The sequence below is a fragment of the Benincasa hispida genome, chromosome 5 (genome assembly GCF_027475165.1).
Source record: "Benincasa hispida cultivar pf3 chromosome 5, pf3_genome.v1.1, whole genome shotgun sequence".
In the NCBI taxonomy this organism is placed as follows: Eukaryota; Viridiplantae; Streptophyta; class Magnoliopsida; order Cucurbitales; family Cucurbitaceae; genus Benincasa; species Benincasa hispida.
Window position 1 is genome coordinate 25,805,183 of NC_143482.1, and position 72,089 is coordinate 25,877,271.

Consider the following 72,089-nt stretch of genomic DNA (forward strand, 5'->3'; position numbering starts at 1 on the left):
CTTGATAGTATTTACTCGATGGAAAATAGAATAAGAAGAAACTCGATGGTACTTGATTATTCGATGATCGATTATACTCGATTACTTGACAGCCTTACTCGATGGAATTCTAGGTATTTACTCGATTATACTCAATGGTCAATAGCATTACTTGATGGTACTCGATGATACTCGCTGGCAATTTGGTAATTTTCTGATTCTCCTCAATTTAGTTGATTTTCTTGGCCATTTTTTTTATCCTTTTGACATAATTTTTTTGTAATGACTCATAAACGTCTCTAGGACCGTTTTACTTACAAAATTAGCAATTAAAACAAATAATCAACACTATTTTGGGAAAATTAACATAGAAAATATACATCCTTTAAAGACTTAAAAAAACACCCCCAACTTAACTCTTGGTTGTCTTGAGCAAGTCTAAACTAGAAATATGCATACATTCAAGCAAAAACATGGATACCAAATGTGCATTCATTTAGAGAAGTCATTAAAAAATGTTATTTTGTTCATGTGGTTTACTAAAAAATTTGATTCATATCTCTCTTTTCAACAATCAAGTAAAGGAATGATACAAATGGGCATTTAAACCCTTAAAATTTTTCTAACCAAGAGTTCAAGCCTATTTTTGAAAAATGTTATTTTTCTTGTAAAGCCATAAAAGAAAAGACTACTTAGTTTTAGTTTATTTAAAGGCTAAAACTAATAGAAAGGCAATATCCAACTCTCAATTCCTCTTTGCCCTACACTGGCTCGGTTATCGGTCTAAAGAATACCTATCTTACAGAAAAGAGATACATTTCTAGGACATGAGTGCCTTTTTTTTTTTTAAACTCACACACACTAAACGTAAATTACATTTTTCTTACCTAGAGGATAGCTTTCACACTCACTCTACAGGGAACCTATCGCTCTTTTCTCACGGGCCCTAACTAACACGATGGAGGTAGCTCTTTTCACCTCTATCCATGCACACATACACACATCAGTGAAGTTTATGATAAATAAGCAAAAGCAAGCTTGCTCTTTTTTTTTTTTTTTTTGTGTGTGCTAGCAATTTTCTTTTATTTTCTTTTATTACTTAAAACACTAAGCCCTTTTTTTATCCTCTTTGTCTAGACTTATCTCTAAAACAAGATGGTTGTTCTTAGACCAAAATTTGTTATATTGGGGTAACAAAGAAAATTAAGTGGGTTTGACATTTCTAAGAGTTCTGAGATTCTAAAAAAATCTAAAGTCTAGGTATTAAATTTTTTATGAAGTTAAAAGGAAAAGAAAGATTCTTTTGAAAAATGAATTTCAAATTTTTTGTAAGAAAAGAATTTAAGAAGTTTAAAATTGATTTGTATCATTGCTTAAGAGAATGCGTCATCAAAGATCATCGATAAGATTCATATTATTGAGAAAAACAAATGATCATGACTAATAAAGTGAATGTTATTCTTGAATGAATGAACATACTTTGTAATGAATCATGCATTGAAAGCAAAAAATGAGTCATATAAAAAGGAAAAATGCCAAGATAATGATATTGTGTTTCTTGAGAGAATAAAAAAGAATGCCATAGAAATGTAATACAATCTAATCAAGATATATTTCATCAATATCATAAAATCCACATAACCCGAGCTCAGGTGCTCAAGGGTTCAAGACATGCAAAGATAATAGAGATAATAGAGCAAAAATTTTTGTAAGGCTCATTTTTAACAACCCTAAAAAAAATGTTAAGAACATGTAATGTACTCCCACCCTCAACTTGAAAGCTAAACATTGTCCTCAATGTTTATAAAACTAAGATAAGAGCTAGAAGATAAGAAGTAAAGGGAATAGAAAACTCCCCTAATTTTATATAATGGGTGGTGGTAGAAATTTTCTCGTTTGTTCTTTCGTTCTTTTCCTACATCAAATTTTTGCTTTTTCTTTTCCTTTTGTTGTTTTTACAAAAAAAGAGAAAATAAAATAAAATAAAATAAAGAAAGGAAAAGAAAAACTACAAGAAAAAGAAGAGAGTTAGTCTGAAATTTTCTAAACGTAGAAAGCTAATAAAGAAATCAAATAAATGTTGTTTTATCTTTTACTCTTGGCTACCTCCAGGAAGGAAAAATTTTTAATGTCGATTGCTCGACGCGACCCGACCCATCTTTTATGCTTTTCAAGGTACATAAAAATTCTCATATTTCTTCGATCGTCTCTTGGATGAATCTATATAGCCTGGAAGGGCTATAAAAGAACTCATCCTCTTACGAGACAAGACTGATCGAATTTGGGTTTTCTTATATTTGGCAAAAAAGAGAAAAAGAAAGAATCAAGACTCAAATGACCCAAAAGAGTCGAAAGAAAGAAAAGACTCAACAACAGACTCTAACTCAAAAGGAAAATACGAGCAAAAATCAAAGATGCAAGAACTTTCATGTGAAACCTGGATTTCTATTTTCCCTACTTAAGCAGGAAATAAAAGGGATTAACTAAATATAAGTTAAATCCTATGTTAAAGAGTAGGAAAATTCTAAGTATTTAAATAGATTGTTTAGTAGCTTTGAAATAAGTCATTACTAGTGAAAATTTGGTTAAGTATGAATCCAAAAAGAACTATGCGTTGGAGGCTAGAAAAAAATAGCTAAATATTAGACAATGCGTTGGCATTGTGTTAAGCGTTGGTGTTGTGCCATGCGTTGGCCATTAGAATTTAAGAGGTTATTTGGGTATTGAAAGAGGCTAAAGTGTGGTCGAGAGGAAAGGCTATGCGGGGACAAGCAAGCTGTAGCCAATGTCTTGAGAGGTTAGCAAAGCATGCGGCAACCTCAAGTTACGTGGACATGGGCGCTGAGCGTTGGAGTTGAGCGCGCTTGTTGATCATGGAGTAAATAAGCAGTGCTACACGATGAGATAGACAATCGTGTAGCAAATGAGCAGCGCTACATGATGGGGTATGCGATCGTATAGTAAGTGAGCGACGTTACACGATGAGGTAGGCGATCGTGTAGGTAGGTACTGGACGATCGTATAACAAATGCGTGGAGCTAAGCGATGCGGTAGGCGATCGTGCGGAATGGTGCGGTGCTAGACGATGCGGGGAGTCGTGCTAAATGATAGTGCTATGCGATGATGCGCTAGACGATAGCGATTATGCGCTAGACGATAGCCATGATGCGCTACACGATGGGCATCAGCGTTACACGATGAGCAAGAGCTGTGCAGTAGGCTGTGTGCTATGCGGTAGGCGTAGGCGCTATGCGGTGGTGCTATGCGGTGGCCTTGCTAAACGATGAGCTAGGCGATGAGACAAGCCATGGTGAACACATGGTGAAATGTCTTTGCATTGCTAAGGCTGGCGGGACATAAGGCTTGTGAGGTTAATTGCGTTGGTCTTGAGCAAAAGACTAAGGACGTTGACAAGTAACAAAGACATACATGCGTTGGTCATAGGGGGTGCATTAGCAAGAGCCTAGGAAATGGTAAGCTGTACCATGAGGCGTTGAGTTGAGACCTAGCTTGACTCAAAGGTTGTTATACGTTGGTGATGTGCTATGTGCCAAGGGCATCCGAGGTATGTGGGCGCATAGGACAAGGCTAATAGTATGCGTGGGAAGAGTGTTGGTCATAATCCTAGTTGAGCGCATAGGGCAAAGGTAAGCCATGCGAAAGAGAAGGATATGCGGTCAAGGATGAGCCTTGCGAGCATCTAGCATATGTGACCAAGTTGCGTGAATTGGATGCACAAGATAAGGTTATGTTAATTAGACAAGGCGCAATCGAGGTTAGTAGGTCGCATATGGGGAAAGGTGTTAGGCGATAATGGCTTGAAGGCAATGTTGGGGTTAAAAAGACACCTCAAGAGCGCAAAGATGGGATAGACGCATATGAAGTTGGATGGACGCATACGAAGTTGGATGGACGTATATGAAGTTGGATCGATGCATTTGAGGATATTTTGACATTAAGGCCATACGAGGGAGCGATCGGCCAATATGGCTTGCGACCATAAGGAGGTGGAATGTGCCCATGATGATGCAAAATCATCCGGACATGTGGCTTGTTGGGGAGAAATCTTGGGCTCTAAGCAAGTGAGGTGGATGCACAAGAAGACATGTAAATTTGAGCGCTATGTGTTGGCTAAAGAAGAGGAAGACATCTTGGATTGCGATGGTGTAAAGTTTGCATTAATAGTGTAGGAAAAGGACACCTGGACATGCGGCCAAGCAGGAAGGTGTCGCGCTGGGGGAGATTTTGGATGCCTATAAATAGGGCCAAGGACTTCAGATGATAACTCTATTTCTCTTCAAAGGACATTAAAAAGTGTATGAGGGCCAACTGTGAGGAATCTATGCATTGATGAAGGAACGCATGCGTTGGTAGCAAGACCATGTGTTGGTCAAGAGGTTCCAAGAGGGGAAGATGCTGTCGGATAGGAAGGTCTGGAAGTAGCATCAATTTAGGACAAGAATATCTCCCAAAATACTCGTGTGTTTGGGTGATTTCAAAGCCATCTAAAAGCTCTGAGAGTCTAGTTTTCAAAGTATGGCTGCTGAGGAAGAAACTCCAAGGAATCGGACTAGAGAATGAGGAAAAGATAGAAGGGTCAAGCTGTCGGGTAAGCTTGGGCCAGCCTTAATGTTTTGATCATACCAGCCAAACCATGAAGAGTTCTGAGCTACGATTTTAGGGTAAGCTTTTTGAGACATTTTGAAACATGTTTTCAGAAGAAAGTATCTTAAAATAAGTTATGGAACTATGAGTAATTTAAGCTGATATTTGAATTTGAAATTTAGGGTTTAAAAGGGAAACCAAGGAAACCTAAGAAACTCCGGAAAGGAAAGTTCCTAACCAACCAAGGTGAGTAGTTATTCCATTTTTTGAATGGCATCAATGAAAATAGAGTTCGATCATGCTCGTCCTAAATTGGGTAGTATTCGCGTTCAGGACCACACAAAACTTGTATCTGTTCAGTAAGCACAACTCAAAAAAGAGAGGTTAGTTCATTTATTTCACTCGAAAAAGAGTATTTGCGTTCAAGACCACGCATACATCGCTTGAAGCGTATAGTAGATGTTCATATCTGCCATAAAGATAAGTAGACACAAAAAGAAGAAAATATTTTTGGTGTTTTAAAGTTTACTAGTTAAGTTTAGCTAAGAAAAAGATTAAATGGTTAGTCATTTCCCCGACAGCAACGCCATTTTGTGCAGAAGCTAAATAGGTGTCATTAGTTCTACCTAACCCAAAACAAACAATATTTATAAAGCTCGAACAACAATCTAACTAACTCATAGTTAAAGTGGAAGTAAGAGGTCAATCCATAGGGAAAAGTTATTTAATCTTTCTTTTTTTATCCAAGCTTAACTATGAAAGCTATAAAATGAGGTTTTTTTTTTTTTTTTTATTAAGACAAGAAACATGCTAAAAATCAAAAGATAAAGGATAGTTGTTACCAAGTTTAGAACAATCTTCCTTCTAATCCAAGTTAGACGTTCGTTGCAATTCTTATTATTGAATTCTACAAATTTAATTCATAATCTGATTAAGCATGCAACTACTTAATCTAGATTAAACTAGTCTTTACAAAGGCAGACAGCTAGCATAACCTAGTCAAGAAAGCATCCTAATCAACGATTAAGGTAAGATAGCCCTAACCCTAATCTATCTACATGTTTCTATCTCTATTGGGTTCTTTAGCGGCCATATAGAAGAGAAAACAGTGCATTAAGTTCTAGGATTCAATTACGTTGGTTAATTGTTAAGATAACTTACTCAATAAATCAATTTTTCCCCAAATCTAGTAATTAGTGCATCTTAAGATAGTCAGCCATTCAACACACAATTACTATTGCCTCTCGGAGATCTTGGCTAGACATTCTATCGAATATATTAAAAACAACATTCAATCATGAGTGTATGTGACAAAACCAAACATCTAGGCTAAACATGCTCAAGATATAGAACATCCAACATGCTTCGAGAATTAAAATCGGATTCAAGAATGCTCAAATTTAGATTGCTAATAATAAAGAAAAGTAGAAAACTCAAAAGAATTTGCAAGAACTCTTGAAACAGAAACAAGATTGAATTACTTCACAAATCCATAAATAAATTCATGAAGAACTATAAGTTATTGATTACAATTAAAAAAGAAATCAAAATCTAACCTAGGTAAGAAACAAAATTACGATTGAGACTAATTGATATAGAGAGAAATTCTAGCCTCCATTGAAATCATGCTTCCTCCCTTCAGTAAAAATGAAAGAAAACTATTTCATAGTTGTAGGGATAGTGTCGCGACGCCAAGGCCAGCGTTGCAACGGTAAATCATAGAAAAGCCAAGAAGCGTTGGGCTAACGTTGCAATGCTGCGCTGAGGCTTGGTTATGCAAGGTATGCGGGATGAATCGTGTCAAAATCTGGAGTGTTGCAACACTGTGGGGAGCATTACAACACATTAAGTTTTTGCAGCAAAAAGTGAGCATTCTGTCTACAACTCGATACTCGATGCACGATGACCCTTACTCGTTACTCGATGCATGATGGAATTTGCTCGATAGAATTTACTCGATGGAAAAAAGAATAAGAAGAAAGTTGATGGTACTTGATTACTCGATGATCGATTATACTCGATTACTCGACAACCTTATTCAATGGCATTCTGGGTATTTACTCGTGGTATTTACTTGATTATACTTGATGGCTGATAACATTACTTGATGGATTCAATGATATGTGATGGAAATTAGGTAGTTTCCTAATTCTCCTCAATTTAGTTGATTTCCTAGGTCATGTTTTTATCCTTTTGGCAGAATATTCTTATAATGACTCGTAAACGCCTCGGGACTGTTTTACCTACAAAATTAACAATTAAAGCAAATAATCAACACTATTTTGGGGAAATTAACATAGAAAATATGAAGGATCTCTTTTTCAAGAGAACCAGTGAGCGGAAACAAGATCTTTCCAAGCCCATTGTGAAAGAATAAACACATTCACAAACATACAAGAATAGTTATGCATTATAGAGAAAATTACAGCATGTTTTCTTACTAAACAAAGGGAATCAAAAGACATACCTTTGAATGAGACACAATCGTCTGGTAAACTCTCGCTCTCGTCATAATTACCTAGCAAAATCTTGCTCTTGCTGCAATTGCAAGGTCGTTGTAATCACGAACTGTTTGATCCTTAAATAGAAACCCTCGACACTACCACTCGGTAATCTTGGTATTCTCGGTGTGAGAATTTAGAAGGTGTGGGCTCTGTGTGAATTTGGTAGGGGGAAGAAAGACGTAAACGTTCAAAATACACGTTTAAGTAAGTGGGAGAAATGTTGAGTTTATCGCATAGACAGTGGGTACTTAATCGTCTGGTAAAATCTTGCTCTCGTGAGCAATTGTCTAGCAATCTCTCGCTCTCGTGAGCAACCTCTTGCTCAATCGTTTAGTCTCTCAAAAGGGCTATTGTATAGCTTTCTTTCGCTCGATCGATTAGTAAAACGATAACAAACCGATAATGAAGCGATTCCCAAAAAAATGAAAACTCTTTTTATTTTATTATTCAATTATTCAAAACTGAAAATAAGTTCCCACTTTCAATCGGTTAACGGAGAAAAGAATAACCATCCAAAATTATTATATAATTGTTTTATTATAAATAAATACAATAACTAATTTATCACATTATATTCATAACTTATAGTTTTAATATCACATCATATGCAATATTTAAATTATAGTTCTTTTCTCCTTTATTTAATATAAATCATATTTATATCAATTCCTCCAATTAATGTATCTAATACATCAAATCAATTATATCATATATAATTGAACCAATTTAATTATATCATATATAATCAAATCCTCTCTTGTTAATTTGAACACTTCAAACTAATCCAAAAACTGATTCTCAACTTGAATCCATTGAGCTACCAAGGGGACCTTATGGACCTGTAGCTTGAAACTCCAACAGTACGTGAATAATTGACTAAACTCTTTAATTACGATATCCCCCATCCGTTAACTGTCAGGCACTCAACTAAAGACCTACAACTACACTCTTCGCACTACAAATATATTTTTGTATCCATTGGATATAACAGATCAACAGTATGATAACCCTTCACAGATCGCTCGTAAGTACAAGTGGGCCAATTTATCGTTTTGCTCTTATAGTTACATTTAACTTCTTAAGTACCACTGATTCCTCTAATGAACAATACATCATAGTCCTACTATGAATGAACACTTCTCGAGTCATGAGAAGGTGTGTGGCGCCACATTGTTCAAGCCCCGGAATCAGTCCTTAGGGGAGCAATTTATCTACTTACCCTACTTCGGGGAAGGAGTGAATTCCGTCTTGTGTAGCTGAGTTCCCAACTCCCTAATCAGACGAATCTCCAAAGTGGTAGATTTGAGTTGGCAATCTTGCCACTTGCACCCATGTAAATCAAAGGACCGCCCTTATAGGCAGGAGTTCCCAACTCACTCAGGATTAAGGTCATGTTACCTATGGCCATCCTAATGAAATGAAAGTCTCTGTCATGAACGACGTTATATAATGAGACTAAACATTTCATGGTCCGGTCTTAAAATGTTATATAATGAGACTAAATGTTATAGCAAGTTTTCTTCTTTTTTTTTATTACTTAAAACACTAGGCCTTATCCTCTTTGTCTAGACTTATCTCTAAAACAAGATGGTTGTTCTTATACCAAAATTTGTCCTATCGGGGTAATAAAGAAAATTAAGTGGGTATGACATTTCTAAGAGTTTTGAGATTCTAAAAAAATCTAAAGACTAAGTATTTAATTTTTTATGAAGTTAAAAGGAAAAGAAAGATTCTTTTGAAAAATGGTTTCAAATTTTTTGTTAAAAAAGATTTTAAGAAGTTTAAAATTGATTTGTATCCTTGCTTGAAAGAATGCGTCATCAAAGATCATTGATAAGAATCAAAAGATTGAGAAAAACAAATGATCACGACTAATAAAGTGAATGTTATTCTTGAATGAATGAACATACTTTGTAATGAATCATGCATTGAAAGCAAAAAATGAGTCATATAAAAAGGAAAAATGCCAAGATAATGATATTGTGTTTCCTAAGAGAATAAAAAAGAATGCCATAAAAATGTAATACAACCTAATCAAGATATATTTCATCAAGATATATTTCATCAAGATCATAAAATCCACATAACCCGAGCTTAAGTGCTGAATGGTTCAAGACATGCAAAGATAATAGAGATAATAGAGCAAAAGTTTTTGTAAGGCTCATTTTTAACAACCCTAAAAAAAATGTTAAGAACATGAAATGTACTCCTACCCCCATCTTAAAAACTAAATATTTCCCTCAATATTTATAAAACTGAGATAAGAACTAGAAGACAAAAGGTAAAGGGAACAGAAAGTGCCTCGAGGACCTTTTTACCTACAAAATTAGCAATTAAAGCAAATAATAAACACTATTTTGGGGAAATTAACATAGAAAATATACATCCTTTAAAGACGTAACACCTGCCTTTGGAAACACATGTGCGTGCAAGCGCTTACATTTTGTCAATCTTCGGAGCACTTCTAGGGCAGCACTGTGGCATTGTTGCTTTTCCCCAACTACTAAAAAATGTGCTTCACGCAATGTTGAGGTTGGCGTAGCTGCGCCAATTCCTTAGTGGCAAATCCATCGTTTTAGCTCCACTGAAGCTTTGGGTGCTCGATTTCACTGTCGATAGCCTTAAATCAGCCATGTACGACTCGTTACACTCTGAAATACATGAATTGCTCGAGAATCTATAAAAATAGATATTTAAACACATTATACTTAAAAAGAAAATGAGACTAAAGGCATAAACTTAGCTTTTTCTGAGGGCTAACACCATGCATGAGTATAATTATTTTGCATGTTTGGCCGTTTTATTCTAACATCTTGAGAAATAAGTTTAAGAGTTATACTCTTTCTATTTGTTGATACTATTAGGAAAGGGTAACAAGAATTTAATTGTTTGGCCTCCCTTCTTCCAATTCTTTCTCCCATTTATCTCTCTCTTGTTCATCTTCTATCTTATATTTAAGCACAAACAAGTTTACCTTCACATTTAGTCCTCCTCACTCTTAGAAAAGATAATGTTATTGCTAGTGTTGATTGAGTTTTAATTTCTTATTTTTTTAGGACCAAATATCGATTGTTGTTGTGTAGTGAAAAACTCACTGTGTTGAAAGTGTGAAGTTTATGCTTTAAACTTGTGGTTTGTAAATAAATAAAAAATTTACTGATTATTAACAAAGTGATAATTATTTTTTTATGTCTTATTCTTGCATAACTCAATTGATCTAATAAACAAAATCAAAGGTCATTTGCATGAAACTTGAACAGTATGTAGTGGACATACAATTGATTATGTTCAAGTAATAATATAAAGGGTCTATAGTAAATGGATAAGGTTGGGTGTCTTATTCTGATAACACTATGGATACGACTCACTTTTTAATCATTACAAAAGATGTAATCTACATCGTTCATGTAGAGAAATGTGAGTGGGGCTATCATATACAAGAGTTTGTATAACACTATATTGCAAAATAATTAATCTCTCTATAACTTTGTTAATTGAAGAGATTAATATTTCAAAGGATGATCATATATAACTCGATCTTAATCCTTAGTGAGTTATGAACTCCTACCTATGAAGAATCGTCCTTTGATTTGAATGGGTGAGACTGACCTGAGTCGTCTGCTCAATATGCCTACCATTTTGGGGACTTGATCGAATAGGGAGCTACGAACGTAACTTCACAAGATGAAATTCACTCATTCTTGTATAGGGAAAGTAGATGAGTAGTTTTCTTAAGTGTTGACTCTGGGACTTGAATGATGGGACATGATGAGGCACGATGGGACCCCACCCTTTTATTGGTCCAAAAGGGACTCAGTATATGGTTGAAAAATAAACAAATTTTTCATTAGAGAATCAATGGTACTTAAGGACATGTGATCCAGATGTAATTACAAACAATTAGTGAATGATCAACTTATATGAAATAATTATATCCATGGACTCAACATATTCTATAATGCATAAGACCGTAACTATAGGTCTATAGCAGTTCGCTCAATAATTAATGAATGTTGATTAATTAGTTAAAAAATTAAATTAACTAATCTTGGATCATTAGAGCTTATAATCTGTGGTTCATTAGGTCCCCTGTTAGCTCACAACGGATTAACAAGTGTCAATGTTTTGCAAGAACAATTTGAAATATTCAAATTAATTTTTGAAATATATGTTAATTGTATATGGTACAATTAATATAATGATATAGATATATTATAATATATAGTTAATTTTGAATTAAACTATATAATATTGGAGATTTAATGTATTTGAGTATGATTAAAATATTAAGATATGAATGAGATTCATATTAAAACTATAGGATATGGAAAGAAATGTAAATTTGAATATGATTCAAATTTTTAATTCAATACTAGATATTTAACTATTTAGATAATTAAATATTATTAAATTAAATAAAGTTAAATTATTTTTATTAAATAAAACCACTTCCTTAATGAAAGAGAGTGGTGAAGTGGGGGAGAGAGAGTTACAACTCCCTTCTTCATTAAACGCACTCCTCTTATATTTTGCAGGAGGTTGATTATTTCTCAACAATATACTCCCCATCTCTCTCAAAATATTCCTCCCTCAATTATTATCACAATGAAAAAGTTATCGGTAGAATTCTCATTCTCTTTAAAAAGAAGAGGATCCCACAAGTTTGTTCTTTACCAGAGAATAGTGGAGAAGACTCTTTGGAGACATCTTATTGCAGAAAAGAGGAAATAAAAAAGAAAGGAGAAATTGCTATGAAAAGAAGAATTCTTCAAAGGTAATTTCTTTTATTTTTTAATTTAATCATGCTTAACTTTATTAAAATTAGAACATGTTGTTTGTTATTTTTATTTTAATTTTGTATTTTATCGTCCAAAAGCAAAACAAATGCAATTAATCATTTTTTTTTTTTTTTTTTTTTTTGCGATTTAATACCTTCAATTGGTATCAGAGCCAATTATTATTTTGATTTTTGGTTTATATTGAAAACCACAATTAGAATGGTGGGTGCAATTTCTTTGTATATGTATGATATATGATTTTTAAATTGGGTTTGCGTAATAGATATTTTCGATATTTTGACATTAGATTTACTACAATTTCTTTTGATTCGATCATTGTAAGAGTTTGTTGTTTTGAGAAAATTCTTTATAAATTGAGTCCTGTAAGTCCATGGCAATCGTGGCAAGGAGTTGCTGTGAAATAGAACCAAAAACAAAGCAGAAAAAACAAAGATCAGAACTGTTTGTGTCGCAACACCGCGACACTTCAAACATGAGGTGGAGTCTAGGCACGATAGTGCCACGTAACTTCAGGTAGAAGTTGACCATAGCGTCGCTACGCTCCGACGTAAAACGAGAAGTGGTCCTGTATTTCAACAGAAGCATGGAAGTTTGTTATTTTCCAATTAAAAATTAATGTTTTTTTTTATTAATTTAGAATGCCAGAATACCAGTCTATTATTATTATATAGTTTAAAAATACATGTGATATATGTTTTAAATTATATCAATTATATGTTGCATAAAGTATATCTCATAGTTCAAAAGTCAAACTATAGGTTATGTCATGCATCATATTGAAATATAATTATTATATTTATATTTTAGGATTTTGCCTAAAGTATATGCATGCATGATAATTACTATATAGTCTTTATACTTTATAATATAAGAATTATACCATGATTTTGATGTAAATTAAATGCATGATTACTATATAGTTTTCCTTCTTTATAATATAAGACTTATATTATGAATTGATGAAATGAATATTTCATCTTTTTTAATTAAAATATAATAGTTATATTTAGTTAATAATGATATTATGAAATATGCATATTATAAGTTTTAACTCATTAATCTAGATATAAAAGTTATATTGTATGATTAATAAATAATGAAACTTAGAATAAGGTTGCATGCTAACCTAATATGATTAGGGTAATTTTAATAAAGATAAAACTAATTTAGTTTTAAAGAGTTTAAAATAGGGTAATTAATTTATCATTAATTTTATTTCTAATAGGATTAGAATTAAAATAAATCTTTTATTTTTTATCAAATAATTTAAAATTGAGAAAATAAAAGATTAATTATAAATTATTGTTTGTAAGAGAACTCTGTCTAGAAATGTTCTGTCTAAGGATTGAGGTATTTAAATTAACCATAAAGCAACAACTCTACCTGGGAATTGACCTGAAAATTGAATTAATCAACGTTTTATAAAGCATGCAATAATATAGTTAGTTTACTAAAGTTTTTAATAAACTAAAACATTATGGTTTCAAATGTAAGTATTATACTAGGAAAAATTAATGTACACATATATAAATGATTTATCCTATTTTCTAAGTAATAAACCCTGCTTTTAAAATACGTAGCAAGAGAAACAAAATATGATATATCATCACTCTCACACTCTCTGAAAGTTCATATGCTCGGCCTCGTGGCAGTCTGTGGCCGTTCTCCCTTCGAAAGTTGTTTGCATGGATCAATATTAGAGTAAATAGAGAAAGTATTTACAATAAGTGGGAGAAGGACATGTATCAACATATTCCACGGTCTCCTTCACCAGTTTGCAATGTGAGATTCCATGCTTGGCCTTGTGGTGGCCTAGGACTATCTACCTTTGCAAGGTGTTTGCATTGGTCAATATCTAGGCGAATTCTAGAAATGTATAGGTGTTATACTTTTTGCTTCAAATATTGTTCTTTCCTTCGGCATGCTTGTTAGGAAGGGACTATAGTATCTAAAATGAAGAGTTACACTTAAGTATTTTAGGACTATAGTATCTAAAATTAAGTAAGTTAATGGTGTTTTCACCGCATAAATGGTAACTAATCATTATAGGAATAAGAGTTATTCTGGTATAATTATTAGTTTAGAATATTTCAATTCGGTGAAGGAATGACTGACTACCCTACGGTAGTACTTATTCTAAATCATTGAAATATCATTACAAACATAACTGATTTAAAGGTAAAACTATGATTGGATTAGATAGTTATGCATAGTCTAACTAAATAAATTTGTTTATTTTAGCAAAATGTCTAGTTCGATTATTTATCTAGTCTTTTGTCGTTGCTTGAAAAAGGCCAATCGAATACATTTATACGAACTATCCTACAATTACTACAATGGCGTAGCAATAGTGGCAATTCTAGGTCAATTCGTAGAGAAGTGAAAATGTAGTTTCAAACTATTTAGACTTTTCTAGCTATAATGGTAACGCGTGGGGGTAGAATGGTTTGACTGTCAACACGGGGAAAATAAAATGCACAAAAGTAAAGTGTAGAAAATTGAAGTGCAAGAAAAGAAAAAACATGTAGCTTAAGACCCAAGATCCACCCAATGCTCGGTTGATCATAGGATTACTAAGGATTATGTCTCTCAATTTAATGTGCTTATCAATTTGTCCGAATAGCCAAGGCAAGCACCCTAAATACTAACTAATCGCTCAATCAAAATAGATGCATGATTAACTAGGTTCAATAACGTCCATGGAAATTTAACATTTACTTTAATTAATTTTTTAATTAAACTAATAGCTTAGTTGTTTGGGCTCGATAATGAGTATCCATAACAAGCAAACAATTGGATTAAGCTTGATGGATTCAACTAAGACGATTAATAACATGGATAGCCTAAGAAAGTAGCATTTGTCGATACAAATACTTTATTTTCTTTTGGCTCATAGAAATAACCATCTTTTGTTTCTTTGGGGTAACCTACCAATAGACATACTTTTGACGAGGTTCTAGCTTATTTGGGTTTGTACTTAATACATGTGTTGGGCATCCCCAAATTCTGAAGTGACGTAAACTACTTTATAACGTCTCCATAATTCAAAAGGTGTTTCTGAAACATTTTTTTTTTATGGAACATTGTTCAAAATGTAAATTGTAGTTTCTACTACATATCCCAAAAAAAAGTATGGTAATTGAGCATAACTCATCATAGACCAAACCATGTCTAACAAGGTTCTATTTCTTCTTTCTGGTACACCATTTTGTTGAGGTGTACCAAGTGCTAAGAGTTGAGATGTGATTCCATTTTCTATCATATAGCCTTAGAATCTCAAATCCATATACTCTCCACCTCGATCGGATTGAAATATTTTAATTATTTTACCTAATAAATTTTAAACTTCAGTCTTAAATTCTTTGAATTTTTTAAGAGCTTCATACTTGTGCTGTATTAGGTAAAGTACCTATATCTTGAACAATCATCTATAAAAGAGATAAAATATTCATACTCTCCTCTTATCTTAACATTTTTCGAACCACAAAGGTTTGAATATACAAGTTCTAAGGATTCTTTGGTTCTGTAACCTTTTCCAGTAAAAAGGTCGTTTTGTCATTTTGTCTTCAAAACATGACTCTTATACTTGTAAAGTGTCTACTTCTAACTCGTTTAGAAGACAATTTTTAGTCAACCTCTCAATCCTAATGAGATTTATGTGACTTAATCTTATATGCCAAATATAGGTATTATCTTTAGGAGAAATCTTTTTTTCTTTTATTCTTAGATGTTGTTGTTTTGAACAAATCAATATTTAGAATTGAATTATATATAATGATCTTAGCATGTACAAGTTATTTTCCAGTATAGCTGAACAAACCTCAATACCATTCTCTAAAATAGACACTTTATTATAGAGAAAGATAAATAGAAGTTTTATTCAATTAGACAAGAAACTTAATTTTAGGAAATATATATATATTGTCTAACAACATAAATTGTTTCTTGTTAAAAAATAACTTGATGCTCCCAACTACAACAACAAAGATGACTTTCCCAGTTCCAACTCTTAGAGTCATCTCTCCAGCCTCCGACTACCTCCAAGAACTAATTCCTTATAGAAGAAAAAACATGGTTAGTGGCCCCTAAATTAATTACCCAGTTAGAATCATCATTCTCCATTAAATAAATTTTTCGAATTAGTAAATCATATTTACCTTCTTTGACTTTCTTCTTCTCAACCATATATTTAGGGCAATTCTTCTTCCAATTGCTCGTCTTCATTGCAGTCAAAACACTTTCCTTTTGCAGCTACCTTCGCTTGTTTTTTTTCCTTCTAGGTAGCAGTGGTCCCAACTTTATTCTTTTTGTTACCCTTTTTCCTCTTCCAATTTTTAGGACCACGAAGAAGCTCCTGTTGGGTTTTATGTCCTAAAACTCGTGTTTATAAACAATAAACTTATTCAATTAATCAATATAGATGTTATTGAAGTTTGATTTATTAAAGTTATTATTGAATGTTTATGCTCATTTTCGTTTTAGAAATAACCTAAATCCAATAAATTAAGATCCATAGCTATTACATGAATATTTGAACTTTATGTGGAGACATAAGAGTGGATCAAGTTCGAGTAAATAGCCAAAATGGTCTATAGTATACGAATAAGGCTGGGTACATTATTCTGGGGACACTATTGGAGGCGACCCACTTTGTAGATGTTACAATTGTTGTAAAATGCTACAAATGATCTTAATTCTTTCATGTAGAAACATATGAGTGGGGGCATCTTATGCAAAGAGTTTGTATAAGATCAGACTAAGAAATTAGTCACTCTTACTTTATAATATTGTTTACTGTTTAAGATTGATTATTTTAAAGCGAGGACCTAGGTAACTTGACCTTAATTCTGAGTTAACTATGAACTCCTATTTATCCAGGATTATCTTTAGATTTTCATGGGTAAGGGTTGACTTAACAGCGCCAGCTCAATAAGACTCCCAATTTAGGGGTAAGACTAGGTGGACAAGTGGGGACATAAGGTGCAAGATAAAATTCATTCTTACTCGCTTTTAGGAATAGTAGAGAGGTTGTTCCCTTAAGTGTTGACTCCAAGTCTTGAACAAGGGACCTCACCCTCTCATTGGCTCGAGATGGTCTCAGTTTTGTGATTGGATCACAAACCAATTGTTCATTCGAAGATCAACGAGACTTAAGGAACAAGATGTAATCTCGGGGGTAAAACAGCTTTTGACCCAACCCTTATTACGAACAACCTGTGAAGGGTTAACTTACTGATCATGGTTATATCAAGTGGGCAGAAATATATCTATAGTGAGAGGAGTGCAACTACTAGATTTTAGTGGAGTGACTCGATTGTTAATGAATGTTGATTAATTTAGGTTAAAGAGTTTAGTCGGTTAATCTCGGATCGTTGGAGCCCATGATCTGTAGGTTCATTAGGTATTTTTATTAGCTTGAGAAATGAATTAAACTTTAGAATAGCGAGATGAGAAAATTTGAAACGTACAAATTCAAATTGAGAGAATTCAGTAATTATATACGATATAATTAGGCATTTAATTGACGAATTAAACGAAATTGGAGAATTGGATACTATTTAAATTTGATTTAAATATTAATTACATGAATAGAGATTTATGATCGTGGAACTGGTGTTTTAATAATTTAATATTGGATATTAAATTATTTAATTAAATAAATAAATTTTATATAAAATTAATTAATTATTTGAATTAATTTTATGCAAAATTGAAAATTTGAATTTTATGACAATTCAAAATAAATCAATTTTATTTTTAATTTATGTTTTTGAAATTTAAATAAAAAAATTTTAAAATTTATTTTTAAAATGAAAAATTGTTTTAAAACCAATTTCCATTTTGAGTGGGTTTTTCGAATATTCAACACTCAATTCCCACTTAAATCTCACAAGGAGGTGTTGTCAATTGGCTATGCAAACTGATTGCATGGTTGAGGTGAATAAAACCTCAATAGACCTGAGCTTGTGATCTTCTTCTTATATGGTTTATTTTGCAAACAATGAAGTTTTAAAAAAGAATTCTTTAAAAACCAGAAAAAACCAGATTTTTTCTCTTAAAAATGCTCTCAATTCCTATTAATTTTGGATCCCACAATCCAATATCCTCTAGAGAATAGTATTGAAGATCCAGTGGTGGTCTACATCCTTTTGGAGACAAAATTGAAGTTGTTTTCGTAGATTAAAGGAGTTCTACAATGGTATATATGAAGCCATCTTTTAAGTTCCTGGACATGCTTTCATAATTGCTTAAATTGATGAATTAAAGTACTTAATAATTCTGTTTGCTTCCACTAATTGTATGCTCTCCAACTGCTCCTAACTTTTTTCAAGAGGTCGAACCTCTATGAAAGATTGAAAGATCTTGTTGGAGTTGGCAACATTTGCCTCTCCTTCCAGACCTTTGTTTTTCGTCAAATACTGGTGAGTTTGAAGTTCATTCAAGAGGATGGTAAGACTGAAACAATCTTATTCATTACAACGTTACTTTTGAATTGTAGGAAACTCTTTAAAAGAGTCTCTAGAATAAAACTAACTTGACTAGATTCATTAATGATAACACTGTTTATTTTAGCAACATTGAAATAAACCATCATGTCGAGAACATATTCCTCGATAGAGGTTCCTATTTCATTCTTGCATTTAAAATGAATTGAGAGCATCATGCATGAGTTGTCTAGACTTTTGCAAACATCTTACGCAAGGTTTCATGATCTCATATGCAGTGATTATGCTCTTGTGCTTTTTAGGCAAAACTTCAATTAAGCTGGGTAAGATATAGATTTGAGCCCTATCATTGTTCTTCATCCATTTGTCATATGCATCACGAACATTTTGTGTTGCTGACGAACTAGGACTTGAGGACATTCCTCAATAAAAAATAAATAAATTAAATAATCTATTACTAGAATCCTATTAATAGTATTTTTCCATGTAGTGTAATTTTTCAATCAATTTATTAGCACCGAGCAGGTACATAATTGATAGCATCTTGAAAGTGTTATTTTCTCTGGCTTAATTCGGCCTCGTTCTAGAATTTTAAACATCTATTATATGATTTTTGTAGATTTTGAGCAACTAAAAGATAGATTGGACCATTGGAGCTTAAACGAGAAAAAAAAAACCAAAATGGAGCTTCAAAGCATCAACTATAAAGAGAGAAAAAAGAGGACAAAAATGCCCTCGACGTCTTTTCTTCTTGGAATTTTGTTCTATTAGAAAGACCCTTCCTTAAGACTGCCAAAGCCCAAATTGACGTTGGTGAAGGGTCGCTAACTATTGAGTGTAATGGAAAAATTTAGAACTTCTCTATGTATGATGATGATGCTTTCACTAATCTCTTTTCTTGTAGTTAAATTTTACCCCTGCAAGATAGTGGGCAGACGAGTGCTTTAAAGACAATTAATGAAGAGATGCCGATCAACTCCGAGCTTAGATGATTAGACAAAATATTGTTCAACAACCGACCTTAAAAATCTGCACTTCTTGGGGTCAGTCAGGTGTCAAATTTATTGTTTTCCTTTATTTTGAGTTTTTAGTTTAGCTTTTTCATTTCTCTTTTTAGTTTGACTAGAAAAATTTTGTCTGCAGAGGAAGATATTTTTAGCCTAAGTTATTGCAGTTTACATTTTGAATAACGTTCCATGAAAAAGTGTTTTAGGAACACATTTTGAATTATAGAGAGACTGTAAAGGTAGTTTACATCACTTTAGAATTTGTGGATGTCCAACACATGTGCTAAGTACAAACCCAAAGAAGCTAAAACTTCATTCAAAAGTATGTCTATTTGTAGGCTACATCAAAAAAACAAGAAGTGGCTATTTTTATGATCCAAAAGAAAATAAAGTATTTGTTGACAAATGTTACTTTCTTAGAAGATCATATGAGAGATTATAAATCATGCAATACAATTTTATTAAATGAAATTTCCAATGAAGCTAATATGACACTGATAAGAGTTGTTGATAATGCTAGTAGGTGAACAAGAGTTGTTGATAATGCTATTACATCAACAAGAATTATTGATAACGCTAATACATTAAGTCAAGTTAGTCCCTCTCAAGAGTTGAAAGTGCCTTTTGCAATGGAGGGTGTTATAGCCCAACTTGCATGATACATGGGTTTAACAAAATCCTAAGTCATCATACCTGATGATGATGTCGAGGATTCGTTATCTTTTAAACAAGCAAATGAATGATGTTGACAAAGATGAATGTGTTAATGCCATGGATCTTGAAATGGAGTCTATGTACTTCAATTCATTTTGGGATCTTGTAGATCAACCTGATGGGATAAAACCTATAGGTTGCAAATGAATCTACAAGAAGAAACGATGTGCAGATGGAAAGGTTCAAACCTTCAAGGCAAGACTTGTGGTAAAGGGTTATACCCAGAAAAAAGGGAGTTAGTCATAAGGGAACTTTCACTCCTTTTGCCATGCTAAAGTCAATTCACATTCTCGTGTCAATTGCCACATATTATAACTATGAGATATGACAAATGGATGTCAATACTGCTTTTCTGAATGAGAATCTTGATGAGAGTATTTACATGAGTCAACTACAGGGAATCATAAAATAAGGTTAAGAACAAAAAGTTTGCAAGTTTAAAAGGTCCATTAGATTAAAACAAGTATCTAGATCTTGTAATATAAGGTTTGACACTGCACTCAAATCTTATGATTTTAATCAAAATGTTGATGAACATTGTGTTTACAAGAAAATCATCAAAGGTATTGTAGCTTTTCTTGTGCTGTATGTAGATGTTATACTACTCATTGAATGATGTAAGTTTCCTAACTGATATAAATAGAAAGAACATAATACTCCCTATGCTCTGAGCGGGCACATCATCATCAAATTCATTGTCTTGGTCTTCATCTAAAAGGATCGTGAAGAATATGTTCATGGAAAGATGGAACCGTGGGGTAATAGCCTGGTCTAACCAAGCTTAAGAGTCTCTTAAATGCGTCATCTCTGGCCCTTGCATATATCAAGTAGGCACAAGATTGTGCCATAAACATCGCTTACCTCTCAGCCATATAGCGTACCACAGTCGTGGCATGCATAGAAGGACCAGTAGCTCCAGATGGCTGTTGTGAGGCTGATGCGGTCATAGTGGCAGGCACAACAGTAAGTGTAGGGGGAGGCTTTTGTTCTGTTGAAGCAGGGGCCTCGCTCTCTTATCTTGAGGTCTCTTGTTCAAGCATAAGGGAGGAGAAAGTGGCGTCCGTTAGAGGTGCCTGAGTCACAGGAGCAGGAGGAGATATCACAAATGGCGATTTATTGGCATATGACTTGTTTATCCTGAAGGCTATATTCCCTTGCAACATTTTTATCAAGCCAAGATCAATGGCGTACTTTACCTTGCAAGATTCCTCATCATCAACTGCTTCCACTCTCGCTCGGGCACAAAGCTGAGTGATGACCGAGGGAAAATAGTTTCCCCCGAGTTCTTGGTCCACACTCAACCATTTCTTGACGGATGATGCCTTCTAGATTAATGGGGAGGATCATATGTTGTATAATAACATGACCCGTCATAGTGGATGGTGGTGTCATGTGTAGTTGGCATAATTTTGTACTCAAGGAAATAGAGCAATATAGCCAACTTCTCCCTGATATCTCCTGGCCATGGTGTGCAACAACCGCCACCAACCGTAAAACGTCCACCATTTGCTCCTTTGATGGAGCATGCATCCTGTAGAAGCTCTTCTTTGCATGCTCATCGAGGACCATGTAGAGGAAATTGATGGTCTCAGTGGAGAAGTCAACCTCAACCCCTTAAACAATAAAGATGCTCCTTTCAAGCTGCATCCCGAGATAGAATTCTATAACCAATGTACTACTGGTTGGCATTGGCTGTTGGTATAATGATTCCCACTCGTTGTGAGCAATAACTAGCGTAATGAATGGTGGGAGTTCACCTGCTCTGTTGGAGAACCCGTACTCCTCAAAGATCTTCCTTTTTCTCAAATTCTCCATTCTCTTTGCCAAGTCTGCCTCTTCATCGGATTTGTCACTAAAAGAGAAAATTATAATTCTAGAGGCATTTTTCATTCTCAGCCTCTTTCTCTTTGATGGCTCACTGACTGATTCTCCCTTCCTCTTACGAGCTGATCTAGTGACCCTTTTAGGTGTCACGAACTCAAGTGCAGATTGTCTGACAATCTCCTTCACTTCCTCAAATGATGTGGTATTCTCCTACTCAACTCCTGACGAACTTTCCTTGGGAGTTTGTCCCCTGTTTTCATTATCAAACAACTCATTACATTTATCTTCTTCTTCAGTCATAGGGGCTCTGCCTTCCCTATGCTAGAAAGGCAATGCAGCCGAATCATCATTAGGCTTTTCAGGCTGCTCAGAAGTCACAGCCTCTGGTTCTCTCTACTGTTGGATTGATGCGGCTGCATCAGCTTACTCTTTCTCTTTTTCAACTTTACTTTTTCTTCTAGTTCAAAACCCACCTGCTCCGTGGTTCATTTTTCTCTCCAGTTCCCTGTAAGTCGCTTCCATGTCTCTTAAAATTTCTTCTTCTTCTTCTTCCCTTTCTTTTTGTGCTTACTCCTTCCTCTTCGTTTCTTCTTCATTTTCAGTTAAAGCATGCCTCAAAGCCCTCTCAACCTCCTCATATAATCTATCATGCCAATATTTGTTGGCCATATACTCCGTCGTTCGAAGGACTTCTCTCATTACTTCCCTTCAAAGCTTATTTGTAGAGTCATTCTTTGGGAAGATCTCTCCATCCACCTGAAAATTAAATGGTGAGGAAGAGGAAGATTTAGAAGGGCTTTCAGACTTACTCTTTATCGCCGAAATAGTGGTCTCCAACGAATGCATAATTGCGGCCTCTTCATCAAGATTCGTTCTTCAATCAACTATGAGTTTCTCGATGTTATCCCGTCAGCCCCTTAAACATATCTTAAGGCCACAGACTCGTGCATGGGCGCATGAGATGAAGAAGACCCATTGGTAGGTTTTGCCCCCCTTTTTGACCGAGTTTTGTGTTTGAGCTGGATAGGTGGTTTGTGTGGTGATGGTCGATGATGACAGCAGCGGTGGTGGATGCGACTTAGAAAATCTCCAAAAACACTTCGACCCTAATGGCCTAATTGGAAATACCGACAAGCTCTTCTATGAGCGACAGATTGCTCATCGGGCCTTGGAGTTGAGCTGAACTTCCCCTCATTGTGTAACAATGTGATTGAAAGCTGGACGGTAGAGTATTGGAGTAGGAAGGTCGTGAAAATGGAACAGATGCACAAACTAGAAGATGAAGAGAACCCTTTTTACTTCTCACTCTTAGGTTAAAAGGCGTAAGTTGATGAGCTAAAGGATCAACTTATTTATAGGTAGTTTGGAGCACTAGATTCAGATGACGTCATCCAAATCTAGAATTTTCCTTCGATGCAGTCGCATTGCTTTTGCTGATGTGGCCACATTGCCCTTAACTTTTTCTTTCTTCATTATTTTGATTCCTGCACACTTAAAGTTGATGATGAAGAAGTCCACACATTTAGTAATATTTCCTTAGCTTTGAATATCAACTCCTTAAAAATAGCTTCAATTTCCAGGTAGGTTTCCAGAACAAGATGTACTATAGTCATCTTAAGTATCTTTTCCTTAGAAAAAACAAGGTAAGACAGAATTTACTTACTTCGGTTATTAGTTGATAATCTAAGTGAGCGCATTGTCACTTTCGAGCTGAGATCAAGGTAAATTGTCTATTTATCGTATCATGATGAAGTAGGCTATGCGATAAAGTATGCTTGCGATGAAGTGCAATGCGATGAAAGTTACAAGGGTTGTCTAGGGTAATGTTAAACTTAAATGTTTAAATTAAGCTCAAAAGGGAGCTAGTAGTTTAACCAATGGTATTCATTGATGTTACAGGGTAAATGCAGATAGGAGAAGCATATCATCCATTGAGGAAATAGCCTAAGACAGTGAGTGACAAAGTTTTATGAAAGTTTTCTCACATGAGTTTTCAACGTATGATTTACTACTGGGCTAGTTTTCATTATGTTTTCTTAACGAAGTTCTACGCATGCGTTATTAGCCTTTCAATGAATTTTCTAACACATAGCATGTTTTCTTTAAAGTAGTACTTCAGTGCATGCATTAGTATGAAGATTGGCGCATGGACGCATGGTCCAATCTTTTCTTGAACAATGAGAATTATGAAGCATACATTAACTAGCATTCCTTAACTTATGAATGTCTTTCATGAAGCATGCGTTTAAAGACTTGTTTTACTGGAATGTGTGATGTTTCAAGGGTTGAGTTTACTTTTCAAAGGATGAGTTATGATGTTACCATGAGAAAATCTGATACTGGAGGTATAGAGGTATTTAGGACCCCTGATACCTAAGGTATGATGATATTCAGGATACTACCACATGCACGTAGGAAAGATACTATTGAGTTGATTGTATTGAGACTACTCTACACGAGCTAAGGATTGAAGTTGAGAGATTGAGTAAAAGTGTTCCCTCTCAACTAAGGTTAAATGAAGAGGATTTCCAATGTAAAATTAATGACGAGTTTTCAGGGTTTGAATGTTTTATGTGTTTTCATGTACATGTGAGTAATTGTTATAAACCCTCATGTTTTACGAAAATTAATGTTTAATTGATGCTCAATAGTACGTTTTAAAATTAGTCACTCATTGGGCTAGTAGCTCACTATTTCCAATGTTTTCCTTTTCCCAGGTAGCAATTAACATCCCAGAGAGTAGCTATTCTGCTAGTCTGCTACTCAGTTATAAAGGGTTGAAGTGAAGCTAATATAGGTGGTTAACGGTTGTCTTTCATGTACATATTAGGGACATAACATGGTCTTGAGATGGGTCCACAATTTGTATATGTACATGTTACTAAACGTATAAGTTTGGCATCTGTTTAACTTGTGCTAGTCAGTTTCTTTGAGGCATTGCATGTTTAGAAATGCTTGTCAAGTGTTAAGTTTATGTTCGGTATATTAAAGATAAGGATAGGCAATTGATGTCATAAGAGGGTTGACATCAACTATCTTCACATCTTCTCCGAGGATAGAAAGAGTTTCTGGGAGGGGGTGTGACAAAAATAAAACGTCTTTTTACCTTTAATGAGCCTTCACTCCTATTGAGGATTACAAACATTTTTCTTTTCATTCCTGGATGAATTTCCCATTCGCCCTTTGTGGTATAGGCCAGCTTCTCATTTGAAGGATTTTTGGTGTTCTCACACGTAAGGTAGTGCCAAATTGGCGCTTGAATATATTGAGTTTTATGCCATAAAACTCGTAGATAGTTAATGTTATCAATTAACCGTCATCAATAAAGATTTATCGATGTTAATTCAATAAATATTATTGATTGTGTTCTATTCTATGTTAACATCCAAGTCTGCCATATGAGTCTTGAACTGTATGTAGAGACATATAAGAATCAAGAGTTATTGATTGTGTTCTATTCAAGAAATAACCTAAAGGGTCTATAGTATAGGGATAAGGCTGGGTTTTTTATCCTTGTGACACTATGGATACGACCCACTTTGTATTTGATACAAATACAATGATCCAACACGTTCATGTAGGTGACACGCAAGTGAAGGTATCATATGTAATGAGTTTTCGTTAGACCAGACCACGAAATAGTAACAACCAGATGTAATGCCATTAATGTTGGGATTGGTGTCCTAATTCTCCTGGAGCCTCGCTGTTTTATAAAGATACACATTATTTAATGAATAAAATAAATGTTATTTAATTCTGGCATTTACTCATATCCAATAAACAAAGCTTCTTGATTATCTTATGTGAACTTAAGCATGTATATGTGATATACAAGTGGATCATGCCTTAAGTGATAACCTAAATAGGTCTGTAGTATAAGAATTAAGGTGGGATACCTGATCTTGGTGACACGACGGATACGACTCGTTTTGTAGAGGTTTGCAAGTGTTGTAAACTACTACAGATGGTAGATCCTGACTATTCATGTAGAGACGTGCAAGCGGGGGTATCCTATACAAAGTGTTTGTATAAGACCTGAACCATGAGATGACTAGACTCTGTATGGTTGATACTAGAGACTTACATCTTACCTAAACGACCATAGATGACACGACCTCAATCCTGAGTGTTTTGGGAACTCTTGCCTTTGAGGGCGGTCCTTTGAATAGTATGGGTGAAAGTAGCCAAATTGCCAACTCAACATGCTTACCTTTTTGGGGACTTGTGATGCTTGTATTTATGAAGTGAAAATATGGATGATATAGTTGATGGATTGCATTGTGCACTCAAGTTTTCCCAGTGGAATTCAAGTGTAAATTCCTCTTAGTTTCCTGGTAAATCCAGGGTCGAACACAGGGACTTGTGAAAATAGTTGTGTTGGTGATTTTTATGAAGACTTGCGATAACAAGTTAAATAAATAAATCGTTGGGTTTGTTGTTTGTGTTGATGAAAATAAACAACGAATGCGGTAGAGTTTGAAAAGAGTTGGTAAATGGGAAATACGATGAATATGCGGTGAACAGGTTGAGAAAAGTTTCGACTAACACTCCCTAGAATGCGTTCATGCTTTGCGATCATGCAACATGCATACAATAGTCAACCACTTCTCGGCGTGAATGCTACGACTTCTAAGGCTAGAACATATGCGATAAATATGCGATAAGTCTACAGGGTTTACACATAAACCTCTATCTCCATTTATGCGATGACAACATGACATTCACACAAATATGTGACCACATAATATCATTCCTATCCCTAGGATGCATGCGGTGCAAGTTGACAAACAGAGCTTATCTCTAAGTCACTATCTCTTCTTTATGCAAGCCTAATCTTGCTCTTTTGAGTTCAGATTCTAACCTAGCTCTCTCGAGACATTAGATTCTTTCTCGAGTAACTCTAAAGGGTATTTTGCACAGCATAAAACAAGACAATCGCAAGCAATGTACTTCCTAGGTCATGTTAGCTTAGTTCTTCTCAACCCATTCAACTAGTTTAGCTACTCATGCGTATTAAGAGAGTGAGTAGATGTAGAAATAGAACTTCCATTGAATAGATATGAGATGCAGTACAAAATAACAATGCAAGTATAGTAAAGAGCTTGAAGCAATTTCTTACTGCCAGGCGTTTACACTGTTTTTACTCGTGCTCTAAAGATATTCTTGCTCTCGCGAGAGTCGGCCCGCTCTCTACTCTTACGCCCCAAGGTTCTCTCTCGAGCTGCCCTGAGCGATCTTCGGTGCCACCACTCTTCTCTTGCTTCGCCGTAAAATGGAAAAGAAAACTATGAACAGAAGCAACTGGTGAACTTCTTAACTGATCAACCCTTTTTCTAAAGAATGCACTTGGTATTTATAGGGCATCAATGGTAAAAGGTGGCTTCTCTCTCCTGGTTGTACACATGGGACAGTTTAATTCCTGATTGACGCGCCAGATGATTGTTACTGATAAAGCTTAATGTACTTAGCGACCGTTATCAGCTGTCAACTTAATTTAGATCCGACTGTCATCAGCTTTCTGTCCTATCACTCTTAATTATCCTTTCACCCGGATGTGTCCACCATGTTGCGCTGACCAAGTTGCAGTGATTCTTCTTAGGCAAATGTTTGCGAGCACGATCAACGCAAAGTCTTGCGGTGAAGTTGCATTCAACCAATGTATTCCTATGATCACAATCTCTGCATTGCGTTAATGTATATTTTGCACAAAAATGTAAAGATCAATTCCTCTAATGCGTTGGACGCATGCGACAACAATATTATAGAATTTATGCCTAATGGACATAATTTAACATATTTCATCAACGTAATCCAACATTGTTTAAGAACTTAGTACTATGATAACATGCATTTCTGCCCGTTATCAACTTGTTTGATCTAGGAGCTGGGAACTCAATCCACAAGATAGAATTCATGCCTTTCCCGAAGTAGGGATAAGTAGAGAGATTACTCCCTTAAGGGTTGATTCCGAGGCTTGAACATAGTGGCCACAGCTTCTCTTTGGAAGAGAGGACTCAATCATAGTAGGACAATGACTTATGTTCATTAGAGGGATCAGTGGTACTTAAGAAGTTAGACATAACTACAAGGGCATAACGGTTATTGGCCGAGTTGTATTTACGAGCGATCTGTGAAGGATTGTCGCACTTCTGATTGGTTAAGATGGACACATAATATATCTATGTAAGGAGAGTTCAACTGTCAGTCTTTAGTGGAGTGCCTGGTAGTTAAAGGATGGTGGATCCCGTGACTAAAGAGTTTAGCCAGTTATTCACGTACTGTTAGAGCTTCGAGCTATAGGTCCATAAGGTCCTCTTGGTAGCTCAATGGATTCAGTTGAGGATCAGTTCTTGGTGTTGATTTGAAATGTTCAAATTGACAAGAGGTAATTCGATTATATATTATATGATCAGTATGATGTATGAGATACATCTAGTGGAGGTTAATGTAAATGAGATTTACATTAAGTATCATGGAATAGAAAAAGAATTATGGTTTATATGTTTCATATGTTTCATGAGATGAAATATTAAAACTATAGGTTATAAATATAGTATGAAGTTGGTTATCATTTATATTTATAATAATATTAATTATTGGATAATTATATCTTTTTTCTCTAATAACCAATTGAGTGGGAGGTAATTGGTGGTTCATGGTAACCGTGAGATAAAAGAAAAATTGTTTTCCTAATTTTAGAAAGTATTGAAAAGTTTTTGTCAAAATTTGTTTTAAGATTTCTCTTTCGGAAAAACATCTCACGGAGCTTGTCAAGTAAATACCAGTTTACTAAGAGACAACTTGTTCTAGTAAATGATCGTGTAGTGTTTTGTAGTCGACAGACACTGAGCTAAATGATGAGCTAAACGATCGCTTAGCTTTTGCTAGACGATCGCTTAGTTTTAGCTAAACAATTGGGCATCGACCTATACGATAGGTTTCTGTCTTCTCCCACTTGCCCAATCGTGTACACGATTGTTATTTCCTCCTTCATCTGCCTGGGATCGGACCAAATATCTAAAATTTATAGAACATAAATTTTACAGTAAAAAAAATAGATTATGCATTTAAAAGAAAATTGCAGCATGCTTTAAAATAGAAATTGCAGATAAAAGGGTTTAGGAAACCTTACCCTTGAAGAAATTTTTTTCACGAAATTCCTTCTCCAAAACTTATCATGAACAATCTCAAACCCTCTAACCGTTAACAAGGACACCACGACAAAAGCTTCCTCTATATTCTCTAGATTAGAATCCGAGAGTTTTATGGGCTCTGGTTATTTTGGAGGTTTTCTAGAGTATTGAGAGGAAGAGATAAGATTTTCTCACATTCTCACATAACTTTTCTATGTATCTATCTCTTGTGGAAGAGATCAATCTAATATATATTTATATGATAACTACCTTATCATATAATATATATATTAAAATATATGTTATATCAAATAAAACACATAACCTATAGATTTATATTGTATCAAATACAATATAATCTATAATTTCTATTCTCTCACCAATGGCATTTAATATAAATCTCATTTATATTAAATTTAATTATATGAATCAAATTCATATAATTAATATTTGAATCATATTCAAATATTTAATTCCTCTAAATAAACTTTATATTATAATGTATCAAATATATTATACCAATTATATAATATATATAATTAATTCCCTCAATTAATTTGAACAATTCAAATTAATCCAAAAATTGATTCCAATTAATTCCCATTGAGCTACAGAAGGGACTTCATAAACCTATAGCTTGAAGTTCTAATGGTACTTGAATAATTAATTAAACTCCTTTAATTAGGTTATAGTTTAATTAGGTTATTCACCATCTGTTAATTGTCGGGCATTTCACTAAAGATCGACAACTGCACTCTTCGCACTACAGATATACTTCTGCGTCCATTAGATATAACCAATCAATAGTATGATGACCCTTCACAAATTGCTAATAAGTACAGCTGGGCCAAATTACCGTTTTGCCCCTGTAGTTACATTTAACTTCTTAAATACCACTAATCCCTCTAATGAACAATAAATAATAGTCCAACTATGATCAAACCCCTCTCGGGCCAGGAGAGAGTATGGCACCACATTATTCAAGCCTTAGAATCAGCCCTTAAGGGAGCAATTTTTATCTACTTGTCTCGGCATTGGGGAAGGAGTAAATTCCTTCTAGTGTAGCTATGTTCCCAACTCTCTAATCAGACGAATCCCCAAAATGGTAGGCTTGTTGAGTCAGTGATTTGGCCACTCTTATCCATACAAATCAAAGGATCACCTTCATAGGTAGAAGTTCACAACTCACTCAGGATTCAGGTCATGTTACCTATGATCATGTGAAATGAAAGTCTCTATTATGAACGACGTTATATAATGAGACTAAATATTCTGTGGTCCGGTCTTATACAAATTTCTTTGTATAGAATATCCCCACTCACATGCCTCTACATGAATGATCAGGATCAGATCATTTGTAGCACTTTACAACAATTGTAACATCTACAAAGTGAGTCATACTCGTAGTATCACAAGGATAAGATACCCAACTTTATCCATCTACTACAGATCATTTAGGTTATCACCTAAACATGATCCACCTGTATGTCTCTACATACATGTTTAAGCTATAAAGATAACCTTGGATGTTAGTTTATTGGTTTGTAGTTAATGTAGTTAATTTTGAAATAAAACATCACATATTTTATTACATAAATAAACTATTTGTACATTACAATTACAAACTATAGGACCCTATAAGATTTAGGGCATCAACCTCAATAGCCCTAGACTTCCTTTGCTGTCTTCATCGTGTTGTAGTAATCATAAAGATCATTAGTCAAACCATCTAATATAAAGTTTTTACATAAAAAATATTTCTCTTCCCAATCGATAACTTCTTTTATTTTTTGTTTAGATGGATCTTCTATCGAGATGGTTGGCTTAATCGTGATACAAGCGTAGGTAACTTTCTTGACAGTAAGGAATAACAACATCTTCTGCTTTCATCGTTTGAAGTTCACTCCTTCGAACCGGAATGGACAGTTCAGGTTGGATGTCATAATGTCGTTGTTGCTTGTGAGGGCCATTACAGAATTGACAGATCGAAATATCTTAAAGATGTTAATACCGACCACCCTCTGATGGTGAAACTCAACAACATCGAACAGTCAGGAACCGGTGATCATAAAAAATATGGAACCTGCAAAAAAAAACTCGTCAAGGGCTGAGTCACGGATCTCACACTCTTTAACACGTTTCGTGGCTCTGCCCAGGTGTGCAAGCAGTTCAACGGTATTGTCACGTCGTCCCCAGGATAAAGCAGCCTAAAAAAGGTCTCGATCGGAAATGCATCGTCACCGACCGGAAAACTCACACCGTTCAGACTCAATTGCTTGAAAAAACGATTGGAAGAATAAAAAAACTAGAAAAAGAGGGTTGAGAAAGGAGAGTAGAGAGTAACCTAAATGACTGAGATGGTTTGAAAAAGCTGAAGGCTTGTGCCTTTTGGGTGCAGAGAGCCAACAGTAACAACCATAAACAACTCTCGGCCACTGAATGTGCAGAGCTGCAAATTATGTGTAGTCACTGAACGTGCGCGTTGAAGACTTGGCGCTCATTACGACATGTGGAGCATTAAGAAAATAATAATAAAATAAAAATAATTTTTCAAAAAAAAAATCACACATACGCAGTCACATTTGTGAGCACGTGTGGGGTCACATTGATCTATCTCCTCACTACCTTTAAAATATGTGTACCTCTTAAGACCCAAATCTAAGATCCAAATGGGAGTATATTAAGGAGACTTCACTTCCCAACTTAACCGACCTGAGATTCTCAAAAGTCATTTTTCTTTTTAAAATTCAATTTTCACCAAACACTTTCCAAAATTCACAAATTCAGCACAGAGATTTGAGTTTTGAAACTAAAGATCCATGATACTTATTTGAGCTATCTTCCTCAATGGCGACAGTCTGACAACACATGTGGTAGACTGCAAACGATGGTGGCTGAATCTTGAAGCACGACTGTTGGTTGTCTTCACGCGGGGGAGGAGAAGAAAGTTGAGAGATGGAGGTTCTGTGCAACGCTGTAGCTAAATAAATTAGGTTAGGTTTTGATTTAAAAATAATAATAAATAACTCTAAAAACAAATTTTTAAAATATTGAATTTTATTTTTAAAATTTTGATTTTACTTTTGTTTTTTTAATGTTGATTTTGGTTTTTTGTTTTTGTTAATGTTGATTTTCTTGTTTTTCAATTGTATATATATATATATGTATATATTCAAACTTCTTTCTTCCCTCTTAAATTCTAAATATCCAAATATCTTCCATATTTTTATAAAATAATTATCTTCTCCAATAAATTCAATTTTGTCTCTACAAATCCAAAATTAAAAGAAATACATTAAATTTTCAAAATTATGAACTCAAGACGTACATTAAAAATCTCTAATCCAAAAATTTGAAAACTGAAATATTTAAATTTAATATACTGTAAATCTAATTTATTAGATTTCAAACATCTATTCTATTATAATCTAATCCACTATAAATCTAATTTGTTATGAAAAATGATGGTTAAAACTTGATAGTTTCACACTACAAGTATATTATATGTGTATATGTAGATTAGTTAAATCTCATAGTTTCATATTCTTACGAAAATATATATTAGTTAATTACCAAAACATACCAAGACATAGGTGGAGAAAAACCAGTAAGATACAATATTATGTTATAATCAATAATCATGAAAAATGATGGTTAAAACTCATAACTTCACATTAACATTACATTATATGTATAAATGTAAATTAGTTAAATCTCAACATATATTAGTTAATTACCGCGACATTGGTAGAGAAAATTAGTAAGTCTGGAATCGTGAAAAATGATGTTTATGAAATAAACAAACAAAAAAACACTTAAGAATAATATAATATATAACATGAAATAAAATGTGATATACGATATAAATACATGAATTGAAAAATGATGAAAATAGACAAATAAACAAAGATTTAGATAAAAATGGAATCTTATAATAAAAAGTTAAAAGAAATTGAAAAATAATAGATTATACCAAATCCGCAAAGAAAAATAGATACGGAAGAGATATTTTGGGAGAAAATAAGGATTATTTATTTAAATGGGTTTAGTTTTTTTTTATATATAATCGGTTTTACAATTATCTTTCACCATTACAATGTATGTATCATAGCGCTCATTGAGGGCAAATCAGGAATTTGAAAAATACAACTTTTTTACAAATGACGTGTTCTCCAACCGTTTTGTTGAAAATTCTATTAATTTTCAGTTTTGTCTTTTTTCTAACTGAAACTTAAAATCTTGTTATATCTCCAATTCTCCATTATTTTATTCGATCCAAACGTCAAAATAAAACATGTGGCACCATTAGGATTTGTCAAGTTATCAATTTCAATTTGGATACATATCAACTCTTTAATAATATTCAATCTTTCATAATTTCGTCATTAATTCAATAAATAACATGGTAATTTGTGATTGATCCAAAATTTTTCATTCAACAAAATATATATATATATATTGAAGTTAAAACAAAAATTACTAAACATTTAGGAACATTTCATTGGAAAAAAAAAAAGTTCATTAGGGTTGCTTCTTGTAGAAAGAAAAGAAAAAAAGCCACACATTTTCACCTGGCCAACATAATTTATTTGTTAAACTGATTAAAGGGAGCTGCTTCAAAGTTTTAAGATCATGCATACTGAAAGTAAAAACATAAACACAACACAATTTATTTCTAAAGACTAATAAAGCTTTCACAGTCCCTTAGACCCAAGCAGCTTTGTAAGGCCAAAAGTAATGGCCATAGCCATCCACCCTCCGACAAGCACTCTTGCCGCCGATTTCATCACCGGAGTTCTCCCCAAGATGGCTCCGACTACCCCGAAAACCACCAGCGTCAAGCTCGCCACCGCTGCGACCACGCCCAGCCTCACCTTATGGTCTCGGATAAAGACCGCTGCCAGCAACGGAATGACTGCACCGACCGAAAATGCTATCGCCGATGCAAGCGCTGCCTGTAGCGGATTTGGCAGCTTCTCTTCCTCCTCGGCCTGGTGGTTTGGTTGCATGCTATTCTGAAGATGTAGGAAGAATAATATATTAGCTTGTCTTATATTTACTTGTATCCTTTTTTGGGTTGTGTTTTTAAAATGAAAAAAAAAATCTCCGTGGACTTCTACCTATTTTTATGCAACCCACCAATTACTCAATAAAAATTTATCATTTGACAAAATAAATTTTAAAATAAAATTGAACGAAATTATTTTAAATGACAAAATTACTTATAAAATTTATAAATAATGGCAAAGTATCTACCATTAACCACAATAGACTATTATATGTATCTATTATGAAACTTAGCTATATTTGTAAATATTTTTGTTCATATTTCTATATTTGTAAATAGCCTTTAAAGAATGATTCATAGCTACATCTGATTATTGTTTTTTAAAATTAAGGCTAAATTATAGGAAGGGACAGTTACAAATATAGATATTAGACCCAAAATATTAACAGATATAACATAATATAAAAATATTACAAATATGGCCAAATTTAAATAGTGTATTAGTGATAGACGAAATTATTGGTAGGGGTCTATTAGTGATAGACCATATCACTAGTAGGAGTCTATCAACGACAGAAGTCTATCGCTAATAGACTTTGAAGTCTATTAACAATATAAGTCTATTGTTGATAGACTTGTCTACATTTACAATTTTTTTAAATGATGTTATACACTTGATTATTATTCCTAAAAATGTTATCAATTGCAATTACCCTTATAGGAAATATTCTTGAAGGTTATACTTTGTTTTGAAAATACTCTCTTAAGACTTTTAAAAATTTCAGAAATACCATACAACTTTTAATAAAAGGTCAAAAATATCTTTACGGTTCGTTTGAGATGAAAACCATTAGGAGTTAATACTTTGTTTAAAAAAAATACTCCTTGATTTCTAAAAGTTTTAATAATATCCTTAAATTTAATAAAAGAATACCGTCATTGATATGGAAATGGAAATGTTCCTTGTTTCTAAAGTATTCCTAAACTTAAAAGTTGACTAATTTGAGCAACAAAAAAGCATATTTACTGAAATTTTTGTCTTGAAAGTAAGCTTATAAACACTATTTTTATCCATATATTTTTCTCTTCTTAACTTATTTATTTTCTACCAATGCTTTCAATCTTAAATTTAAAATTTTAAAAAATATAGTTTTTGAAGACTTGGTTAAATTTTAAAATTTTGACTAATAATCCAAATGTTTTCTTAAAAAAATAAATAAATAAAAGCTAGGATTGTTTTTAAATATAGAAAAATGATACAAAATATTTACAAAATATAACAACATTTTTGAACTATCAATTATAGCCGCTGATAGACGTCGATAGACTTCTATCAGTGTCTGTCTATCAGCAGCTATCATTGATAGTTACAAAATTTTATTATATTTTATAAACATTATCAACAGTTTTATCATTTGAAATAATTTTCGTGAAAGCTAATGAAAAGATGGCTTTCACGTTACATTCTTTTCCTTCCCATCTCTCTTCATCTGAGCTTTCTCTATGTCGTATTGGGTGTAAACCGAGACAAACTCTCCGATGGCCATACTACAAGCTCCAGCGACCAGCCCAGCAAATCCAGCAATAAGCATGGCTTTGGCGTCGGGCTTCACAGCTCCGACGCCCATCATCAGCGACGCAACGGAGACGAGCCCATCGTTGGCCCCGAGAATTGCTGCTCGGAGCCACTGAGCTCGTTGAGTATAATCAACACTGCCAGACTCAGAAGCTTCTGCATGGAAGGAAGCCATAGTTTTGAACTATATGATTTTGAATATATCCAAAAAAAAAAGAAGAAAAAAATGTTAATTTGCTTGTGGAGAGCACACGCCCTAGTAGGGATTTTTATAGAGAGTGAGTATTTGTTTATTTTTGTTTAAGCAAAAGAAAACCAATCAAAATAATAAAATAGAGATAGTGGTAGAAATAGGTAAAGAAAGCAAGGCATAGTGTGGAAGTCACTACCAAAAGTTAGTGCTCTCACACTTGGTTAGTGGAATTGTGGAAATTTTGGTTTTTTTTCCTGGTGGTTTGGTTGAATCATAATACATAAATTATTGGAAATTTTTATAGATAAAAAAAAGTTAAAAATATTTATAAAAATAGCAGAAAAGATACCGATAGATATCAGTATCTATAAGTGATAGAAACTGACAGAAGTCTAAAATGATTAAATTTTGCTATTTTGTATAAATAGTTTTTTTTTTATTTTTCTATTTTTTGAAAATTCCCTTAAATTATTTGTATTTTATCTAAGGGTTAAATCTCAAAACAATTGTCAATAGACAACGAAAGAAGTAGTAGTTCATCTGTCTGATTTAAATTGTGACATCTCTTGATTTCTTCAATGTAGGATCATCGATATGTCCTTCAAGATAATGTATCTTTAAATTCACTATTATTGGATCAGATTCTAATTTTTTTTTTTTTTTTTTTTTACCAAATATTCGTTTGGGCATCATGAACTCGTAATCATATTACATAATATGAGCTTTCCATCTCACAAACAATTGGAAGTCATTTTACCTAATAGATTATTACATAGCACCTCTTTCTCCCTAGAATTGCAAGAGAGAAATCAAATTTTAGTTGTTTTTTCAAAGTGCAATTGTGACTTCCTTTCATATTTAAAATAGTTTTTGTTTTTTTAATGAGGATCTATTTAAAAATAGTTCTTAGTAGACTTATATAGTGCAGGGTTGGACTATATAGTACTCATCTTAGCTCTAAAGGATCAAGCCCACAATGAGATACCATAGAATCTAACAGGTATAGTTGTTGGGATAAAAATATAGTAATTTTGTTCCACTACAACTTCGAGTCGTTTACGAAGGATCATATTGTATGTAACAATTATATCTATGAATATAACTCGTATACACTAATAATACCTAACCGAAATGTAAAGTTGGCCAACTTTGAAAGAAAAAGGAAAAAAACCATTAGTAGTAGTCTAGTTCCAATTGTATTAGTAATTCAATACTAGTTAAAAATTGAAATGTTATTTAAAATGGTATCAAATGTATAACAAGTCAATATTATTGGCATAACAATCACAAAACTTACTACTATTACAACTTAAAAGCCAAATAACTTGTCTCCCCTTTCAAACATGAGTAGAGAAATCACATTTACCAATTATAAATTCTGTCACAATAACGAAATTTTCCATAAGATTCCACAATAATACGACTTTATGGAATTGTTGAATAAGCGAGGCGTAATCCTTCCAAAATCGCTCGAGTTTCAGACAAAGGATCTGAACAAATAGTCTTCTCATCGGATGCCGCCATTGAAGCTCCGAAACAAAGTTGACAATGAATTAGTCTTTCAAGCTGCATCAACATTTAAGAATGAGGAGGGGATCAAGACGAAGACTATGGGCTATCACATCTAGTTTTGTAGATGTCTTCAGTACAATCAGAGTTTCTAATTCTAGCAGCAAAGAAAGCTTCCTTCTATTGAAGAATCCATGGGCTTTTAATATCTGGATGGGGTACCTTCAATACATTTCTGTAAGACCATATAGCTCACCATGCAACAGCAAACAATGCTAGTTCATCCTTATTACAGGCTCTGTTCAATGCGATCCATCTATCTATAAAGCTACTATTAAAATCACAATTCAATAGGTAATTTGAAGACAATGATTTGTATTAAGCCAGTTTGAGTACAGGAAAATTAAGACATGGTCAATGGATTCGAAATTGCCATTGCAGACAGTACACCACTAAGGTATCACCAATCCCCTTTGTATTAGGTTGATATTTGTGGGAACAATATTCTTTAAAGCTCTCCATATAAACAAATTGATTTTAGATGGTATATTTAGAACCCGTTTAATAACTTTCTCGTTTCCTGTTTTATGTTTTCTATTTCCCGTTCCATATTTCCTATTTCTTCTTTTTTTAGAGTAAGAAATAAGAATATGTTTGATAACTATTCTTGTTTTCTATTTCTTAAAAAAATGAAACAGGAAAAGAAACTTATTTGATAACTATTTCTTGTTTTTTGTTTTTGTTTTTTTTTTTTTTTTTAACAATATAATATAATACATTAAACATCGAAAAAAATATTATCAAAAGTTTATATCATCTAATACAAGTCCTGATGAAAACAAAATATAATAACAAATTGTATCATACTCTTCATATGTTGCCCAAATTTGATCAGTACTCCCAACTTAATTATATTATTATGTAAATGTCGTGGTTGTAAAATATTAAAATTAAACTAAATTAATGTCTTAGTAAAAAAAATTTATATATATCGTAAAAGTCTATTCAATTTTAGATATACTAAAATAATATAATTAAGATAGTATATAAACATGCCTATTGCAAAATTTAATAATCAAATGTTGAAATATTAAAGAAAAATTAGTATACAGGTTGAAAATTAAAGTAATATATGAATTTAAATATCGGAGAATTTTAAAATTCAAAATTAAAATAAAATATAAATATAGTAGACTTTTTTTTGTAAATATAAAATTAATAAATAAAATATGAAAAATGGAAGTAAATATAAAACAAAACAAAATAAAAGTATCTATCTTAGGATTTAACACACAACCAAGTGGTGGAAGAAAATTGTGAACATGCAAAACTATCGATAGGTCAATTATGCATTTTGTTAAATAGAAGAAACAAAACAAAAATATTTTTTCTGTAATTTCTCAAAATATGTCCATTAGAAATGTTCCTAAATTTTTAGAAACAAGAAACAGGAACAATTATCAAATAAGTTCATTTCTTGAAAAATGAGATAGAAACAGGAAATAGAAAACGGAAATGTTATCAAGGGGCCCTTAATTTCCATAAATTCTTTCATACTGGTTCCATTGTATTTATACTAGGAGAATAGGCGTAAATTCTTAATTTTTAGAACTATTTGTATCCACTTGGTATGGAATACATTCTTTTTCTTTTTTTTTTTTTTTTATAAAAAATGGATGGATTTAGGGGAATGTTTTTAATAACTTCCATTCTCCTGTAGGTTTAATAAAATGGGCCATTAATGAATTACTGAATGCATACTTCATAGGTAGGAAGGTTTAGATCCAAGCACTAAGCACAGCATCAAAGATGGAACAATTTGGAAAATATATCTCTTTTAGAAATATGAATACAAGGCTGTTGAGATATGCATATATTTTCCATACTTGTTTACCAACACGAGCAATATTGAATCATTCGAGCTCTCTAAATTTCAACCCTCCTAAAGCTATAGGCAGTCACTTAGCCAGTGAATTTGAAGTTCTCCACCAAAATCTTGCAAACATTCATGTAATGATAGAGCAGAAGCTTTTGGAGGGCTTTAAAAGGCTCGATAACCAAGTTCAAATCTCCATAATCATACTTTCATATTTTATTCCCACAATAAACTTAGAAATCACACTTTCATCAAACAATAAGCTATAAATTAAGCGTCAACTACACAAGTAGATTCCGTGGAAATACATCCCACTCAGCCAAAGAAAGATGATGGAGAGTTGGCCGAAATGGGCACTAAATACTTTTCGAGAGATCTCCTCCTAGGAATCAACAACACGAAAACTTTGTAATTATCCATTTTCCTTATCGGGATCGGAACTTAGAAAAATGGTATCGTCACTATCATCAATAAGAAAATCCGTAGGCTTGTAAAATTCTATTTAGACTTATGAAGTTTTGTATAAAATATCCATATCAAAACAAAAGGGAGTCAATTTCTATATTCTCAATAATAAAATTTAAGCTAAAAAAGAACTGAAAACATAATACAAACTGATTCTACGTACCTCGAAATGCTTAACCCAAAAAATAATCCATGATACAACAATGTTTTAATAAAAAGTGAACAAAAAACTTCAAAAAAAGAGTTGAAATTGAAGAAATACCTTTTTAATGAGAAGAACCACCTCCATCCCTTCTGAAAATAGTAGAACCTCCACCATTCATGTGAAAATGGAAAAGCTTGTACTCCTAAACCCTCAAAACTTCTCTGTATACCCCTTCGTGAAAAATCGAAACCTAAAGTGGAGTTTAAAGAAGTTGGGCAGTGAAAGGGACAATTTAAAAAATAAAAAATAAATAAATCTTTTGGTTTGCGACTCGCAAAAAAAAAAAATGTTGCAAGATTTAACCAATGAAAATTTTATTCGCCACAAATTTTGTGATGAATTGATTTTTTGTCGCAATAATTGCTAAGAATTTCTATTTTGTCCCAAAAATTATGACTAAATATTTTTAGTTGTTATAATTTCGTCACTAAAAGTAATTTTTATTATAGTGAGTGATATTACCAAAAATCAAGGATTAAAAAATCGCGATATATGGTTTATATATTGCCAATCTATCAATAAAATCATGTATTTGATAGAGATATTGAGGGTAAGTTCATTTTGCCAAAAATTTAACGATATATCACCAAGATTAGCGATTAATCAGTGATATATCTTTAATTTCGTGGAAATATCCTTCCCAAATCAAGAAAATCGTGGATATTCTGCAAAGTTATCATGGATCTTTTGCTGACATGTTGTTTGGATATCTCTTTATGCCTTTTTTTTTTTTTTCCAGTAAAAAGCTTTTCAAATGTGCTAGCTTTTCTAATTTCCAATTTTTTTTAATTTTCCATCCAAAATTTTCATTTCCAAAGAATTTGAATTTCAAAAAAACCATAAAAAAGTACATATTCTAAGTTTTAACCTCATTGAATAAGTTTGGACAATCAATATGGGTATGGACAATATGTCTATAACAATAGCAATTATAACTATTCACATAGTAACTATAATCATTTAAGTGATTAAGGTTCCTATGATTATAGTGATGGGTTTACACATCAATCTACCACAACTTCCTCGTGAAAGTGATGAAGATTAAGACTCTGAACCTCTATATTTTATGTACCATCCTTCATAACATCCTCATTTGGATGAAACATGGTTTGATCCAAAGTATTCTCCTATTAGAAGCACTGGAGCTGATGTTGAGACTCATTAATAACATACTTCCAATTATGTTAAAAAATTTTGAACATATATACTATGACTTGGGAGCAATATTGTCATTATCAAATAAATTATGGCAATGTTGGACTAGTACGTCCTAGATCATATTTTTAACCATTGAATCTTGTATTTGACCTTAATTTTTATGACCTATACTTTACTAATGAAATATGCCATTCATTATCTTTTTCTTCATTATTATCTATGATTCAACTACCAATCATATTTGGCTTCTAATTATTGATTTATATGCTTAAGGTTATGGTTTATTACTTAAATAAGTTTAATCTAAAATTTCACTAAAAATTTTCAATATTTTTATAAATTTTTGTGATATCCATTATTTTTTCTAGAATATGCTCGATATATATTCGTAAATATGAGTTACCAAAATTTACACCGATAACGATATTTTTGTCTTGGCCTAACATCTATTTATATCTTATGGGCCATTTGGTTTTTGGAAGGTAGATAATCGGAATCTTAGATACCCAGAATTATATATATTATAGATGTCCGACATCTTTAGATTACCATATTTGTTTTGTAGGAATATATTTTTGCAAATATCTAGGAATATTTTGATAACTATGTTTATTTCGTAGGATTTTTACTCGGAAATGTTTTAAATTTACATAAAATTCCCATAATACCCTTATGACTATTTATTACTCTATAATTAATTTGATATAATTTGAACTTATATAACATATTTGTTTTTATCGACTTAAATTTCTTTTAAAACTAATACAATTTATGTGATTTTTATATGTTATTTTTCTCAATAAAATAATATATTTTAGTTTAATATTTTTTATAAAATAAATATTAATTTAAATTTAAATTTAAATGTATTGTTAAGAAAATAGTAAGAATTATGATATACATGGTTGACAATATTTATTTTAATTATATAATGCAAATGAATATATATATATATATATATATATATATATATATATAATGAAATAAAAAAGAAGAAAGGTAAAATGAGGATGCCCTTAACTCGGGAATTTGGAAAACTCATGTTTCAAAAGGGGTATCTAAAACTCTACAGATGTCCTCCATCCGGAGGATGCCCGAAAATCTTCAAATGTCGAGGCATCTCACAATACTGCAAAATAAACAGATAATCCAAATGTTCACTCCATGGGAATTTAGGATACCCGCGAAACAAACGACCCCTTAAGCCAATATTTCAGAGTTCACAAGCTTTAAAAAAAAAAAAAAAGAAAGAAAGAAAACCTTACATCAAATTGAGCTTCATTTCTTCCCAAGATCAATCACGGGAAAAAAAAATCTCCAAATTCATGAATTTCACAAAAATTCAGGCCTATTCGATAACTATTTCAGTGTTTTTTTTTCACTGTTATAAAAAAACAAAAACCTGTTGTGAAATTGAGGAGTACGATGGGAACACGGATATAGAGAAAATATAATATAATGATATATTTATATAATAATAAATAAATAAATATAATATAAAATAACTAAAATTATAAAATTGGATAATATGAAAATTAATGGAATTTTGAAGTTGATTTTTCATCAATGTGCATTATTTTGAGATCCACCAAATGCCACTATTTATAGACAAAGTGGCAAGTAGAATGTGGACTTACATGGATACCAAACATGAATTATTACAAGGCACATGGATAATATGAGAAATGACACATAGTTTTTAGGACACTAAGTATTGGGCATCTATTTTTATGATATTTAAAATATTTTCCCTTAGATGCATATGAAATATGTCTCGTTAAAACCTTATTAGGAAAAACTCAATGGAATAAAAACGTGAAGGAAAATTAGTACATATTTTACATAATACATACTTCTAAAAGAATATAATATATTTACTCCCCCTCACGAAAACATCACTTAAGATCTCTGAGTCGCCACATTCCAATGTTGTGCACCAATTTTTCAAAAGTTGCAGTTGGTAATGCCTTTGTGAATAAGTTTGTCAGTTTACCCTTCGAACAAATTTGTTAGTGATGTCGTCATTTTTTTCAAGATCATGAGTGTAGAAAAGCTTCGGTGAAATAAGTTTTGTTCTATCTCCTTTAATATATCCTTTTTTTATTTGGATTATGCAAGTTGTGTTGTCTTCGTATAATATTGTTGGAAGATTTTTATTAGAAGACAAGTCACATGTTTCATGAATGTGCTAAGTCATTGGCCTTAGCCATATACATTCTCGAATAGTCTCGTGAATTGCAAGAATTTCAACATGATTTGAGGAAGTGGTCGTTATGGTCTGTTTCATCGATCGCCATGATATAGCCATTCATCCACATGTGAACAGATAACCTGTTTGAGATCTAGCTTTGTATGGATCAGATAAATATCCAGAATATGCATAACCAACTAGATCAAAATTTGATTTATTTGAATAAAATAAACCCATATCGATTATTCCCCGGAGATAACGAAGTATATGCTTAATTCCTTTCTAATGTTTTTTTTGTAGGAGAAGAACTATTTCTAGCTAATAAATTTACTGAAAATACAATATTTGGTCTTAGTACTATTAGCAAGATACACAAGTGCGCCAATTGCACTAATTGCACTAAGATATGGTTCTTCAAGACCAAGAAGTTCTTCATTATCTTCTCAAGGTCGGAATATATCTTTATTTATATCTAATGAATGGACTTCAATTGGATTATTTAATGGATGTGCTTTGTCCATATAAAATCTTTTCAAAAAATTTTTTGTATAAATTAACTGATGAATAAATATTTCATCTGCTAAATGCTCAATTTGAAAACCAAGGCAAAATTTTATTTTTTCGAGATCTTTCATCTCAAGTTCTTTCTTAAGATATTCTATTAACTTTGAAAGCTTTTTAGGAGTTTCAATTATATTCAAGTCATCAACATATACAGTTATAATAGCAAATCTTGATTATGATTTCTTTATAAAAACACATGGACATATTAGATTATTTTGATATACTTCTTTCCATAAATATCCATTCAGGCGATTATGTTACATCTGTCCTGATTGTTTCAACTCATATAGTGATCTCTATAACTTTATTGATTCCTAGGAATTTGATGTATATGTTTTAGGGTACCTTAAATCCTTTTGGGATTTTCATATAAATATCATTATCAAGAGATCCATATAAATATATTGTGACTACATCCATAAGATGCATATCCATACTTTCATACAAAGTCAAATCAATTAAATATCTTAGTGTAATTGCATCTACCACTGGAGAATATGTCTCTTATAATCAATACTACGTATTTGTGAAAAACCTTGTGCAACTAGTCTTGTATCTTGTGACCTCATTATTTTCATTTCTTTTTCTCACAAATATCTATTTGTATCCCACAGGTTTAACACCTTTTAATGTTTGGACTACTGGTCCAAAAACCTATCGTTTTGAAAGTGAGTTTAATTCTGCCTCGATTTCTTCTTTCCACTGAAGCCAATATTTTTTATGCCGATATTCTTTTCAACAGATTTTGATTCAGGATCCTCATTTTTAGATATAATATCAAAAGCAACATTATACACAAAAATGTTGTCAATAACTACATTAGTTTGATTCCTGCCATGACATAGTTTATTGAAATCTCATTATTATCTTTAGGTATTTCACTTTCTTCACAAGTCGTGTCAAGGATTTTTTTTCATGGGTATTGACATCCTCAACCAAGTCTTTTTTTACTATTAATTATTTTTTGTTTTCGATGATTTTTATTTTTGGAACCCACTGGTTTACCACGCTTCTGGCGTGTTCCATACTCATTAGCGACAACTTGTTGTGTTGGAATATCAATTTTTTATGGAATATTTGCAGTTGGTATATGTGACTTAGTTACTTTCTTTGCATCTATAAATTCATCTAGTAATTGTTTTACTATATTTTACAAATGAATTATTTTCTGAACTTCAAGTTCACATTCATCTGTATGGGGATCTAAATGAGACAATAATGATGCATTTCATGTAATTTTTTTTTCTAGTTTTTTAATTCCTCCACCTAATGTTGGAAAATTTGTCTCATTAAAATGACAATTAGTAAATCATGTCGTAAATACATCACTTGTCTAAAGGGATGAAAATCCTAAGGCACAATGGAAGCCAAAACACAGAATCCAAACGTATTTAAAATTGGCATTTAAAACAGAACAATTTTGCATTTGAATAAAATAGAAAAATAGATTAAGCATGCAATTCAAAAACATAATTATACAAGGAATAAATCTTACCTTGTAAACTTTTGACAATAGAATTTCTCTATTGGGATTTGGGATTTGGCACTACCCGTTGGAGTCCTCCCTATTTTTGCAGGAAAATTGAGGAGATGAGAATTGTGGAATTCTCCTTTTTTTTTTTTTTTTTTTTTTTAATTGGGAGGAAGAGGGAAGACAAAAAAACGCGAGTTTTTGAATATCGATCAATTGATCTTCTCTGCTTTTTTTTTTCTTTTGTTTTGATACAATGAGAATGGGAAAGGAGGGTGAAAGTGAGGAGACGTGAGATTCATCCCACAGCTCTAATAATTCCCATGTGTAGGGAGTTACATTTTATTTAATTAAGATTAAATAAAATTATTTATTTACTTAAATTAAATTAAATTATTTAATTAATTAAATTAAATAAATAAAAACAATAACCATTTAAATGGTTCCCTCTCACATAACCTAGTTTTAATGTCATCTAATGTGCATTAATTTTAACCTATAGTTTTAATTTAATCAATTTAATTAAATTAAAAATTCATTTAAATTAAATAATTAATCGATTAAATATCACATATTTAATTTAAATTTCTTATTTGAATCATATTCAAATATATTTCTCTTATTTAACCTATAGTTTTAATGTGCATCCAATGCACATTATTTTTAACCTACAGTTTTCAATATGAATCTCATTCATATTAAATTAATATTTGAAATCTTTTCAAATATTTCATTCTCATTTATTAATTTTGAATCATATCTGAATTAATAATAAAGTCTAAAATTAAAATTTATATTAAAATGTATCAACATATATAAAAAGAAATTCCCAATTTTTAATTTGAACATTTCAAGTTCCATTTAATGAAAAATTATCTCAATACCCTTTACAAGCTAGGAAGGGGACCTCATGGACCTACAGATTAGAAGCTCCAATGATGTGAGATTAATTGACTAAACTCATTAACCAAATTAATCAATATTCGTTAACTGTGGGTACACTCCACTAAAGATCTACAGGTGCACTCTTCTCACTACATATATATTTATATATCCACAAATATAGACCAATAACAACAAGTTAGTCCTTCACGAATGTTCATAACACCATTTAGGTCAAATTACCATTTTACCTTAAGTTGCCCATCCTCAAGTACCAGTGCTTCTCTAATGAACAATGTGTTTATGGTCCGACCATTAAATAGAAACCTATCTCGGACCAGTGAGAGAGTAGAGCCCTTTGTTCAAGTCCTAAAGACACCACTTAAGGGAACACTCGTCTACTTACCCTAAAGTCGGGAAGAAGTGAAATCCATCTTATATGATTATGTTCCCGGCTACCCACTCGGTCTTATCCCAGCAATAGTAGACATATTGAGTCGGAAAATTGGCTACTCTCACCCATACAAATAAAAGGACAATCTCTCATGAACAGGAGTAAGACTAAGTTGTCTAGGTCATCCTATTGAAATAGATACCTAACTAGTCAATGGAGTTACATCTAGTGGTTACTATTTCACGGTCCGGTCTCGTGCAAACTCATTGTCTAGGATACCCCCACTCATGTATCTCCTACACGAACATATTCGATCACTGCGCTTGTATTAAATACAAAGTGAGTTGTATCTATAGTGTTACCAGGATAAGGTACCCAACTTTACCCCTATACTATAAACCCTTTAGGTTGTATCTTGAACATTGATCCCTATATGTTTCTACATATAGTTCAAGACTCATAAGTCAGCCTAGGATGTTAGTTTATTAGATTTTAGGATTAATAATTGATGAGGAATCATATCCAATATATATTTCTAACCTCCTTTGAGAACCCATCTTAGTGCGTTATGGTGGAATAATTGGAACATATATTGCACACCCAAAAATTCTCTGATAGGAAATATTTGGCTCATGACCATAAGTTAATTGTAACAGCGAGTACTTATAATAAGCTACCGGTCTAATACGTACAAGTGACGCTACATGCAAAATAGCATGTCCCCATACAGATGAAGGAAGCTTAGCTTTCATAAGTAATGGTCTTACAATTAATTACAAACGTTTTATGAATGATTCTACTAAACCATTCTGTGTATGAATATGAGTTACAGGATGTTCAACACGTGTATGAATATGAGTTACAGGATGTTCAACACTTATCTCAATTGACATATAATAATTATCAAAAGTTTAGGATGTAAATTCACCAGCATTATGAAGACGAATGGTCTTAATTGTATAATCAGAAAATTGTGCTCTTAACTTAATTATTTGAGCAAGTAATCTTGCAAATGCAAGATTTCGACTTGATAATAAGCACATGTGTGACCATCTATTAGATGCAACTATCAATACCATAAAATATCTAAATGATCCATTTAGTGGGTTAATAGGTCTACATATATCACCATGAATTCGTTCTAAAAATACAAGTAATTCAGTCCTCACTTTAGCTAGTGATGGTCTAATTCTTAATTTACCTTGAGGGCAAGCATCACATGATAATTCATTAGATTGAAGATTCTTCAATGGGGGACTATTTGAATTCTCAATAATTCTCTTCATCATTATAGATTCTGGATGACTCAATTGGTCATGCCAAATTGTAAATATGTCTGGATTCATGAACTTTAGGTTCATTGTTGCATATGTTTCAATTACTCGTATATTAGTATAATACAAACCATAAGATAAAGCAGGAAAATTTTCCTATATACATTTTTCATTTAAGACAATTGAGATAAGATATAGATATTCCACATTATTCTTACTATCAGTCTCTATATGATAATCATTGCAACGTATATCTTTAAAACTTAGAAGATTTTTGTTTGATTAACTAGAAAATAATGCATTGTCAATTGTAAATTTAGTTCCTTTAGGCAAAATAATATTTGCTTTTCCAAAATCTTCGATCAATTTTGTATAACCTGATATTGTATGTACTTTTCTTTCAGCATTGTCAATTTGGAAAAGTATTTTTTATTTGTAAGTATTGTGTGTGTAGTTGCACTGTCTACCGGACATAGATCTTCTTTACTCATTTTCTAAACACCCAACATATGAAAATGATCCATATTTCTTCATTAAAAGAAAATAATTACAATAAGAAAAACAACGCTTAAAATATACCAAAATTACTAAAAAAAAACATGAAGGTAGATAAAAGAAAACAATAACATTAAGTCTAGATATTCTCAAAGTCAAAAGAAACAGTTGATGTTCCATCAACTATGTCAATCTTCTCTTCAAGAGATTCAAAGAAATCTACTACATCCAAATTTATCATGTGGGATGGGTCAAATATGTCACTATCTAGGTATGCAAAATTTGCTTCCACATTTTTCTCTTTTTCCTTCAGGGAGGCTTGATAGAGGTCAACTAAGTATTTTGACGTACAACAGATACATGATCAATTCCCAGTCATTCCGCATCAGAAGCATTTATTTTCAACACTCTTTGAACTCTTATCTTGTGGAGCTTTTCCTTTGTGATCATCATTTTGTGTGGTTCTTTTGAAATTTAAATAATTAGAACGACCACCAGAAAAATAATTATTATCTCTTCCTCTACCACAGTCATGACCTCGACCACGACCACGACCTCAACCATGATTATTAACATTCACAACATTCACTTCAATGAATGTTGTTGTTCCAGTTGGTCGAGATTTGTGGTTCTTCATCAATAACTCGTTATTTTGTTTGGCCACTAGAAGACATGAAATTTATTCATAATATTGTTTAAAACCTTTCTCTCGATATTTTTGTTGAAGGAGCATATTCGAGACATTAAATATAGAAAATGTCTTCTCTAACATATCGGCATCAATAATTTTTTCTTCGCATAATAACAATTTTTAACTAACTGGTTTTAAATAATACGGAATTGTAATCACTTACAGATTTAAAATCTTGTAGCCTCAAATGCATCCACTCATAACGGGTTTTAGGAAGAATAACTGTCTTTTGATAATCATACTTTTCTTTTAAATTTTTTCACAAGATACAGAGATATTTTAGTGTAAGATATTCCATTTTTAATCCCTCGTGGAGATGATAACAAAAGAAAATCATAGTTTTTCTTTTATCCAGACTGGATGTCGTATTTCATTCTTTAAATATTTCTCCCAAGTTCATAGTATCCAAGTGAATTTCGGCATCGAGCACCCATGACAAATAATTGTTATCATTAATGTCAAGAGCTGCGAATTCTAATTTTGTAAGGTTTGTCATGGCAACACTATCACAAAATATTGTATTTATATTAAAATTTAATTTACTAAATATGCAAAATAATATTTAACTTATTAATTATAATAAAGAAGAAAAAAATCGACCTACCTCTAGGATCTACCTTCAGCGATGGAAAGGCGCATGTTGATAACGAGTTGTGAAATTGAGGAGCACAACGAAAACACGGATATAGAGAAAATATAATATAATAATATATTTATATAATATAACATAATATAACTAAAATTATAAATTTGGATAATATGAAAATTAATGGAATTTTGAAGTGAATTTTTCAACAATGTGGATTATTTTGAGATCCACCAAATGCTACTATTTATAGGCAAAGTGACAAATAGGATGTGAACTTACATGGACCCCAAGCATCAATTATTACAAGGCACATGAATAATATGAAAATTGACAGATGGTTTTTAGGACACTAAATATTGGGCATCCATTTTTATGATATTTATAATAAAACCATATATCTTTGGTAACTCCTTTTTTAATAACCAAATCATACTTGTTTGATAACTCTTTTTGCTTTTCGACTTTTTGAATATTAGACATGAAGAGATATTTTAGAGAGAGAATAATGAGTGAAAACAGGGAAATAAAAGAAGTCTAAATTATAGAAAATGCTAGTGAGCTTTGTACTTTGTTTGAACATAGTCTTAAACCTTCAAAAATTTTATTAATACACAAATTTCAAAATAAATTCAAAAATATTCTTATCGTCACTTTTTTATGAAACCATTAAGTTTTTTTAATTAAAAAAACTTCTAAACTTTTAGAAGTTTCGTCACACTTTTAAATTAAGGAAAAAAAAAAGTTAAAAAAACTTAATGTTAGTACATGGAACGAAAAATCATTAGTTTTTTGTTTCAAAAATATTTTTGATTTTTAAACTAAAAAAAGTTAAATAAAACACTTACTATTAGTATATAGATGAAAAATCATTAGTTTTTTTTTGTTTCAAAAACACCTTTGAATTTTGAAAAGATGCTTTAAAACCCTTAACTTTTCAAAAAACACGTTCTTCCCATTAGTATAGGGACATAAACCATTTATCTATTCATACACCCCATTTTACCTCCCTCTCTCTTCATTCAATAGTCTAACATTTCCCTACCTTCCATCTCTTTTTCGATATCCTCTTACTCTACTTCTTCCATTCCCCTTCAATCAAAGTATATTGACTATTAATAACTCCCATTTACGCGAGTTATTTAGCTCTAAAATTGAAGATAGTGTAAAGAAACAAGGTGTATATTGATGAATGCCATAAAGAAAAATATGATCACATAGCACTAAGGATGTCGTTGAACCCCTTAAGGCAGATTTGAGGCACTGCCTGAACAAAGAAGAAAAATATCGTCAAATATGTAATAGAGTTGAAACACTAGTAAGATCATTGAAACGTTACGAACAAAAATCTCTATGCGCATGCGAACTTGGCGTCTCTACTTTGTGTATAGTGTCTCGACACAACTAGCATTAGGCATAAGGAACCAGAGTGTTGAATGATACACATTTGGGATTTTTTTTTCGTAGCATTGAGACGATATGAAGTAGTGTCTCAAAGCTACTTTCACGGGTCTTCTAGTTGAGTGTTTGCAACAGCATCTTGGCATCTCTTTTGGGGTTGAGACAATATCTTCTCGAGTCAAGTGGCTTGGAGTTTAACTTTCTTGACTTGATTACTCAATTTCAGCCCAATTATCTCTCCATATCTTTTGTTGAGGCCATGGCCACATGCCATAACAAATGATCTCTCTTTTTGGGTTGAGACCCATGGTGGTGTGCTATATGTACATCATTTTAGAGTTAGATTACTTTCCATGTCTTTTATTAACCGCCACTTTGTATGTGCGAGGGTGACACATCCATTATTCTTTATAATAAACTATAGGGAGGTTAAGGTTAGTTATCAATCCTTCCTACCTTAGTTATATGCTAAGTCATGCTATTTATCTTATATACTCTTTCTAGCCTAAAACAAATGTTTTCTCAAAGATTTTCCAACAATTTTCGAAAGAGAAAAAATAGGGGTTGACGTTGTGAGATAGATCAATTAGACCAACAGCATTTTGAAAGTTGTGTACCTCACAATTGCTTACAAGTTTCTGAGAAGTATGATTGTGACATCTAACCCCGATTTGTTATTTTCTGAAGCCAATGATAGATAAGAAATGTGCATGATTACAAAATGATAGAATTTGGTAGCATTTTATGTAGCATTGTCCTACCTTAAATGGTGAGATAAATTCCTTACCTTATAGAAATAAAAGTCTAGAGAGATTGATCTATATTGTGACAATATAATCTAGATTACTAGTTAGATATGATGAAATGGAAGTAATATTTTGATCCGTCTATTTTAAGTCGTATTTAAGTTATGTTGATGGAAACAACATGACTAGTCAGTTTCTAGACAAACAATTCAAATCATAAAAGGACAATTGCAATGAACATATAGCAATATTTTTAAAGTTGTGCAAATATAACAAAATCTATAATACTAAACTTTATCGTTGATAGACTTCTAGATGATTGACTGTATTGTTGGTAGACTCTTATCAAAGATATAATCTGTCAACAATGTCTATTCTTTATACACTTCGAGAGTTAGATCAAAATTTTGTTATATTTACAAATTCTTTTGCATTGTACTATATTTACTACTACTTTGAGTATGATTGCTTTATTTGTAATGATACCGGACGATAGAGGTATAATAAAGCCCATAATGTTAATAGGCATAATTCAATCATTTGCAATCACATACCTTTGCTACTTGATGTTGAAAGATTGTATTAAAAATGGATCTATTCCCAATATGCAATCCATTCTTATATAATTCAATGCAACGGCAAACATATACTCGAGTTTTTCTCAATTATTTATTATTGTTCGATTTTGTTTTCCTTCTTTTCTGTTTGGAGTGAGGGTGGGAGAAATAGCCGAAGCAATTTCATGGAGGAGTAAATTTCATAAGAAAGACGGACTGGCATTAAGTAAAATGTCATCCCAAATTACACAAGTGTGACAACAATCGAGTCTAAATTCACAAGGGGGTAAAAAATTAAGCATTTACTTTTCTTTCTTGTTGACATTATTTCTTTTCTTTTTATTTGGAGCCAATGGCAAATGACAATTTGGGACGTGATTTGTTTTTACCCAACAGTTTCATCTGATTAATTCGCTGTTCCTCTTCTTCCTGTTTTTTCCTCTTAATAGCTTCTTCTTTTTGCCTTTGTAGCTCTTCCAGTTCTCTATATCTTTCCTCTTCTCTCTTTTGTCTCTCTAAAGCCTCTCTTCTTTGAGCCTCCTCTACTCTCCTCCTGTTCTCCTCGACCATTCTTTCTACCTCTTCTTTCTCTTTTCTAGCTTGTTCCTACAGACCAAACAATTTTCTTAAACATCCATCCACCCGAACCGAACCGAACCACACCACAATACCCAAAAGTTGGACTTCTCTTCTCTATATTTTCACAGAAATTTAGCAATAGATAAGTAATTAGTAGTACCTCTTTCCGTCTGGCCTCAACAAGAGCAGCTTCCTTTTCTTTCTCAAGTTGAGCGGTTACTTCTTCGTTAAGCCGTTTCCGTCCCTCCTCCAACTTCTTGTCTATTTCCAGTTTTAAATCATTGGAGTTCAGGCTCTGTTCAACTTCCTTGCGAATTGCTTCTTCCACCCTCTTTGCTGTTTCTTCTTTCAGCAATTTGGCCTCGGTCTCTTGTTGTCGCCTGAGAGAAAAATAAATATTTAAGAAAACAGCTAACCACGGATATATGTGAAATGCACCACCTGAAGCGTCCTCCAATTCAAACAACAATTAAATGACAACTGACTTTATCATGCCTCGGCCCGTTGTTTTTTCCTCTTCCGGTTTATATAAGCATATAGTAAATTAACAAACTAACCTCCATGACGATAAGAGCACTAAAACATGCTTATCCTTTTAGGGCATACCTCTAACTCAATCCTGATCCATACAAAAGAGTTACAAAACTGGTGAACAGCATATTAACGAAGCACCAAATTGATCATCAAATATAACAAGTCTATAGCAGTATCTTCCTTCAGAAAATCCTGTGGAGAAGAATGTCAAGTAACCTGTCGCAGTTTTAAAACCGATCACTGGAAGAACTCAAATCCTTACACTATAACATTCTTTGATGGGGAGTATATTACTTTCTTTTTCTTATGTAAAAAATGAAATTTTTATCTAAGCTCTAGAACATCAAAATGGTGAAAAAATATCTTCCATTTTTGCATTTGCTATGACCCTTTAAACTAAAACAGTAGGGATTTCATGTAAAATGAGGTTGCCAGAGGCCTATTAAATTCAATCTAAACTTCACATGTGACGGACTGTACAAATATTTCATATTAGGCGTTCACATAGGCATGCATGATAACACCAGACTGTTATTCACAACAACCTAACAATTGAATAAGCCACATACTACATTAGTTCCTCCCATCTTAAAACCCCTTTCTCGAATTTAAATCAGTTAGAGATTTTATAGGAATATAAATTAGCCAGTCAATCCAATATGAACAATACTATAAGAAATAACTAGATGGAAAGGCAAAAGTCAGAGATGGGATAAAAATTCCACATAGCAGGAGCACAAGCAGATTCTCAAGCATCAAACTATTAGACTCCTCAGACTCCAAAAGAGTATATAGATTTCTCCAATTCCGTATATACAATAGAAATTAAAGAAAAAGGGGACTCTGAGCAAAACAATGCCTACATCCCACAGTTAGGTTTTCACTCAAGTCATTTTATACCCTTAACTCCATCTATAAAAAAGGTGCCTCATAAATTAAATAAATAAAATGTTCTAGTACCTTCCTTTGATGTTCCAAACCAATCAAATAATAAATATTTTCAGTACAACATATAAACGACCATGAGAATGCAACATCCACGTACTATTTTACAGATATTGTTTTTGATCATCCATAACACACATATATAGCTCTAATTAACAATAGAAACAATGAGAATATTGCAATGATAAAACTGAAAGGAAGATGATCCCACAGAATTGTAACATTATTAAACAAATCTGTAGCCAACTTCAATCAGTTCCAATACTAAAAGAAAATCAGTTAAAGACCTTTATAATGTGAAATTAAAAAGAAAATGCTCACACGATATCATAATCTTTAGAGAGCAATTCCAAATACATTGAATCATCATCCACCTAGAGCCTATAGTTCCATTATTATCTCAAAGAATCTTCATTCACAAGCTCAAGCATATGCACTGCAGATGCAGGTACATAGAGAATTCTAGCATATGCACAACTACAGAAAAATGACAGCATTTCTGGAACAGCCATATTAAACTAAAGCTCAATTAGATTTTTATTGTTTCAGAATTACACACACGTGACCAGCTGGAGTGCGGAACTGACAGTTCCTCATTTTATGAGTTAACAAAAGAACCAGCAAAAACGAAATATCAACCCATGTCCTTCCAACAAGAAAGAAAAAAGTTTTAAATTTTCATTAAAAAAAATATTTAAAGATTCTCCATGTAAACAATTAAATTATTATCCTGCTTCCGCTTTTAAGTCTCTTTCTAAAGGGTAATCATTATTTTGAATCGTGTTTAAAGATAACACTGATAGCGATACTTAGGGCAAGAAGTCACTTCGCCATCCTAACGTGTATCTTAGTTATGCTATAATCTATCATGGTTCAAAAGGTTAATGCCCACAAAGTACTTAAACGAACTACTAAATGATTCTGAGATGAACCCAAGGACAATTGAGAGGCAGAAAAAAGAACATAAAACCACCAGTAAGACAGTTAATATACCTTTTTCTTTCTTCCTCCTCCTTTTTCAATTTTTCACTGGTACTTTTTTGCTCAATGGATCCAAGGCTAGAACTAGAAGATCTACGGTGTAGAGATGATGAGGAACTTCGCCGTCTTTGCTTTTTGTAACTCCTTGAAATTGAAGAACGACTTCTATGGCGTCTTGGTGTTCGTGAACGACTTCTATTACGTCTTGGAGAAATTGAGCAGCTTTTTCTTCTGTATAATGAATAGAAGTATTTGAGCAAGAGATAAAGACTTCATTATAATATTATACATAGGTATGTATCAAGCTAGCCTACCACTTAGCACCGTACAGTTACCTCATACATTGTTAAGAATAAACCTTTGTGAGCTCCATCTTTTATCACATCACATGAAGAAGCAAAGTCACAATCGAGCAATGACAGGACAACCATCGGCACCCTTAACCTGATAACTTCCCATGTAATAGGAAGAACTGACTTATTTCACCATTTTCTTACCAAGATCATGTCTATTCTGTTTGCTTCTCACCACATTTTAGAGTTTTTCCCCCCGAAGACTAAAAATTTTCTCCCCCACTCATCAATCCCAACAAATTAAATAACATCGGGAGGTACTTGACAATTATGCCAAAAAAATCAGAAATTTCATGTGAAATTCATAATAGTAAAGCACAAGTACAAACCAAGACAACCACTCATCAGCCAATAAATCAAAGAGGTCATGAAGATCATGTCATCAGCATATAAACCATAAAAGAGGTCATGTAGATCTGAAAGACATGACTCACAGAAAGGGAAGTACAAGAAATCCCAACTTATAATGATCCATTTATGTAATTGAACAACAAAATGAACACAAAAACCCAATAAATACAGCAATAAATATACCCGACCTGTTTCTTGTCAACATTATAATAATAAGAAAAAACTGTAAACGAACATGCAATTAGTGTAGACAAAGCTCTCTGACCTCATCGCAGAACAAGTTCAAGAGAGAAGTAAATATAGAAAACTAAAATACAAACCGCAAAAGGGGGAAATTTACATATCAAAAAAGGTGGAAATTTACAGCAAAAGGGACAAAATTCATGCAGAAACTCCTATGTCAGTGAAATACACACCGCGTGGGAAGATATGGTGTCATCAATCTTTTCATAATTCGTTGGAGATTATTCAATCGATTGATCGAAAGTAAATAAAACCAAAAACATAAACGGGATCACCTGCTGTACGATGAATACGGTGAACGGCTCCTGTCTCTTCGACTTCTCCTGGTATACCTATGCCCTAAGGGAGATGGTGAATGCCTCCGCCTATACGAAGGTGATCGAGATCGTGATAAATCCCGAGGCATCTTGTATCAACAAGGAAAAATCTTCACTCTGTAAACAAATTACTTCGGTTAACATTAACATAAGGCATACAATAAACAATCAATAAACATCAAGACATTGGATTTGAGAAGTCAGCTTCTTATTCCATTTCCATAAATCACAAAGCATCAAACAAGAAAACCGAAGTATGAACGACTAAAAAAGGTCAAACCGGACGGTTGATTGAGGAAGCAGACGGACGGAAATATCCACAAAGGAGCGAAAACCCTAGTATAGAGACAGTGGTAGCGTAAAGAGTAATCGAAACCCTAATTAGAAGCAGAAAGAGGATGGGACACGAAAGCACAAATACATGTAATATATTACCAGAAATCGCAGTTGATGGAGTTCCAATCCAGATTGAGGACTCAGAATGGATTGAGGAGAATCCGGTGGAAGGTATCACCGGCGATGGGGATTGAGGAGAAGGGATGATGCGGATTTGTTTCGCTCCTCCCTCTCCCTGATTCCGTCTTCGTCGTCGCTCCGATTGGAATGGCAAAAGCTGAAAGAACCGAACTTCAAGTCTTCTTCAACCCCTTTCCTTCCTTCTTCTTTCTTTTTCTGTCTGCTGTTAAATTCCTTTCGCCCTAAAATTATTCTGGTCGATGCCCATTTATCCTTTATACGTTTTTTTTTTTTTCCGAATAATACTTTTTCCCCTTCAAATACCCAAACAATAATATTAGGCCCAGTTTGGATCGCTGCGTTTGAGTTTTAAATATCTGAGATAATATTTTTATTTGGATACGTAGAATATTTAAGGTTTGAAAGTTAAATATCTTATTTTGAATATAGAAATCAAAATTAAATAATTACTTGATTAAATTCAATATACTAATTAATATAATCACTAAAGGTATACATAATTTGATCGGTCTGTAGGAAGGGGGTCATGGTTGGTCGGTGGTCAGTTCTTCCATAAAAAACCGATACCCCCGACTAACCGATCATGATGTATATTAGTGTTTTTTAAAAGAAAAAAGAAAAATATGGTACTCTTTCTTATCCTACCACACCTTTTTTCTTCACATTCCCAATTTGATCTCCATCTCCCTTCTCCTCTCCCATTTCCACCCCCGCCGCCATGACCTCTTCTCTTGCTCTCTCTTCTACAATTTTTTTCAATATAGTTTCTTGCTTTTTGATGGGAAAAATGTATTCGATTTTCTCTGCCTCTAATCTAATTGAGGGAGAAAGAAGAAGAAGAAATAGGAAACTGACAAAACCGATCACCCGCAGACTAACCTGCGGTCGACTGCCAACTAATTTTTCTGATCGATTTTCAATGTTGATTTTCTCCCAAAACTGACACTAACAGATGTACACCCTTAATAGTCATCAATTAAATCTAGCATTACTTAGTTTATTGTTATATTAATTAATTATTTAATCAACTAAAATAAAAAATAAATGAATACTTTTATATTGAACATAATTACATTATTTAAATTAATTACTAAAAATAATTAAATTAATATAAATAAATTAGAATATTGATAATTAATAGTAATAATTTATATTAAATAGTTAATATAGCATAAAATATTAATTATAAGTGTAGTAGTCGAAATTTATTAAGTCTAAATAATATATTTATATTTAACAATTAATTAATATTAATTGTAATAAACAATTGATATTCATTTATTAATTAATTAGGCTATATTTTTACTATTCAATCTTCCCGGCATAAAAATTGCACCATTATGCAGAGTATTAAAAAACTCATCTCAAATGGATTTTAAAAAGTGAAATTTTGTTAAACAAACAAGGTTACTTAATGTTTGTCTAAAATCTCTTAGAAAAATATATGAAACAAACATGCCCCGGAATTTGTCCTAACAAATAAAAATCAAAGACAAATTGTATGTTTGTATTGTTAATGAATATATAGGGTGAGGTCGAAAATCTAACTTATTGGTCGATAGCTCATTTTTTATGTTATGCTAATGTTGGCGGAGAAATTATTATAATTGGAAATTATATATTGCCTTTTAAATTGTATGTAGTGTTGGATATTTATAGTGAAAGAAAGTGATACATTTGAATATTAAAATATAAACAGATGAATTTAATTATGTAGATTAAATTCATTATAAAAAAATTTCAAATTGGACTGAGACTTCAAATTCATATATGGTTTATGTACAAATTTAACATGTATTAAAGTTAAATTTGTACTTTCTTCAATTTGAATGAGTTATGTTTAATTTTTGTCAAATAAAAACTCAAATGAGTTAAATTGATAAATGTTTCAGTTTTTATATTTATTTGATTTATATCTTATATTTTGGAGAATTACTAAGTTGCTAGTCTACAAATAGTAACTTGGTTCTTCATTTGTAACATGTCACTTCAAATTGAAGAGTTCTCTCCTTTCTTTCTTTCTTTTCATCTTGGGTTGAGTTGAGAGTAAATATCCAAGAGTTCGGCTAGATCCAAGTAGTTCAAGGTTGCAGTTCTACTAGAGTAAATCGTTGTGTCCTGTTGAGACGATCGTTGTAGCCTTCTTGCAACCAGTGTAGAGGGAATAATTGTCTTCAGACAGCGCTTATTAGAAGCATACCTTCACTATATTTTGAATATCCAAAGATTTTAAGGTTTTTTCAAATCTTTGATTATTTCCATATCTAAGCCTTGTTGCACCATCTAGTTTACGTTTGAGTTTGAATATTTTACATTATGTGTACTGTTTGTAGTTAAGGTATAATCAGGTTGCTAGTGTATTTAGTTCTTATATATCATTTTCCTCCAACAATCTAAAGACAATTATTATTTGAACCAATGTTGTAAACTCCTCCACCAATGTTGCTACTTTTGCCATGATGGAAACGACCATTGTCAAATCCCATGCTGAAAAACCAGAGAAGTTCAATGGAGAAAACTTCAAAAGATGGCAATAGAAGATTATCTTCTACCTCACCACGTTGAATCTTGCTCATATTTTGAAGGAAGAATGCTCAATTACTCCACTAGAAGCTATAACTATTGAAATGAAAGCTACGAAGCAAGTATGGATGCATTAGGACTTCCTATGTCATATTTTGAAGAAAGAATGCTCAATTACTCCACTAGAAGCTGTAACTATTGAAATGAAAGCTACGAAGCAAGTATGGACGCATTAGGACTTCGTATGTCATAATTATATTACTTAGTGGTCTTGAGGATAGTTTGTATAATGTCTACAATACATCAAAACTATTGTGGGAGACATTAGACAAGAAGTACAAGCTAGAACATGTTGGTACTAAGAAATTCCTTACGGAAAAATTCTTAGAGTACAAGATGATTAATCCCAAGTTGGTAGTCGATCAAATGGAAGAACTGTAAATGATCATTAGTGATTTACAAAGTGAAGGATTGTACATTAGTGAGCTATTTCAAGTTGTTGTTGTGATTGAGAAGTTGCCTCCTTCCTAGAAAGACTTCAAATACTATCTCAAACACAAATAAAAGGAGTTATCCATGGAGAACTTCTTGGTGAAACTCTGTTATAGAAGAGGATAATAGAAAAGGAGATAAAACTCCACTGGAAATTGAAGCCAAAACTCATATTGTTGAAGCTTCAAAGCATAAACCTAAGAAGCAGAATTTCAAGAAGAAAAATGTGAATTGTGGGTTAATAAATGATGCTAGCAAGCACATTTGAGGAAATTGCTAGGTTTGTAATAAGAGTGTTCATATTGCGTCAATGTGCAAACATGAGGTTTGCAATAAGGCACAAAATTCCAACAATCGGGCCAACGTCATGAAAAATGATGGTTTGTTTGTCATCATTTCTAAAGTAAATATGGTTTCGACATCAAATATTGGTGGATTGATACTGTTGCTACTAGGCACATTTGTAAGGACAAATAATTGTTCGTTACATATGAGAAGCTAGATGGCAGTGATAAACTGTTCATGGAAAATGCTTCAACTGCTTATGTGGAAGGAAAAGGGAAGATCCTACTGAAATGGACTTCTATAAAGATACTTACCTTCAATGATGTGTGGTATGTGCAAGAGATTCGAAAGAACTATTTAAAGAAACTCTTAAACAAGAGAACCATTGAGCGGAAGTAAGATCGTTCCAAATACATTGTGAAAGAACAAAGACATTTACAAACAAACTTCAACAGTTATGCATCATCGAGTAAATTACAGCATGTTATCAAGTTGAAAACAATTAGGATCGAGTGACATACCTTTTGAAGAACTCTTCTTCGTGCATTCCCTCGATCAACACCAGTCCAGCGTCCAATCAAACTCGATCACGAGCACGAACGCAACGAACAACTAGTGCAACTCACGAACTGTCAGATCCTCGAACCCAATCGAGTAAGACTCGATCCTCGACCCTTGAATAGAAACACTCAACACAACCACTCAGTTGCCTTGGTATTCTTAGTGTGAGAATCCAGGAGTTGTGGGCTCTTTGTGGATTTGGTAGAGGGCAGGAGGAACTCAACGAGTGAGTAGGTGGGAGAGTGTCTAAGTCTATCGTATAGACTAGGTACTCGATCGTCTAGTAAACGAGAAGCTGTCGTCTAGTAAACTCGATGCCTCGTCTAGTAAACTTGATGCCTCGTTGTTCACTCTCTCAAAGGCTATCGTATAGCTTTTCGTTTGCACTCGATCGAATGTTATGCCATTATAAAAAATGAAAACCTTTTTCACTTTTATCCATTAATTATCAAAACTAATAATAACTTCCCACTTGTAACGCTTAAAGGAGAGAATTTTAACCAACCAAACAATTATCTCATAATTGTCTTTATTATAAATAAATATAATAACTAATTTATCATATTATATTTATAACCTATAGTTTTAATATCACATCATATGTAATATTTAAACCATACTTCTTTTCTCCTTTATTATATTTAATATAAATCATATTTATATTAATTCCTCCAATTAATGTATCTAATACATCAAATCAATTATATCACATATACTTGAATCAATTTAATTATATCATATATAATCAAATTTCCTCTTGGTAATTTGAACAATTCAAACAAACCCAAAAATTAATTCTCAACATGAATCCATTGAGTTACCAAGAGGATCTTATGAACCAGTAGCTTGAAACTTCAATGGTACGTAAATAACTAATTAAACTCTTTAATCACGATATCTACCATCCGTTAACTGTCGGGCATTCCATTAAAGACCGACAACTGCACTTTTCACACTACAGATATATTTTTGTGTCCATTGGATATAACCAATCAAGAGTGTTATGATGATCCTTCAAAAATCGCTCGTAAGTACAGTTGGGCCAATTTACCGTTTTGCCCTTATAGTTACATCTCACTCCTTAAGTACCATTGATTCCTCTAATGAACAATACATCATAGTCCTACTATGAGTGAACACTTCTCGGGCCATGAGAAGGTGTGACACCACATTTTTCAAGCCCCAGAATCAGCCCTTAAGGGAGCAATCTATCTACTTACCCTTGCTTTGGGAAATGAGTGAATTGAAATCAAACATGAGGATTTCCATGAGTAGCGGAAGGGATCGTTCCAAATTCTATTCAGATTAAACGTACACCATTACAGTCTTTAAACCGAAACTAACAGGTAATGCACAAAACGAAATTACAGCAAGCTACAAGAGTATCAAGGGATAGAGTATGCATACCTTTGAAGAACCATTCTTCACGAATCCCTCAATCAATCTACAAGCTGAAGAAAATCAGACATGAGGATTTCCATGAGCAGCGGAATGATCGTTCTAAATTTCAATTGTATTTAAACAACAACGATTACTGTCAAGAAAACGGAAACATACAAGTTATACACAAAATGAAATTACAGCATGCTTTTCTTAAGAACAAGGGAAGAATTATCATACCTTTGAAGACTCATCTTCAACACCCTTGATCACGAACGCTCGTTCACATCAAGACGACAATCACGAATGCTCGAACACTTCGACCGCACCACAAGCAAGGCGACAGATCTTCCTCCCACTGAGCATTTTATAACCTAGGGTTTAGTTTACTTAGAAAAAACAGGACTAAGAAATTTAACTATGTCACTTTTTAGGATTTCCCAAGAGTAACTTTTACCTTGGATAGTTAAACAACTTTTGATCACCATCCATTAAACTCTTTAACGGAGACTTTTATCCATTATCACATGCTTGCAGAAAATCTATCTAATTCACCTTTCCAATTAGATTCTCAGGTAAGGGTGTTTTGTTTCTGTCAGCTTAAGTACCCTAACCTAAACAGAATCCGCCTTAGATAAAAGGTCCCTTATAGATAGATTTAATATATTTTTTAATCTTTTATGCCAATCAAGTTAATCCTATTAAACCGATTTAAAAGATTAAACTAGATTGCTAATCTCATTAGAACCTTGAACTTAGGTCTATCTCAATCCAATTTTAAAACCCTTTTAAAACATGAGTTCACCCTAAGTTCGCATGCAACTCTTTCTTATCGATTTTAGTTCTAATTTCTATTATAACTCTTATAACAGAAACAACCAAAACCAACCACATTGCAAAGCAAACACATGCGAGGCATTCATAACGCTTATAAACAGCCTAAGTATCATGTTCCATGCATTGTTCATTAGTTGCTACCTTTTTATGTAACTCATTATACTATAACGAACCAAGAAAAATGAGTTTCCATTCACCCTTATACTATAACGCTTATAATATAAAGATGATGCATGAATATGCATACTGCATGCACAAATATAACTCTTATATTTCATGATGCATGCACATGTTCTCTTGTAATTTCTTCATGCCATATTATAACACTTATAATACATGATGCATGAATAATTGCATAACCTAAGGTGGGTTTCGAATCTATATGTCAAATACTTTGCTATATAAACCACATACATCTCATGTATAATAAACAAATGTTGATGAACGGGAAAAAATTGCCTCAAATCCTCAAAAACTAAAGCTAACTATTACAAAAACAAAGAGTCTCTATTTCAAAAAGGCGAACTGATTCTTGAACCGTCTGGGCAAAGCAATGCGTCTACACTGACCGTGTACCAAACTTCCTCGCGATTTTCTACACTAAAAAATAAATGCTTTACTCAATCGTTTACCTACGCTTCTAGAGCTAAACGATCATTTAGCAACGATCGTGTACCTTTTACTATGCGATGAAGCACGAGGTACGCGATCATGCAGTGTGCCACGCATAACGCAATCTTTAAATGATCATCTAAACAACAACGATGTGGTGAAGCACTATCATCTAAATGATCGCTGAGCGAACACTTTCATATGTATTCCGTGTGATCATGTAGTCAGTGACTATGCAATGAGCAGGCTAACTACACGATCATTTAGCACGTGTGTCTTTTTCTAAACGATAAGCATCAAATGCTCTCACTCAATTGTTTACCTCCAACGTTTATGCGATCAGATAACCAACGCTATGCAATAGAGCAAACGATTTGCCCCATCGTTTAACATTAGCTAAACGATCGTTTAGTAAATACTCCACGATCGTATAGAAAAATCTACACTATCGTTTAGCCAAATCCCAACGATCATTTACCTGAGGCTACACGACACGACCATCTCCTGGTCTTCTTCTTCATTGAGAACCGCATCTCCATGCTTTGAAACTTCATCACGAACGATCGACTAACTCAAACACTTTGAATTACATACTCAATTGCAAGTTAAGTATGCCCAAAACACAGGGGCCCTTAAAAATTAACACTTTATAATTAAAAGAAAGCTTGAAACAAAGGCAATTAAACACGTAAACATTCATCAATGCCATTCACAACCGCATTTAACAATTAAAGCAATGCAGAAAACCCACCATGACTGTAAAAGAAGTTCAAAATAGAAGTGAAATTTGGAATATCAGAACAACCTAGCTTTGATACCCATTGAAGGAAATCAGACATGAGGATTTCCATGAGCAGCGGAATGATCGTTCCAAATTTCATTTGTATTTGAGCAACAATGATCACTGTCAGGAAAACAGAAACATACAAGTTATGCACAAAATGAAATTACAACATGTTTTTCTTAAGATCAAGGGAAAGAATTATCATACCTTTGAAGACTCATCTTCAACACCCTTGATCACGAGCGCTCGTTCATAGCAAGACGACCATCACGAACGCTCGAACACTTTGACCGTACCACAACAAGATCATAGCGACCACGAACTCAACGATCTCCAAGATCACGAACACAACAAACTCCAAACGACCTCCAATAAACCTCGACTATGTCGAGTTGAGTACGACACCACCACAATGACTACTTTGGTATTCTTAGTGTGAGAATCCAGAAGTGTGGGCTCTGTGTGGACTTGGTTAGAGGACAAGACTGGAGGAAGAATATTCGTGTAAAAGATTGAGCAAGTGGGAGATGTCTAGGTCTATCGTATAGACAATGCCCAATCATCTAACAGAAGCTATGCGATCGTTTAGCAAAAGCTCTGCGATCATTTAGCTAATCGGCCAACTTGAGTGACTATCGTGTAGAATCACTCCACGATCGTTTAGTCTCTCTTCAGCTGTCGTTTAGTAAATCGTATTTACTTGACAACCACTGTGATTAATTTCCGAGAATATAAACTCTCAATTCAACAACTACTAAATTTAGGAAAACATTTTTCCTTTTATCTCACGATTAACATGAAACCACCAATAACCTCCCACTCAATTGGTTATTAGATAAAAAGAGATAATTATCCAATAATTAATATAATTATAAATATACATATTAACTAAAATACCAAACTATATTTATAACATATAATTTTAATATTTCATCTCATGAAACATATAAACCATAGCTCTTTTTCTATTTCATGGTGCTTAATGTAAATCTCATTTACATTAATCCACCACTTGATGTATCTCATACACCACACTGATCATATCATATATAATCGAATTACCTCTTGTCAATTTGAACATTTCAAATCAACACCAAAAACTGATCCTCAACTTGAATCCATTGAGCTACCGAGGGGACCTTATGGATTTATAGCTCGAAGCTCCAACGGTACGTGAATAACTGACTAAGATCTTTAGTCACGGGATCCACCATCCGTTAATTGCCAAACACTCCACTAAAGACCGAAAACTGAACTCTCTTTACTACAGATATATTATATGTCCATATCAACCAATCAATAGTGCGATAACTCTTCACAGATCGCTCGTAAGTATAGCTGGGCCAATAACCGTTATGCCCTTGTAGTTACTTCTAACTCCTTAAGTACCACTGATCTCTCTAATGAACATAAGTCATAGTCCTACTATGACTGAGTCCTCTCTTCCAAGGACAAGTTATGGCCACTATGTTCAAGCCCCGGAATCAGCCCTAAAGGGAGCAATCTATCTACTTCCCCCTTCTTCAGGGAAGGAGTGAATTCCATCTTGTGTAATTGAGTTTTCAGCTCCCAAATCAGACAAGTCCCCAAAAAGGTAGGCATGTTGAGTCGACAATCTAGCCACTCTCACCCATACTAATCAAAGGGTCGCCCTCAAAGGCAGGAGTTCCTAAAATACTCAGGATTGAGGTCATGTCACCTATGGTCGTTTAGGTGAGATGTAAGTCTTCAGTATCAATGGCGTTATATACAGAGACGAATCATCTTGTGGTCTAGTCTTATACAAACTATTTGTATGGGACATCCCCATTCGCATGTCTCCACATGAATGGTCAGGATCTACCATCTGTAGTAGTTTACAACACTTGCAAACCTCCACAAAGTGGGTCATATCTGTAGTGTCACTAGGATCAAGAATCCCTCCTTAATCCTTATACTACAGACCTATTTAGGTTATCACTTAAGGCATGATCCACTTGTATATCTCATATACATGCTTAAGTTTATATACAATAACCATAGAGCTTTGTTTATTAGATATGAGTAAATGCCAGATAAAATAACTTTTTTTTATTCACAACAATGTGTATATATTACAAACTATGAGACTCCAAGAGAATGGGACACAAATCCCAACACAAGCATCCAAGAATAGCAATGCTCGAACGCAATGACCGATACAACATGACCAACAACATGAACACATCGAATGACCAACAGCTTTTCAAAACCAGTCGAGTCTAACTCGATCCATGAACTGAGTGAGGACACCACCACAATGGTTACCTTGGTATTCTCGGTATGAGAATCCAAGAGTTGTGGGCTCTATATGATCTTGGCTTGAGGAAGAGACTGGAGGACAATGATCGAGTAGACGATTGAGCAAGTGGGAGATAAGAAGATGTCTATCCTATAGATGATGTGTTCGATCGTGTAGCAAACGGTAGCCTATCGTATAGACTTAGCCACTCGATCGTTTGCTACAATCAACTGAATGACTATCGTATAGTCAACTCTCCATGATCGTTTAGTCTCTATTCAGCTATCGCTTAGTGAAACTCTTTCACTTGATAGCTTGTTACCGTGAGTTCTTTCCGAATGAGGCAACTCTCTAAATTTAGGAAAATAATTTTCCTTTTATCTCACGGTTACCATAGAACCACCAATAACCTCCCACTCAATTGGTTATTAGAGAAAAAGATTTAATTATCATATAATTAATATATTATAAATAAATATGATAGCCAATTTATCATATTATATTCATAACCTATAGTTTTAATATTTCATCATATGAAACATATAAACCATATTTCTTTTTCTATTTTATGGTACTTAATGTAAATCATATTTATATGAATCCTCCACTTGATGTATCTCATACATTATACCAATTATATCATATATAATTGAATCTCCTCTTGTTAATTTGAATACTTCAAACTAACCCCAAGAACTGATACTCAACTTGAATCCATTGAGCTACCAAGGGGACCTTATGGACCTGTAGCTTGAAGCTCCAATGATACGTGTGTAAATAACTAAACTTTTTAGTCACGAGATCCACCACTCGTTAACTGTCGGACACTCCACTTAAAGACCGACAGTTGCACTCTCCTCACCATAGATATATTTCTATGTCCACATTAACCAATCAGTAGTGCGATAACCCTTCACAGATTGCTCGTAAGCACAGCTGCGCCAATTTACCATTTTACCCCTACAGTTACATCTAACTTCTTAAGTACCACTGATTTCTCTAATGAACAATAAGTCATAGTCCTACTATGACTGAGTCCTTTCTTGTAAAGAGAGGATGTGGCCACTATGTTCAAGACCCGGAATCAGCCATTAAGGGAGCAATATATCTACCTTACCCCTGCTTCAGGGAAGGAGTAAATTTCGTCTTGTGTAACTTAGTTCTTAGCTCCCTAATAAGATAAATCCCCAAAAAGGTAGGCTTGTTGAGTTGAAAATCTGGCCACTCTCACCTATACTAATCAAAGGACCTCCCTCAAAAGCAGAAGCTCCTAAAACACTCAGGATTTAGGTCATGTCACCTATGGTCGTTATAGTGAGATATAAGTCTCAATTATCAACGACATTATATAAAGAGACGAATCATCTCGTTGTCCGGTCTTATACAAACTATTTGTATAGGACACCCCTGCTCGCATGTCTCCACATGAATGGTCAGGATCAGACCATCTGTAGTAGTTCACAATACTTGTAAACCTATACAAAGTGGGTCGTATCCGTAGTGTTATCAGGATAAGGTATCCCTCCTTTATCCTTATACTACAGACCTTTTAGGTTATTACTTAAGCCATGATTCACTTGTAAATCTCATATACATGCTTAAGTTTACATACATTAACCATGGATCTTTATTGATTGGATATGAGTAAATGTAAATAAAATAACTCTTATTTTATTAGTAACAATGTGTACAACTGTTTACAAACTATGAGACTCCGGGAGAATTAGGACACCAATCCCAACAATCTATCACTTGTCCTAATGCCTCAGGAAACTAATGTACAATACATGAAAAAACAAGTTCAATATACAATAAACTAGGACATACTCTATACCCAATATCATCTCCCACTTGTTCTAGATAAGATGTCGCATGTCTCGTAGACCCAAACTCTCTAGATGACCATCAAAGTCTTTAGTCGTGATAGCCTTTGTAAACAAATTAGCAACGTTTTTCTCCAACGCGATCTTCGTGATTATCACATCACCATGATGTACAATCTCCTTGATCAAATGGTACTTCCGTTCAATATGCTTGCCTCTACGATGACTTCGAGGTTCCTTTGAATTTGCAGAGCCCCACTATTATCACAATAGAGAGTGATCGACAAAAACATATTTGGAACAACTTTCAAATCTATAAGGAACTTCTTAAGCCAAATAACCTCTTTAACAGCTTCACAAGCGGCTACGTATTCGGCTTTCATAGTGGAGTCCGCGATGCATCCTTGTTTGATGCTTCGCTAAACTACAACCCCTCCATTCAAAGTGAACACTGACCCTGATGTTGATTTCCGAAAATATCTATCAGTCTGAAAGTCAGAGTCTGTGTATTTTGTAAGGATCAAATCCTCATCTCCATACACGAGCATGTAGTCCCTCGTTCTTTGAAGATACTTGAGGATCGTCTTGACCGCCGTCCAGTGATCTAATCCTGTATTAGACTGATAATGACTGACGATCCCTACTGTATAGCAAATGTCAGATCTAGTACATAACATTGCATACATTAAGCTTCCAACAGTTGAAGCATAAGGAATGCGTCTCATCTCCTCAACCTCTTGAGTTGTCTTAGGACATTGATCCTTAGACAATACAATTCCATGCCTGAAGGGTAATAAACCCTTCTTGGAATCCTGCATCTTGTACCTAATCAACATTTGATCAATGTATGATGCCTGAGACAAGGCCAACCTTTTGTTCTTACGATCCCGAATGATTTGGATCCCTAGAACATACCGCACCTCTCCCAAATCTTTCATTTGGAATTGAGCGGCTAGACACTTTTAACGTCAGTAAGAAAACCTACATCATTCCCAATGAGTACGATATCATCCACATACAGTACCAGGAAAGATACTGAATTGTTGATGATTTTCTTGTAAACACAAGGCTCATCAACATTTTCATCAAAGGCAAACGATTTGATTGCACTGTCAAATCTAATGTTCCACAATCTAGACGCTTGTTTCAACCCATAAATGGACCTATTAAGCTTGCAAACTCTTTGTTCTTGATCTGGAACAATGAACCCATTTGGTTGAGCCATGTAGATGGTCTCCTCAAAATTACCATTAAGAAATGCAGTCTTGACGTCCATTTGTGTCTATGGTTAACCAATATTGCACACCATCATTTAGCTATTGCTATTCTTTTCATGATAGCGGGTCACATGTATAGGACGCCTTTGAAGCAACGAAAAAAGGAAGTGGCAAAGGGTCTTTTTCGTCTTTATGATGTATAGAATTGAGTTAGGATTCGACTTGGAGCGGCTCACCCCCCTTGCAACAGGTCTCAGATTTCTTGAGTAGGCGGGTGGACCTGAAGGCCGTTTAGGGCTTGAAACCCGGACTTTCCATAGGGGGTCTGGCCTTGCTGCAAGATAAGCCATAGGAGCAAATGAGCGACCTATTATTGAGTTAAGCCAAGAGTGTCTTTCTTGAATGAAAACATCAATCATCTTTGGCTCGGAAGGTTTCTTTCTCTCATAATCATAAAATGTGGCTATGGACAGGAGTATCCTGATAGACTTCAACATGACAACAGGTGAGAAAGTTTCCTCATAGTCCATTCCCTTACCCTGGGTATAACCCTTTGCACCGAATGTAGCCTTAAAGGTCTGCACCTTTCCATTTCCACCTTATTTTCTCTTGTAGACCCACTTACACCTGATGGAACACGAGACATAGGCAGTGGAATAAGGATCTAATTACACTCTAATTGCTTCTAATTAAAAGGAAAAAGCATGCAAAAAAAAAGGAAAAATAGTAAATTAAAAGGAGTACAACCTTTGTAGCTCCCAAAAAAAGCTTTTCCTCGCCAAATCTCGACCCGAACCGAGTTGTGGTTACCCATTAGAGTTTACCCCCGAAAAAAGAACCACCACTAGAGTTTACCCACTATTCTCTGGACTTCGAACCGAGTTGTGGGATCCGGTGAATGAAGGAATGAAAAGGGGAAGAAATGGTGGTTCAAGGTTAATGTGTGAAGAGGAAAAGAAAAAGATTTCAAAAACCTCTTTTTATTAAACAATTACATGCATCTAATGCATGTAAAAACTTACCAAAATTCAACACCTTACAAAGCACTAAACCAAAGTGGACTATGTGTCATTCTATAATGTTTACACATAGTCCACTTAAGTTAGTGGGATTATCTAACAAAATGTTGGATAATTCCACTAACTCTTAGTCAAGGGTAAAATGGAAATGGTCTTTTTCTATTTGGTCAAAGTCAAACTTTGACTTTTCGCAAAAAAAAGCCAACCCTTTGACTTTTTATAGTTTTGACCCTCTTGACTAATTTGACCTCCCAAACATGAATCCGTATTCATATTTTCGAAATTCAAATCACATTTGAATATAGAGCGCCATACAAAAAATCGATAGCGATATCGCATATACTTGTCGGTTTTAATCCCTTTTCTTAATTTAAACAATTCGAATTAATCCAACATACTGTTCTAAGTTTAATCTATATTAGCTAGCAGGGGGACCTAATAGACCTACAGATTATGGGCTCCAACAATACGAGATTAACCGGTAAAACTCTTTAACTTAATCAACATTTGTTAACTAACGGGTCATTCCACTAAAGTCCCTTAGTTGCACTCCCCTCACTATAGATATATTTTTGTCCATCTGATATAACCATAATCAGTAAGTCAATCTTTCATAGGTTGTTCGTTGTCTTAGCTGGGTCAAAATACCATTTTACCCCCAAGAACACTTATTGTTCCTTTAGTACCACTAAACCTCTAAAGAACAATTGATTTGTGGTCCAACCAACAAATCCAGTTCCTCTCATCCTAGTGAGAGGGTGGGGCCCCTTGTTCTTATTCCGAAGTCAGCACTTAAGGGAACAACCTATCTACTACCTTTAGAGACGGGTAGGAGTGAAGTCCGTCTTACACCCTATGTCCCCAGCTATTTACCCGGTCTTACCCCTGAAATGGGAGGCTTATTGAGCCAGCGCTGCTGAGCTGCTCTCACCCATGCAGATATAAGGATAATTCCTAATAAACAGGAGTTCATAGTTAGTTCAAGATTGAGACGAGTTACCTAGGTCATCAAAATTGAATTAGTCAGTTTTAAATAGTAAACGATGTTATAAAGTAAAAGTGACTAAGTCGTGGTTCAGTCTTATACAAACTCATTGCATAGGATGCCCCCACTCACATATCTCTATATGAACGATTCAGGATCACATCGTTTGTACTAACTACAAAGTGGGCTGCATCCATAGTGTCCCCAGAACAAGGCGACCAACCTTATCCCTATACTATAGACCATTTTAGGCTATATACTCGAACTCAATCCATGTT

General features: G+C 33.4%; 2 protein-coding genes across 5 annotated transcripts; both read right to left on the bottom strand.

Annotated features, from left to right (window-relative positions):
• Window positions 1-33,487: 33,487 nt before the first annotated feature.
• LOC120078633 (vacuolar iron transporter homolog 2.1-like) lies at window positions 33,488-35,862 on the bottom strand. The gene is made up of 2 exons (XM_039032921.2): window positions 35,483-35,862; window positions 33,488-34,026 (listed from the first exon to the last, which is right to left on the bottom strand). Exons 1-2 carry the CDS (start codon window positions 35,768-35,770, stop codon window positions 33,706-33,708), a joined length of 609 nt encoding a protein of 202 aa, XP_038888849.1. The 5' UTR covers window positions 35,771-35,862; the 3' UTR covers window positions 33,488-33,705.
• Window positions 35,863-52,451: 16,589 nt separating this feature from the next.
• LOC120078392 (arginine/glutamate-rich 1 protein) lies at window positions 52,452-57,376 on the bottom strand. Of its 4 annotated transcripts, none has more exons than XM_039032658.2 (6): window positions 56,992-57,357; window positions 56,837-56,892; window positions 56,515-56,673; window positions 55,305-55,523; window positions 52,993-53,212; window positions 52,452-52,859 (listed from the first exon to the last, which is right to left on the bottom strand). In XM_039032658.2, exons 3-6 carry the CDS (start codon window positions 56,643-56,645, stop codon window positions 52,593-52,595), a joined length of 837 nt encoding a protein of 278 aa, XP_038888586.2. In that variant the 5' UTR covers window positions 56,646-56,673; window positions 56,837-56,892; window positions 56,992-57,357; the 3' UTR covers window positions 52,452-52,592. The 4 variants fall into 4 exon arrangements, with proteins under 4 accessions (XP_038888586.2, XP_038888588.2, XP_038888585.2 ...); XM_039032660.2 differs by lacking the exon at window positions 56,837-56,892 and adding an exon at window positions 55,635-55,736 and having other exon boundaries at window positions 56,992-57,261; XM_039032657.2 differs by lacking the exon at window positions 56,837-56,892 and having other exon boundaries at window positions 56,992-57,376.
• Window positions 57,377-72,089: the final 14,713 nt, after the last annotated feature.

What these genes read in the sequence shown, in the direction of transcription:
- LOC120078633 (XM_039032921.2), bottom strand. Translation starts at nt 35,770, where the DNA reads ATGGCTTCCTTCCATGCAGAAGCTTCTGAGTCTGGCAGTGTTGATTAT. An exon ending in GAGATGGGAAGGAAAAGAAT is followed by an intron (nt 34,027 to 35,482) that starts GTAACGTGAAAG and finishes CTACATCTTCAG; the next exon opens with AATAGCATGCAACCAAACCA.
- LOC120078392 (XM_039032660.2), bottom strand. Translation starts at nt 56,645, where the DNA reads ATGCCTCGGGATTTATCACGATCTCGATCACCTTCGTATAGGCGGAGG. An exon ending in GAGGAGGAAGAAAGAAAAAG is followed by an intron (nt 53,213 to 55,304) that starts GTATATTAACTG and finishes TTTTTCTCTCAG; the next exon opens with GCGACAACAAGAGACCGAGG. An exon ending in TTGAGGCCAGACGGAAAGAG is followed by an intron (nt 52,860 to 52,992) that starts GTACTACTAATT and finishes TTTGGTCTGTAG; the next exon opens with GAACAAGCTAGAAAAGAGAA.